The following is a 71,705-nucleotide window of genomic DNA, read 5'->3' on the forward strand; positions in this document are numbered from 1 at the left end:
GAACAAGATACTTTGGCTTTCTAGCCTTCAGTTTCCTCATCTGTGAGATAGGAATGACAATGATGCCTATTTCATCATGCTCTTGTGCAAATTAAATGAACGGACACTTCCAACACACTGATACTTAATACGTGCTTGTACACGTTAGCTGTGACCATCCCGTTCAGTCTTCGCATCAGCCCAACGTGGTAAGTGGTAGGGTCCCTACTTTGCAGGTGAAGAAACTAAGGATGGTTACGTCATTTGTCCAAGGTCGTGAACATCAGAGTCAGAATATTCATTCATGTCTCTACGAAGCCCAAACTCACTATTCTTTCTCTCTGTGCTTCTGAACACGGGATGTCACAGCTGGGAAAGAAGACAGCAGGCAGGGGAAGCATATAGGGCTGTGGTATCAGTGTGTCTAAATTCAACTCTTGGTTCTGCCCTTGCACAAATTACTTACTATCTCTGAGCACATTTTCACTTGCAAACTGGTAATAATGCTATCTACCTCATGGGGTTGTTTTAAGGATTAAATAACATAGTGTATGTGAAGTTCCCAGGACGGTGCCTGGCATGTGACAAGTACATAGTAAATGACAACAATCCTTTGAATAATTGGAATTGGAAGTGACGATTGTAAATCATTCTTTAGAGTCTGTCCCTCAAGGGGCCCACTTCCATGAAGTTTTGCCTTAGTCCCCATACTGGCCTGACACTCCACTGCTAGATTCCCCATTATTGGTGCTATGGTAGGACAAGCAGAGGTGAGACAGATGACTTGGAGGGGAAGATGGGTCCTGTAGGGGAGAGGAATAGACAGACAAAGAGGTAACAAGTCAGTGATTACATGGGAACGTGGAGTTCCAAAAAACCAAGGCTTCCCATGGCCAAGGCTTTCAGAAGAGCTAGAAATTCTTCCTAGGAAGCAAATAGATGAGTTTCACCCTCAGGTCTGTGGGTCAACCTGAGACATGTCCATCTGAAAGACACACTTGGCAGGGAAGACCTGCCTCCTCTTTGCCACCCAGTGTCTCTTGGACATATTGGTTCTAATCTTAACACCGAGTTCAGTGAAGTTGGCTTCTCAACTATTCCTTGAGAATCAAAGCTGAGTTGTTTGTCAGACTGGTCAGAGGAAACCAGGATATGTGCAATGGGAAGATCTGATAGAAGAAGAGTGATAATAATGTGGCACATGAAAGCAGAAAATGCCTTGTTTCAAGGAACATGGAAGACCATCTCTTCCATCACCCTGGACATAGATGTCATTATCTTGTTTTCTCAGAGGAAGAAATTAAATTCCAAGTACGTTAAGTTTTACAGCCCAGATCACTCAGATAATAAGAGTTGAATTGTGATTTGAATCAAAAAAAAATCTGGAAAGAATACACCTAAATATTTCAGAGTGGTTGTCTGTGGGTGATCAGATTATGAGTGATTCTGATTTTGTTCTTTATATTTCTTTGTATTTTTGAAATTTTCTCTATCAGGCAGTTGTTACTGAATAATGTGAAAAGAGAAATCTAAGTGATTTGAACTCCATCGGGGCCGGGGGTGAGGACTGGGAGCACAAACTGGAAGCAGCAAGGACAGCTCACTGTGGGAGCATCGGTCTGCTCTTCCTGAAACTGAGAAAACTAAACTCAAGCGAGATGGAGAGGAAGGAGGCAAGCAGCCCAGGCCAGAATTCTGGCTCCTTAGAGCCCAGGGAAGCTTGGCATGAAAAGAGCCTGGAAAGAGAACACTGATTTCACAGTTGGTCCTAAACACAAAGACTTGATCCAAGAACAACCTAGACATGGGAGTTGGCCAGAATCCAAAATGGGAGGGCCTCGAAAGAGGGCTCATGCCCCAACTCAGGCAAGGCTCAGGGCCTTTGCACCTGTGTGTTCTTAACCCTTAACATAGAACCTCCTCTTTGTGCAGCCCTTTGTCATTTGTGTTGCAATCAAGGCCTCTGACACAAAAGGATGAGAGTTTGAAATAAGAAAGAAAACAGCCTGCAGCGGGGACGGTGCTCATGCCAGTGAGGCTGGAGCAGGCAGGGCCGATGCCCCTCAGCTGGTCACAGGCCTTGTATGTGGAGAGCAGAGCCGTGGGACCAGAGCTGTGAGTGCATGAGGAGGTGGAGCTGGGAACGCATCTGGCAGAGGACAGGAGGCCCAGGTTCCCGCTTGCATCTTCCTTCCCCAAAGGAGCAAGAGGCCCCCAGGTAATACGAGGTTCAAGTTCATCCCCATCATTGCTTCTGCTCCTCAAGCATTTTCAAACTCCAAGCAGATATTGTGCAAAAAAAAAAAAAAAACCTTTATTTGTAAAATTACATTTTTGGCCACACAGGATTCCACAGCTGAAAAATAACACAAGTATAGGGTTGGGGAGTGGATTGGGGTTGGTCAGTAATTTTAAAACAAGCCTGTGATTTCACTTCAGAATTTCTTCCACAATCCACACTTCAGAGTCATTGGCTCAGTTTTAAATATCTCAGAGAGCCTAGGCAGTCAGGAAGCATGTCCTTAATTTAATAAAAATGTATAGCCTCGCCCCACCACTCCCCCAGATTTAGAGGGTTTGTTCACTATATGAAAACCTGTTTTCATACCTATTCTAGTCAGGGTTTAAATATAATCCATGAATTGCTTTCAAAAGTCTTCTCTTCAAATACAAAAATAAATAAGTTAAATAGTAAAAATAAATAAAAAATTAACTAATAAATATACCCAACAGTAGAAAAGATGTTACTAAAATCTTAGAAGGCTGTGGTCTAGATTAAGAGCAGGAACATATAAAGATAACCACAATAAGGGAACAAATAATGTATAAATAATATACACGGTGGCCAGCACTGAATTCTGTAACGAAGGGATGGAGGTTAGGGGCCCTGCCTCCTGAGGACTGGGGGTCTTGGCCCGGAGCCCTCTCAGCAGCAGCATCACTGTCCTCCTAGTCAATCGCCTCTATCCATCGCAGGAGAATGTCCAGCTCCCCCAGAGCCTTCACCACCGCTGCCTGAGGCTGAAGCTGGAAGACACAAGGTGCAGTGGTGAGCAGGTCATAGAGAGACAGCACATCCTCCAGCAGCAATCCTCTCCTTCCACTGGTAGGACTGCTAGGGATAGTAAGCAGGGCTTTTTTTTATTTTCTAAGATGAAGAGCTTGAAAGACATTATGGAACCTCAAGATCTCACAAAAGGAAGGAGAATCACTGAGTCCGTCACCCTAGTCCTACACGGGGAAACTAAAGAAGACCAGGGTGGGTAGCAGAATTGGGACCACAACCCAAGCCTCTTGAATCACAGAGATTAAAGTAATTAGGCTGTTTTTTTTAAATAAAGACGTGTGTCTGTGTGAGTGTGTGTGCATGGATGTGTGTGTCTAGGGGTTGCCTATTGTGCATACTTCAGTTGGAACAAATGTTTATCGTGCTGAGCATTGGGCTGCCTGGGGATTCAGGGATGAATGGCACAGTCACGACCCACGGGAAATTCACAGTCGAGTGAGGGAGACAGACAGAAGCAGGCAATGAAAATGTAGTGAGGTAGATAGATGGTGGAGTCCGCACAGGATGGCAGGGAGACACCTAACTCTGAGAGATACAGCCAGTACCTTCCAAGAGGTGATGCCTCAGCTGGCCCAGAGGATGAGAGGAATTAGTGAGTGAGGAGTGGACTCTGGCTTTCCTGGCAAATGTGCAAATGCATTGAGGTGAGAAACAGCATGGCATGGGCATGTGTGAAATTGTGAGTGACTGTTTTTGAGGGTGAGTATAAGTGTGTGAACGGCAGAAAACTATTGCCTCTCATTTGTGTAGCTGGAAGATCCAGATGTCTCTGGAGTGACTTGAGGGAATCATGGCTATTCCTCCTTGATTCCCAGAGCATCTTCTGGAGACAGCACCCTTCTAGAGCCTGACTGGGTATCCCCGGGTTAAAGCAGAAAGGTAGATAGTCCATATGACCATACAGAGCCATTAGCCTGAAGGCTATAGGATTTTTTTGAGTATGAGTACCCATCCCATCCACCTATGATCTCAGTTCTAAGAACACATTCATCCCAACCAAGGCCAAAATGACATATACCTCTTCGAAGTGACTCAGAATCTGGCTGTATTTTTCCATTGCTTCCTCTCCACAAGGGCATGACATATGCGCATGCTGAAAAGAATACCAAAGAATGACAGATTTTGTTAAAGAGTCTGATTTTCAGCCTTTGCCATTGAAAGAAGTCCGATTCTTCCACCCACAGAAAAGTCTTTTCAGACTCATCACTGGGAATTGCTAAACTCGTCATCAGCTGGAAGAGGAAGCCAGCTTTTTAGGCTCAAATAGGAGCACCTTGCTTCTTTTCAGAAACAGGTGGCAATGAAGGAGTCTGTGATCACTGGATCCCACCTGGCTTGTACTCCTCACCCCAGCTCTCTCTGACTCCCTCCCAGAGATCCTCCATGGGAAGAGAGAATTGGACAGATCCTATGTTGACCCTAGCTTGAGATTGAGTCTAGTGGTTTGCTGATTGGCTCTCTGGACACAGGATGCACCAGTATACCGTAGGATAACTCACCTACAGAAAAAGTACAATTTCGTGGATAATAGACAATTATCAGCAACATCAAATAGCTAGCGCTTTAGAGTTCTTTAGACATTTTGCATGGAGCATATATCCAAAAGTCAGTATAACCGAGTTCTTATTACCTAGTTACATGGCTCAACACAGGTTATTAGAACTGTTGACTCAGTTTTTCCATTTGTTAAATGGGGGTAAGAAAGAACGTGATTGCTAAGTCATCAAAGCTATGTGCTGAAACGGATCCTTCTACCCAAGACTCTTACTCACACAGAGCCGGAGGTCCTTCTTGATGGCAAGAAACGAGTTGGCGAGACTGCTGATCTTCCGGAGGACATGGTGGTCAGGGGTCTGGTAGTTTTTGAACACCCTGTCCAGGTAGAGTCTCAGTATGTGGCGGAGGAGGCAGCACTGATATGCAGGCTACAAAGCAGACGAGTATGTTGGTGGGGGAAGAGTGCCCAGGGACAAGGGTGATGGAGATGCCCCCAATTCTTATTTCCTCCAAGAACTCATACAGACCAAGCACATACCGTTGTGTCTTGCAAAGAGTGAGTCTTCTTCAAGATTCTGATGTCAAGGATTTCATCTTTGGTTTGCTAAACAGAAGGAGGCAAGGCAAGTCAAGAAAGTCCAGGTCAGTGACTGCTGCCAAGGTCTTAGACTTTAAGACCGCTCATCCCCTCCCTGACATGGTCCCATGGGCAATGTCCCTCTCCAAAACACCTTTAAGTTATGAACTACAGATACTTCCTGGGAATGCATCCTCCTAATAAGGGGTCCCCAGCTTGTCTTTTTTGTGATCATACTGCTGGCAGACCAAGAAAGACAAACAGAGAAGGGGAGAGGTGACATGGTCACCAAGAGAAGGGTGGGGTGCCTCCCTTACATACCACACTGCTCTGTATCTCCGCAAATCCACTTCGAATTCCCTGAAGGTTTGTGGTGATCACACAGCTTCCCAAATGGAGTGTCTTTAGACCAGCAGAAGGTGTCCAGGAGAGATAAAACACAGCAGAGAGAAGGCAGAGGGGAAGACCAGAGCCTCTCATCTTGTGCCAGAATCTGGAGACCACAAGAGCTAGGAATTCAAAGGAAAGAGCGTGACTTACTGATTTCTCCATCTCATGCCTTAAGAAGCCAATCCAGTCACTGGGGACATGCCTCCCCACCCTCAGCGTCCCTGGTGAAACTTAATTGCTTTTTCTGACTTTGAATGGTCTGGCCTATTCATCTAACTTACTAAGAAAAACTGCTGCACCTCCTGGAAAAGAAGCCTTCGAGTGCTCGTTCAGGGTTCTGAGTATGAGTTGGTGCTGCAGGTCCTGGCTGCTTTATCCTGTCCCCATCCTAGCCCCATCATCATTGCCCAACAAGTAAGGCCTGGAGCAGTAGGCACTTGCCATGAGTAGACAGAGGATGACATTTCAGGGGAAATGTCAAAACTTGTTTTGGCGAATTGACGTATATAGTCTTCCCCTCCAGAATGCCTGTGGAGCTCACCCTTCTGGTCCCCGCAGACCCACAGGGGAACTGAGGGAAAGCAACCTCATAGAAGTTGTTGCTGAGCCAGCAAAAACACTTGGAGGAAACTGTCTGGATTTTATGGCCACCCCCAGGGCAGAAGAGCTTAGCTCTATTTGGCATTTATCTGACATCAGATCAGTTATTTGAGGATAACAGATTTATTTCAGCCCCAAAGGCAAATAGAAAGTCAGTGATATCATAGCACCCTATTGCCAGGGAAAGGCAAGTTCTGATGGGCAATCAGCCTATTTCCACCTAGCACTTCTCCTCCCTCCTGAGGTGTGTGGACTCCTCAGCGCCCTCTGCAGGAGGACTGTAGTCAGGTACACCTGGCATGAATCCATGAGTAAGCTGTTTCCTACACCTGTCACTCAGGCCATCAAGTAAGTGATCCTAAAAGAAAGAGGAGAAAGGTGGGAGGGAACCCATTTCTTCTTGGGTGAGGCTTGCTCCGTAAGAGGGCACTTTATAGTGTCTGCTGAGTTTTAAGATAAAAGTAATGATGGGCTGGGATTAGGGTGAGGGGAGTGAAGCACTCTCTTTAGGCACAAAATTTAAGGAGGAAAAAACAAGTTTCTACTGTAGAGCACAGGGAACTATATTCAATACCTTGCAGTAACCTATAATGAAAAAGAATATGAAAATGAATATATGTATGTATGTGTATAAGTGAAATATTATGCTGTACATCAGAAATTGACACATTGTAAACTGACTATGTGTCAGTAAAAAAAATTTAAAAAATGAATAAATAAATATTTAAGGGGAAAAAGTCTCAGTAATCAAGTTAAATAATATTTTAATGTGATATCAAAATTAATGGGAAAATCCATGACGAACAAAGTGGCCATCATTTAAAGACAGAATCTGAAAATGCCATGCTGAGCCAAGATCAAAGGGAAAATGAGGGCTCCTATCTCTCTGTCTGTCTGTCTATCCACCTATATCTGTGCTTATCTGTCTGTGTATCTTTATCCATATCTATGTTTTTATGTATCTTTAGTGATTAATTTTTCCCAGAAATATATGATAAAAAATTAGGAGTTTTCTTCCCTTAAAAATAGGAAAGCAAAATGATGATAAATTCTGTCTGAGACATAAATAACATATCTAATATAAAACAGAAACAGACTCATAGCCATAGAATACAAACTTGTGGTCGCCAGGTGGGAGGGGGGTGGGAAGGGACAGACTGGGAGTTCGAAATTTGTGGATACTGACAGGTACATATAGAATAGATAAACAAGTTTATACTGTATAGCACAGGGAAATATGTACAAGATCCTGTGGTAGCTCACGGTGAAAAAGAATGTGAAAATGAATATACGTATATTCATGTATGACTGAAAAATTGTGCTCTATACTGGAAATTGATACAACATTGTAAACTGATTATACTTCAATAAAATAAATAAATAAATAAGATATTTAAGCTTAAAATAATATGAGTTGTAATACAGATACTTTTCAATTTTTCAATAATTTTCAACTACTTTAATGTTTTGGAAAAAATAACCCACATAATATAATCAACACATATAAATAGGGGTGTACGTCGCTCCCTTGCGCCTTAGGCTCCAATACGGCTTGGCACAACACCTACTAAATTTTTCCCACCAGGCAATATGTTAGGTGTACTTTACCTTCATGTCCACCTGCGATGCTGCCAAATGGAGGGAAAGAGAATAAACAAACCAAACCCCAAAGTATCAGCAAGACCTCTGGGTTTGAAGACGAGAGAACGAGGCTCTACAAGTCCCCATCAGTGTAGGTCATCCCAGTTCTCCCAGGACTAAGGGGGGTCCAGGAAATAGGACTTTCAGTTTTAAAACTGGAAAAGTGACAGGTAAATCTGGATGAGTTATATCACCCTATATCTTTGTGACCTTAGACAAATCAACTCACCTGAGTTTTGTTTTCTTAGCCATCAGTGGTGATAATTAAACTCACCGCAGAAATTTGTTTGGACGTTTAAATAAAATGATGTATGATTTATGCGCCTAGCATGGAGTGAGTCATCAGTTCATTTTAAATAGGGAATGATATTAGTTGCCTTGAACATAGTAGGTGTATGGTAAATGTATATTAAATTCAACAATTCGATCAACATTTATTAAGCACCCACTGTTTTGAATATCATGCTAGGTACTGGAGTACAAAGATGAACCTGACAATTCCTACCTTCTCGGGTATTTTGTCCTAATGGAAAGGGCTCCCTTAGACATGGCCCTGAAGACAGCTGGGTAAAGGACTGGGAGAACTGGGCTGCTCCCCAGAACTGTGTGAATAGCGTGGAGAGAGGGAGCTTCCTTACCTGAGTTCAGGAAGGGCTGCTGCTCCTGGTCTCCTAGGAGTGTCTCAAGCTAAGAGGCTGCCAATAATGTATGTATATATATATGCCACATGAAGGAAGTCAGCTCCCGCAGGTGAGGGCTGAAACTCCCTTGGAATTTCTCTGGTGACACTGCACTTCCTCCCAGCCTCAGGCAGTTTAATTGCAGGCTGGATTACCTCAACACCTTCCTCCTCTATGAAGCACTTCTCTGGAGACTACCGGTTATAGTTCTTGGTTAAAAGATACCTCGTTCTTCCTGGCTCCCTTCCAGAAGGGAAGTAACATGATCTGAAGGACAGAAAAGATCGCTAAATTACAGAAGAGGGAGAGAATTCCAGGAGATGCTTTTGCCCCTTCCTCTAAACCCAGTTCTCCTAACCAGGTGTCTCCCCAGCCCCGGACACTGTGTGCTCACTCTTGCTGTTTCTCCTTTGCTTTTGCTATTCCCAACATTTCTCTCCAACAACGCTACCCTACTTCCTCTCCATTCATCATTAAAGAGTGGACCCCAATTCTTTATTCCTACACTACTCTAGTCCAAAGCAATCCCTCCCTTCTCTGACTTCCAATAGCAGATTTTTCTTTGACACACAAGGGAGTCTAATGTTGTCCTCTGTTTCATGAGTCTTAGCCTTTTCTCCCTAATGGCACTGGAAGATATTCTTTTTTTTAACATTTTTTTATTGAGTTATTGTCATTTTACAATGCTGTGTCAAATTCCAGTGTAGAGCACAATTTTTCAGTTATACATAAACATACATACATTGATTGTCACATTTTTTTTCACTGTGAGCTACCACAAGATCTTATATGTATTTCCCCGTGCTATACAGTATAATCTTGTTTATCTATTCTACATTTGCCTGTCAGTATCTACAAATTTTGAACTCCCAGCCTATCCCTTCCCACTCCCCACCCCCTTGGCAACCACAAGTTTGTATTCTATGTCTATAAGTCTATTTCTGTTTTGTATTTATGTTCTTTTTTTTTTTTTTAGATTCCACATATGAGCGACCTCATATGGTGTTTTTCTTTCTCTCTCTGATTTACTTCACTTAGAATGACATTTTCCAGGGACATCCATGTGTCCCTGCAAATGGTGCAAATGGTGTTAAGTTGTCGTTTTTACAGCTGAATAGTACTCCACCATATAAATATACCACATCTTCTTTATCTAGTCATCTGTTGGTGGACATTTAGTCTGTTTCCTTGCCTTGGCTATTGTAAATAGTGCTGCTATGAACATTAGGGTGCAGGTGTCTTTGGAAGATATTCTTAGACAGGGACTAATCCATCAGGTAGGACCGCACCTAGAGGTAAGACTAAATTAAGGCAACTGAGATTAACCTTAGACAATGCTTTGAAAACTATCAAGATAGTAGGGATTATACTATATTCCTTTGAAACTTTTTTCCTACCCAATTACGAAGACTCTGCAGTCCTGTATTTGAGTCTAGGGCTTCCCTAGTTTACAGGATGACTTTGGCACATTATTTCATCTTTCTGGATTTTAATTTGCATGGCTGCAAAGTGGGAGCTATAGAACAGGTAATGAGTAAGACCTTTTCCAGTTCTGACATTCAGTGTTCCTGTGATGCTTCACTCTTCCTTTGATCAGAACATTCTTTTTAGTGTCTTTAAATGTCTTCCTAAAGTTCCTTGAAAACGAAGACCATAACTTTTCATTGTCATGTTTGATAAATATTGGAAAGCATGTGTGAATATCTAACCTGAATATCTCTTGGGCTCACGCCTCTTTTTCCATCCTCCGTGTTAAGAAAACAATTTTCCATGATCATCCTTAACTGTGATTAAAGTAAAATTGAGAAACATGGTCTGACAAGAATATTTGAAATCAAGACTTTCAGGAGATATAAGCTGTTACACTGCCAGTCAATTCCCTTCCATTCACCGAGATTGTTTGGTCCTAAGTTAACCGTAACAATTAAGCAAACTTAGTTGTTCATGGACAATCCCAATTTCACTTTAATAATGAAGTCTCTCCTTTTCCCATAGCAAAATACTTTGTTTTTTCAAATCCACTGAATAGATCCCATTCCACCCTGCAAAGACACGATTCAGTTTATCTGCTATTAAAAAACTTCTCACCCTAACTTCTGGCTCTCTCTACACCCCCATCTACCAAGGCAGAATTGATGCCTCCCTTTCACCATTGCCCCCTTTACTTTGTGTATGTCTTCTGTACTTATCACAGTGAACTGCAGTTTTGGGTTCCATATCTGAATCTCCCACTAGCCTGAGAGCGCTTTGTTCAGCTTTATGGTCCCAACACTCGATGGCTCTCGGCAGGTAAATACCTGATGACTGTTGAATGAGTATGTTGATTCAGAATTGTTCCTTCCTTGTGTTATATCATAAAACCACAGGATCTCAGGCTTAGCTGAACCTAAAAATGGAGACATACAAACCCATCAGTAATTACCAAATGTCCCCAAAGTAAAGTGAGATAAGAGGATGGGGACAGGAGAGCGAAAGACAAGCTGGCTGGAGGTCAGAAGTAATATGAGTCATGTTAAGGAGCTGAGACTTTATCCAAAAACAAGGAGTTACGAAGGCCTTCAGCACAGAGCAATGTGATTAGCGAGACACCCTAGAAAACTGACTTGAGGGAGGTGAGACTGGAGACGGGAAATCCAGCCATTGTAGTCGTCCCAGAGAGAGTTAACTGTGGCCTGAATTCGTAGCAGCAGAGACAGAGATGTAGGCGGACTTGAGAGGATTTAAATACATTGTTTAAATACTTGGAGATGAATTAAATGTGTGGGCTAGGGAGGGGAGGAACTAAGGGTAATAAAAATATTGCTAGGTTGAGACTGGTCTGATACTGGCTTGTCTTGCAGTTCACCCTAATAATTTAAAAAAAAATTTTTATTGAAGTACAGTTGATTTACAAAGTTGTGTTAATTTCTGGTGTACAGAATAGTGATTCAGTTACACATATATATCCATATTCATATTCTTTTCATTATAGGCCATTACAAGGTATTGAATACAGTTCCCTGTGCTGCACAGTAGGTCCTTGTTGTTTACCTGTTTTATATACAGTAGTGTGTATCTGCAAATCCTGAGCTCCCAATTTATTCAGCCTAATAATTATTATTATGATGATAATGTATACAGTATCCTAAACCTAATACCTGGGCTTGCATATTAAATTCTCTGTATGTTATTATAATCATCATATATATATAACATTGTATATATACATATATACTTATTCTCATGTAATTATCATAAAATCCCACTAAGAACATGAGCATTTTGAGGGCAAAATATTGTCTGTTTTATCCACCTCTCTAGTAGAAATGCATGGAATGGAGCCCAGGTCATAGCAAACTTTCTATAAATATGTGTTGAATAAATTATTATCTCTTTGAGGCAGGCCCTATAACCCAATTTTCTGATGAAGAAACTTAAGCTTAGAAGTTGAATGGTTCTCCCAAGTTTCCCCCACCAGTAAATGAAAGAACTCATTTTAAAAAAATAGCATTTCTTTCTACTGTCATCATTGATGTGAGGGTACCAAGGCCCAGGGAAGCACTATGAAGATAAAGGAGACAGTGGCAGAATGGGGACTTCAACCTAGATCTCTTAATTTGGAATATGTTACTCTTTGCATTAAATTGTGTGTCCTTGGGGACAAGAGGACCTTGGAAAAAAGTGGTGGGAATGTACCGAGGGCAGGATTCCCAGTTCTTCTTCTGGCCCTACGTACCAGGGAGAGCCCTGACAAGATCTTCATTCAGTTAAGAGAACAGACCACCTATCTCACCTGTCTGAGAACCTTCTGAAATTAACACACTGAATCTACAGAAACAGAAGGAATCTTTCTCACTTTAGCAATTTCCACCCTCCCTCCCAGGATTCCTGAATCACTGGACTAAGTCCATCCTGTCACAGACAATACCCAGATGCCTGAGCACCCGTCTCATAGCCAAGAAACAGGATGAGTGTAGTTACAGAGTTTGTGAAGCAAGCAAGGAGCTGTTGCAACTTATCCTCAAATCCTGAAATCAGAACGTTTTCAAATTTCCCAATATCATGAAATTCACTTTTTCTTGGAGTGTTCATTTTAATCATATCATTCTAAGAACATGTTGATTCAGTATTGCAAATAATTGCCAGAAATAATTGCAAATAATTGCCAAACATTCTGTAACATGAACTTCCTCAAGTTGTCACGTAAGGACAAATGTGAAGTAGGGTTTTATTTTGAGCCTCTGCCTTTTGCAAGCTGGCCCCTGCCTGCTGGTACAATCCCAGGTCCTCTGTCAAAGACAGGGGCCTGCAATAATTCATTTCTTAATTTAATTTGTGAGGGGGACCCACGGGCACCCCTGCCACTATAGCTTCTCCAGTAGGACCTGGAAGGTTCATGAATCTTCTAGGTTAAGGAATTCTATCCCACTAGCAAGAATTTTTTATCTAATGGTAGACTATCACTCCTAGAGTGTTAAAGCTAGAAGTGAATTCAAGTACATCTAGTCCAATTCCCTCATTCTATAAATGGGGAAACTATGGTTCAGAAGAGGTTAAGTAACTTGCCCAAGGTCGCTCAGCTGGTAAAAGAGTCGGAGGTTGAAATCAATCAAGTATTCTTTCTAATAAATGACACTTTTAACCCACTATGAACTATTCTTCTATAGTAAGTAGCATTCCTTAAAAATGAGAACAATAGAGAAGCTTTTCCCATGGTAATTCTGGCAGAAGAAATGTATCATCTATGGAAAGGACATAGAAGGTGTTGACAAAAGACCACATAAGACTGAGAGCCAGAAGACTCATTTCTAATACTTTTTCACCACCTTTGTGAGACCCTGGGTGACCCAAGACCAGCCCTTATATTTCAGGCATGCACTGATTTCATTAGTAAAATGGAGGATAAAGTCTACTTTGCCTGTCTGGCTCATTTATTTGCCAGAAGGATTTTAAACATACGCATAGTTACGCAAACCTTTAAGCACAAAAGTAGATTTTTATCACTCCTTGTGTATGATAGAATAGATTTTAAAAGCCATTCTTTCCATAACATTTATTAAATGCCCATTATCTACAAGACATTGTGCTGGATGCTTCGAGGATTAGCGATGCTTTGGGAGATTTCTGGCCCCTGGATGCTTATAGCCTCTTTGGGAGGATAAGGTTTGCAGAACCACAAAGAAAATCAGTACTGCTGAATGAGTAGAAGGTATATGCTAACTAAAAACAGACTTACCCTGTGATCCAGCAATACCACTCCTGGGCATATATTTGGAGGAAACTCTAATTTGAAAAGATACATGCACCCCAGTGTTCATACCAGCACTATTTACAAAAGCCAAAACATGGAAACAACCTGAATGTCCATCGACAGATGACTGGATAAAGAAGTTGTGATCTACAATGGAATACTACTCAGCCATAAAAAAGAATAAAATAATGCCATTTGCAGTAATACGGATGGACCTAGAGATCATCATACTAAGTGAAGTAAGCAAGAAAAGGAAGGAAAAATATGATATAATATCATTCATATGTGGAATCTAAAAAAAATGACACAAATGAACTTATTTATGAAACAGAAACAGACTCACAGACATAGAAAACAAACTTACGGTTACCAAAGGCGGGGGAGGAAGAAGAGGGAGAGAGAAACTGAGAGCTCAGGATTTGCAGATACTAAGTATCATATATAAAATAGATAAACAACAAGGCCCCACCGTATAGCATAGGGAACTATAACTATATTCAACATCTCGTAATAGCCTATAATGAAGAAGAATATGAAAAGGGATATACATATGTATATGTATGACTGAAACAGGATGCTGTACACCAGAAATTAACACAACTTTGTAAACTGACTATATATTTCAATAAGAAATTTTTTTTAAAAAAGAAGGTACGTGCTGGGGTGGGGGTGCGGCTCAAACAGGAGGGTTTGAGCTGAGCCTTGAGGGACGAGAAGAATTTAAATGGACAAGAACTCCAGAGCAGGGTAGAGAGGAGGAGTCGGGTCTGACAAAGGGCATTCAGGACAGAGATGACGGGCAGCAAAAGTCACAAGGTATTTGAAGACGGGCGAATGAACTGCCTTGGCAGGAGCTGGATTTCATGTAGAGACACAGCAGCAGATCAAGTTGGAAACAGGGCTGCATCATCAAGGAACAAGAATATTGTGCCAAGGAATGTGAATTTAGACTGGGCGTCTAGAAACCTATGTCCCAGCTCTAGCCTCAACTTCACCCCACTGTGTGGTCTTGGGGAAGTCCCTTCTCTGGGCTTCAGTTTCCTCCTCTGTGAATTGTGGGGAAATAAAATTAAATGATTTCATGAATCTCTTTCAGCAGCACCTTTTGATTCTGTAATTCTTTGTTTTCACCCTGAGGCAAGAGGGAGTCATGAAGGGTCTTATAGTGGGAGAGAGACATGGTAATAGCTGTGCACTAATCATGAGCTCTTCAAGGGCAGCACAGTGCTTAGCACATTGTCAGTGCTCAGAGGGAGTGGATGGGGGATGATGTGGCCGTGGTGGGGAAGTGGTGGTGCATCTCATGAGCACATCAAGCTAACTTCTGAAGCAGGGTTTTGAAACTCGGGGCCGGCATATAATCAGTACCTGAGTAATGGAAAAGGTAAGATAGGCAGAGGAGAGAGAAGAAATTTTTCTTGTGAAATAAACTCAGTTTCTTAACCAAGTCATTTTTGGGCAGAAACCAAGAAGAAAACCCAGCCACTCCTTTTCTCTCAAGGCAAGTCCTGAGTTGGCAGTTTAGGGTTTTCCCTGTCTTTGATGACGTCACTGTTGCTGGCATCTGGGCTTCCTGCCTCAGCTCACTGGTCTCCCATTCTCAGGCCCGCGGTGCTGGGAGCTTCACCCCACCTGCGGCCCCTGCTACCTCCCTGCAGGGTGGGGCTGGGCGGAGCAGCTGACGCCCTCAGAAACAGTGCATTTTCAGTTCCCGGTCCTCAAAGCTGACAGAATGAGTGACGTCATTTCCCTTTCCTGCCTTTTTCCATCATGTCTGTTTAACCAGCCTGACTTGCTGCCCCATCCTTTCTGCTGAGATTTCCTCTGACGTACCTGGGTCCCCAAAGTTGGCTAACTATCCCCTTCCCCTGCCTGCAAAGTGGGAGCCCCTGGGAAAATCCTCTCCTGGACATGGAGTCAGGGAACAAAAATTCAGACGCAGACTTGAATTAAGTTTCCTCCCCTAGGAGAGTAGGGATGTACTCAATTCTTTTTCTTTTAATTCCACAAACCAGTGTGGAGACTCCCGTGTGCAGGCACTGAGCTGGATGCCCCGAGAATACCAGAGTGGAAAAGGCTTGGTCTCTTAGGACCTCGCATGGGACCTCAGAGCATGATGAGGGGAACAGACGCTCCTAATATAGCAGAGAGCTGATGGGAAAAAGCCACATCTTATGATTTAATTAACCTTTAATCAAAACTTAATTTTTTCTTAATTATGAGGGAAGGAAACAATACAGTAATATCAGTAGTGCCTGTGACTTTGTCACTGATAGAAGTCACAGATACTTTGTATCCTATTATGGTTGTTTCAGATAGCTCAACGTATTTATAATAATCACTAATTAGAAACATCAGTAGTGGGGTGGGTATGGTTCAGTGGTAGTGGTACCTTCATTAAAAAATAAATAAATAAGTTTAGTTACCTTCCCCCTCAAAAAAATAAATTAAATAAATAGAAATTGCCACTTTAAAAAATAAGATAAAATATGATGTTAAAAAAATCAGTAGTTTGTAGTCCCACTGCTAGATCTTATTAATTAATGCATTAATAAAGAATCACATTTATTATATAATACCCATTGTCATTTCCATATTTTTTATCGAAGTATAGTCAAATGCAATGTGTCAATTTCTGGTGTACAGCACAATGTCCTAGTCATGCATATACACACATATATTCATTTTCATATTTTTTTCATTAAAAGTTATTACAAGATGTTGAACATAGTTCCCTGTGCCATACAAAAGAAACTTTTTTAAAAATCTATTTTTGTATATAGTGGCTGACATTTGTAAACCTCAAACTCCCAAATTATCCCTTCCCACCTCCTTTCCCCAATAACCATAAGATTGTTTACTATGTCTGCAAGTTTGTTTCTGTTTTGTAGATGAGCTCATAGAGTTTTTATTTTTTTAAGATTCTACAGATGAGTGGTGTTGTGTGGTATTTTTCTTTCTCTTTCTGGCTTACTTCACTTAGAATGATGATCTCTAGGTCCATCCATGTTGCTGCAAATGGCATTATTTTTTAATGGCTGAGGAGTATTCCATTGTATAAATATACCACAACTTCTTTATCCAGTTGTCTGTCGATGGACATTTAGGTTGCTTCTATGTCTTGGCTATTGTATATAGTACTGCTGTGAACATTAGGGTGCATGTATCTTCTGAAGTGGGATTGCTGGATCACATGGTAAGTCTATTTTTAGTTTTTTGAGGAATCGCCATACTGTTTTCCATAATGGCTGCACCAAACTACATTCCTTTCAGTGTAGGACAGTTCCCTTTTCTCCACACCCCGTTTAGCATTTATCGTTTGTGGACTTTTGAATAATGGCCATTCTGACTGGTGTGAGGTGATACCTCATTGTAGTTTTGACTTGCATGTCTCTGATAATTAGTAATATTGAGCATCTTTTCATATGCCTGTTGGCCATTTGTATGTCTTCACTGGAGAATTGCTTGTGTAGGTCTTCTGCCCATTTTGGGATTGGGTTATTTGGGGTTTTTTGTTATTAAGTTGTATGAGCTATTCATACATTCTGTAAATTAAGCATTTCACCTCCATATTTTGATAGCTGCATTTTAATATAATAGGTTTATTTTGTAATCCTATATATTTTATTGTATGCATTTAGACACATTACTCTGAGTAGGGTCTCTAGACTTTGCTGGTGTGTCAGATGGGTCCATGGCACACAAAAGATTAAGAGTCCTTGATCTAAGGGCAGATGCAAAGGCCCATGGGTATGGCAACTGCACCTCTCCAGCTGTGACATGCAGCCTGAGAAGAATGAGGCTGTTTATAGGAATGATGGGAGCGTTTGTTATGGGGACTCTCCTAGAACAATTCGGCTGTGTTCATCATAGGCATTGAGGGGTCTGGGGTGAAGGAGGCATTGAGATTACTTCTGAGGGACAAGGAATATATCCGGGAAGGCTTCTTGGAGAAAATCCAGTTTGGGCAAGGTTTTGAAGGACTAACAATTTTGTGCGCTTTGGGGATGGAGAGACTGCAGCAGAAGCAGAAGGACCCTTGCTCCTCATAGCAGGAAAAGCTGGAACAAAACTCCTGAGACCAGAGAGCACTTCACTCCCTGAGGGACAGTGCCCGTGTGCATGCTGGGTGGGGTAAGGAGGTAAGGGTTGAAGAAAGTTGGAAAGAGTCAAAATGCAATGAACTGTGAGCATCAGTCTGAGGAAGCTTCACTCTGAGACTTCATTTCTAAGGAATCAGTGACTGTTCTCCTTTGCTAAGCTGCTCAGGGCCTGGATCAACATCACACACATCCCAGGAACTCAGCAGAATAAATTGCTTATTGGTATGTTTCCCTAACTAAATTCAGAGCACTTTTTCACCTGCTGGCTCCCTGCAGAGAGACTGAGCTTTCTGATGCCAACAACTCTCACATTAAGACATCATTTCTAGCCACATGGGCATAATCCCATTGCCACAAGGCGCCCCAGGGATGACCACAGAGGGACGTTGTCTGCACTCTGCCTCGGGGGTATCTCATCTAGAATTAGCTATGCTCTTCTTAGGCTAGGTAGGGGGGATGTTTCGGAGACACTGAGGAGGTGAGGAAGAAGAGGTGACGTTGTACTTCTCAAGTTCTCTCTCCCCACTGACAGCGCTGCTGGACCACGTGGCTCCCACGGGAGCGGGAGCCCAGGTTAGCATGACATCCAAAGGGCTCTTAGCCCAGGACTAGGGTGGCAGGCACTGACTTTCAGGCTTTAGGATACAGACTCAAGGACCATAAAACAACAATGAGGGGCAAAACTGAAACCCAAGTTGGGGAGGCCAGACAGAGGGGAGACCTGACTCCTTGCTATGGGCTACAGAAGAGACATTGAGCAAAGAATAGAGGTTCCAGTGGTGGACCAGAGCAAGCCAGAGAGATTCCTAATGCCAAAAAGCAAAGCAGCAGACTTCCTCCAACAGTCAAAGGGGGACCCAGCTTTGAACCATTCATTCATGCATGCATTCATTCATTCATTCAAAGAATATTGATTTACAGAGTACAGCCATTCACAGAGCAGCTGTCTCCCCGGAGCTCAGTCTGAGAGAGGAGATGAACGCCAAGATATCTCAGACTGGTCAAAGCCTGGAAAACCACTCTGGGTTCCAGGGAACACAAATTGGGGGTAAGGGATAGGGACGGAGAAGAAGGAGCAGGAGGAAGACTGTTTCTGCCTGGGGGTGGGACTCTGTCTTGCGGAGTTGAGTCTAGGCTGGGGTAGGGCTAGGACAGCAGCAGAGCATGACCACAGGCTCTTCTGTTGTTTGTCTGTAGCACGTGCTGGCTGCCAGGCACTAAGTACTTCAGGAAATTTTAACTCACTTTATCCTCAGACATCCCTCCAGGTCGGTATGTTTATTCTCTTCATTTCCCAAATAAGGAAACTGAGGCACAGAGTCTCTAGGAAAGTGACCAGAAGCATCCAGACTGGGGCATGCTGAGGAAACTTCTCTCCTGGTGTGAAAGCTGAGTTTGAAACCCTCTCCCAGCCCCAGTGCCTGCATCAAGCCTTGTTTGTGCCTGTGCAGAAAAGGTCTCTCTTATAAACACTCCAGTCTTTACTGATGGTGGCTCCATGGGAGAGGCCTGAGACTCGGCTAACTGAGGATAGTTCCATAGCGGAGCTGGAAGTATAGACAATCTCTAGAATGTCCTAGAGCTCATAACTTTTGAAGAATGTCTCCTCCCCCAAACTCCTTGGCCAAACATGACATGCTGGCCCCTGAGTCCTCCTCCAGGAATGATGTCGTTTGCTTCTGCCACTGAGCAGGCGTTTGTTCACAGCTGCGCGGGGGACATCCAGTGATTTGTATGCACCAGGGATGGTGCTAGCTGTAGATGGAGCAAGGGGAGTAAAGGGAAGGATCTCTCACTGAGTCTGTGACAGAGCAAGGACTTGTGCGGGAGAGCGTGCAGGGTCTGGGTAGCAGGAGAATCAGACGGCCCAGAACCTACAGGCACCCACACGACAGGCTCAGCTGGGAACCTCCTGGAGATACAGACCCAGGAGACAGCACAGCTGGCCTGGGCCAGTGCCTTTTGCCTCGTCTTACTTGCTAGTTTAAAAAACATGTAAGAGGAAGGCTCTCCCAAAACAATAGTGTTCTATGGGAAAAAAGATTAGAAAAGTTGAGAACCACTAAATAGTAACAACCATCATTTTAATGAGCACCTACTGTTCACCTACTACACAGCTACAATAAATGGTAACTTGAATCCTTGTAACAATTCCAAGAGGCCACAATCTCCTGAATGTGTGCACATGAGGAAACGGAGGCTCGGGTTAAAAACACTGCCCATGATCACACAGTAAGTGGCAGAGCCAGGATATCAACAAAAGCTTATCCTCTTATCCATTTGGCCAAACTTCTGGGAAAGTCCGTGGTTCCAAAAGACAGCTGCCCTGAGCATGTGTGGCTGCCAGCAATCCACTCTGAAGATGCAAGGAGGATAGAATGTCTCCCAGGAGGAGCCCAGACTCTCAGCTGGGCCAGGAACAGCATGTGACACCTTCAGAAGTCAGCCTCTGCTTCTTTGCTCTGTGTTGCTCCATAAATTTGTGTGTAACTTCACAGGCTGGTTGCTGGTAAGTTCAGGCCACTTTTTGTGCATCTGGGTTTAAAGATTTGTGTTGCTGGCATCGAGTGTAGCAACCTGGGTTAGACAGTCTTGGCCGAAACAAAGTGAACTCCCCCAGCAACAAGGGAAGAATGCACTGGAACCAGGAAGATCAGCTCTGGGTCCACCTTCTGGACCTGCCATTCCTTAGCCATGTGACCTTGGGCAAGTCCCTCCACCTCCCTGAGCCTGATGCCTCTGCTGATCACAGTGGGGATGAGACTCCTTGGCTCCTCTGGGCTTAAAGTGAGGTCATATGCATAAAGGGCCTGCATCATCCCGCCATGAGCTATGGGTTCCCTCTCCTTGCACCTGTGCAGCAGAAGGTGAGCCCTAGGTTTCTCACGGGTGCCTCACAGGGGCTGACCAAGGACTCAGAAGATATGATTTGGGAGAGAATTTTACACTTGGTTCCTGAGAAGATAGTTATTAAGCACCAGATCTGTGAAAACAAACAAATGCAAAAATACAACATCACCAAAAAAGAAAGCACAACACTGCACCAGGCCCTCTGTGGACAACACAAGAATCAGAACACGTTCGTCAAGTCTGGAAGGAGAGAAAGGACAGGAGGACAAGTGAAATGGTCAAAGTGAAGCAAGTAGGCAAGAGATACAGGAGAGAGAGAGAAAGCTTCCCCCTCAGTCGTCCTTCCTCGCCTTCCCCTCCTGCTCCATCTCCTCCTCTTCTGCTTCTTCTACTACCGTTGATAAAACAATGTTTCTTTCCTGAAGGGACAGCTCATTATAGCCAGTAAAGCATCTCTTCCAGTATCCACCATGCGTGCAAGGTGCTCAGGTCACATTCCCTGGGCTTTCGGGTAAGACACCCTGTGTTTGGTATTGTTAAAAGATAAACTGATGCATATTCAATTTTTTAGCAGTTTATTTGAGCAAAACTCTGCTGAAATCAGCAGCACCAAACTGGAAGTGGCTAGAAGCTGTCCGAGGTTGGGAGCCTGGGAAAGACATCTATGGACAAGGTGCGGAAGCAGAGAAGGGTAGTTACCTGATTGGCTATGGCTTGAAGCCAGTTGGCTGTTTGCGATTGGTTGTCCTTAGCATTTAGATTTCATAACCTTGAGGCATTTGCAGGCTTAGATTTTAGTTTGCTTACACAGGGGGTCATGGCATTCCAGCCACTCAGTCTAAGGGTCTCCTTGTTTAATTAATTTAACGAATCCTGGTTCCACAATAACTGCATGACCCTCGATGCGTTGTTTTTTGTTTTCTGTTTTGTTAATTGAGGTGACATCAGTTACAATGTGTCAATTTCTGGTGTATAGCACAGTGTCCCAGTCATGCGTATACATGCGTATATTTGGTTTCACATTCTTTCCCTTTCATTTCTGATGGTCTCCATTCATGATTCCTTGACCGGCCCTCCCTCCTTGAATCAGAAGACACTTCCACTAATTGGTAATGAATAGAGTTTATTCACAAAGATCACTACAGGACATCGCTTAGCTCACATCACAGACATGGGATAAATAACTTCACAATAAATTAGTGGGGAGCCAACCCTTTCCCTCCAGGGAGGCCAGCAGGACCTTTCAATAGATGTATTTTATCATAAATATGGCTAGTTGGCTACTTTCAGCTGGGATCACACAGCCTGGGCCCAGCCGGTGGGACTTCCAACTACAGGGTGAGCTGTACTCAAACCCAGATTTCCCCCTACAAAACCACAGCCCCAGAGGAGAGAACTCCCAATCAAAAGACCCTCCTTTGCATGAAAACAGGGCCCCCCGCCTTCCCCTTCAGAGTTCACTGTCTCCCATGGGAAACCTCACAGGGCCTGTTCAATAATTAGGTTCCTTGTCTTTAGGCAGCAGAAGTTCCGTGATGATGCTTGTCAATCCAGGCCAGGAAGATGTCAAGCTCGCCCAGAGACTTAATGGCAGCCGATCGGACCTCGAGCTGAAACCAGGGAAATCGTCCTAAGAACCTGCCTTTCTAGACCATAGAATAGTTTCACATCACTTTTCCCATGTTCTGGGGAAAGTTTTCTTTTTATTCAACAATTATATTTGCAGGGCATAAGACCCCCCAGTTATTTTCCTAGCAGCTGACTTAAATTGCTTTCCACAAACCAGCAGTTGGATCATGTCAGAAATAAATAAAATGTAAAGTTCTTCATTCCTTGCCCTCTGTTTTACTATTTCCTGTTATTTCACAAGGAAAAAAAAAACTTGCTTTAATGGCAGTTCTTCTGCTTATTTTTCTGTTCACACCAGCTTGCTTTAGTACCTCTGCTCTCCCGGAAGGCTGCAGTCCCAGTGGTGCCCAGCAGTGGGGTAGGGAGATATGGTGTCTCCATTGGACGCATTAAAGCATCAGAGCCCCTAAGTCTGTGTCCTACCTAATGTCACACAGCCAGCTGGTAGCAGAGCTGGACTGGGACTCAAGTCTCCTGACTTACTCCAGCTCTTCCTCAGAAGACTACAAAGAGATAGTAAGGTCTTAAATTGTGTCCTGTGGAGCCAGACACCTGGGAGAGAGTCTTACCTCCACCACCTAATTGCAGTGTGAACTTACCCAGGTTATTTAACCTGTTTGTGCCTCAGTTTCCTAACTTATCAAATGCAGATAATGGCTCATAGCATTGTGAGGAGTAAGTGTGTCAATGCCTGCAGTCTGCTTAGAATAATATCTGGCTCGTAGTGACAATGACATAAGTTTTAGCTGTTGTTATATTGTCACGTGGAGCCTCCCCACAAAGAATCAGAGCTCTCAACAGACTCCCCGCCTCCTTGCCATTCAAAGCATGGGCATCCTTTGGGAGTGTGGTTGAAACACAGAATCTCAGACCTCACTCCAGAACTGCAAGCCAGAATCTGCATTTTAACAACATTTCTAAATGCTGCACGTAAGAAACCCTGCCTCTGCCTCTCCCTCTCCGCGAGACATGCATTCTCCATCTGCATCTATGTGAGAAGCACTGGTCTTCATCACCACAGAGGATGCTGACAGCTACTGGCCACAGTGACACCTAGCAGGTGGCATGTTGCACACGTAACGGCTTACAGTTCACTGGGGATCTTTGTTCCCTCACCTCAAGGGTATCACCCTTGCCCTCAAAATTTAAGATAGACGTGATAAGTGAGGGCATAAGAAAATGGTGGAGAAATGATAAGGAAGGGGAGGCCAGGAAATTAGCAAATGAACTAAGACCAACACACTCTCTGCAGACACAGAATTGGAAGACCTGCGATAAATACTGTTGAGTAAATGAATGAATTTGAGTGTGGAGTGGAGCCTTCAGGGTTGACACACTCTCCGTCTGGCTCCTTCTTGTCTCTGTCTTCCCTACCCTCGTCCCGGCCCTTACCTGATCGTAGTTGTCATGGATGATTCTGGTGGCATTGGTTGCTTCCTGCCCGCAGTGACAAAGCCTCTGCTTCTGCTGTGAGCAAGTGGAGACAGTACCCATCAGAGGGCCTTGCCACCCCGGCTCACCCTTACCACCACCTCCCGCAAGCAGAGTGATGGGTCTCCATCCTCCCCAGGTGAGAATCATGTCAGTAAACCTGAGATGGAGCAGGAGAAGGGTGTAGGGTCTGTTTTCAGAATCACCTTGCATTTACGGGGAGGGTATAGCTCAGTGGTAGAGTGTGTGCTTAGCGTGCATGAGGTCACAGGTTCAATCCCCAGTACCACCATTAGAAAAAAAAAAACTAATAATAGAGTCACCCTGCTCTTGACCAGGGCTGGAAAGGCCTGGAGGATACGTACCAAATGTATCTTGTAGCCACTCTGCAAGTGCAGCCCCCACAGCATAGGCACTCAATGAATATGTGTTGGGTTAGTTAATTAAATAATTGGTTAAATGAATCTTAATATAAGTGGGACAGAGGTTATGACCTCTTCTCACAATTTGGAATCCAAGGCACAGAGAGGTGAAGTAACTTGCCACAAAGTCACACAGGAAATTGTTGGCAGAGATGGAGCCGGACCCAGGTTTTTTCCTGGTCTAAGTTTTTGTGGGTTTGTTTGGGGGTTGGTTTTATTTCTGAGGTTTATTTTCAACAGGTGACAATGAATTTAGAAGTGACCCTTAGAATAGGCTATACCAGGGAAACACCCAGAGGTCAACTGGTATGGAAACCCCAAAGGGCCAGAAACCAAGAAACTACAGGTATGCTTGTGCTAAGCCTGGACTCCTTGGCATGCCTCTCTCACAGGCCAGCCCCAGGATCGCTTAACGGATACTTTGCTGTGAGTCGGTCACCCCAGGCAGATTACCCATGAGGAAACTGGGTCTGATAGGTGTCCGCAGGGAGGAAGCCCTGGGCAAGGAAGGACCACTGGAAGAGATTCTCAACAGTTGTCCTGATGGACAACAGGGCAGGGTATTTCCCTTGAGTCCAGGAACCACTTCAGAAGGCCGACCGGGGCCAGCACATCCCAGGCTCTCTCTGGGGCAGATGGGAAACACATGCTTGGAATCCCGTTGTGGTGACTCACACATTGCTGTAGAGTCTTCTGCATGGAGAGGAAGGAGTTCGCAATGCTGCTGATTTTTCTCAAGATTTGAGGGTTCGGCTCCAGGTGGTCCTTGAACACCCTGTCCATGTAAAACGCCAGGAGGTTCTTGGTCACGCAGCACACATCTGAGGGCTACAGACACAAATCAGAGGAAGCCCCAGAGGCCCTCTCCTCATTACTTTAGAGACCAAAGCAGCCTGTTTAGATAAGGGCAAGAAGGAGTGGGCTAACTAAAAGTCACTGTTTAAAATTCAGATTGGTCCCAGAGTATCCCTCCTCCCCTGCCAACACCAGAGCTACTGATGACAAAGGCACTAAGGGAAGAGTGCAGTTCTCACCCTCTTTTTATGTGGCCAGGAGATGAACTGACAAGGGATGGAGCCCAGTCATAGACCAGAATCCTCTCTACAGCATCTCCAACATGTCAGCACTAACTTCTGCTTAAACGCTTCCAGGAATCAGACACCTCCCTTTTGAAAGGACCAATGTCTGAGCGGCTTTCTTGAAAAGTCTTCCCTATGCTGTGCTGCAGTCGGCCTCTCTGTAACATCTCCGAACCATCAACATGTGTTTAGTCAGTGGCTGCTGTGCAGCAGGTGCCGGCTGGGCACGTATTTCTTCCAGTGTAATGACCACTGTGTTTATCCTGAACACCCTGCGGAGCTCTCCTCCAGTTGGTCCCTTTTAAACTTCAGGGGTCATTTGCATGGAGCTGAGATGTGTAAGAATGGAGACTGACAGCTGCAGAAATGTGTTCATCTGTGCAGGTCCTCTGAGGGCAGAATGCAGACTTCTCTAAGGGAAAACGCCTAGCTTGGCAGGGCACAGCTCAGAGCAGCTGGCCAGGATGAGTTTCCTTCCAGCAGTTTGCACCTTGCCTTGAGAGCCAGTGCGGGAGAATTATAGCTCAGTCTGAGAAGGGAGGGGTGGGTCTACAGCCAACAGTGTGTTCATCTGCATTAGCACTCAAGCAGCAAAGGCTCCCTGCCCCCACCCCGCCCGGGCGTCTGTTCCTAGATGGAAACTTTTCCTGCAACACAAAAAACCTTCCTCTTCCTCTGCTCCTGCCAAAATGTCCTTACCCAAAGGGGCAAAAATTTGCAACTTTTGTTTTATCAGGGAAAGCGGGGAGAGAAGAAATATGGTAAAGATTTGCATCCTTATTAACCCCTTTCCTCTTGCCACGTCAGCTATTTCTAGACCTTGAGAGGACGAAAAATCTGGAGACAGAGGCATGAGACTTGGGGCTGTCTTCCTGGCTCAACCATGAACCACTCTTTCTCCTAAGGTGTCAGTTTGGTCATTTGAAAATGATGGTTTGAGAACAGATGGTCTTGGGAGCCCCTTCCAGCTGTGAGATCCTGTGAGTCTCTTACATCATTGGCTGAAATAGTATTTAGGAAGTGGCCACATTCATTTACCATAAAGAAATAAGACCAAAGACATGGAAAACAAACTTATGGTTACCAGAGTGAAGTGCGGGTGGGATAAGTTGGGAGTTTGAGATTTGCAGGTACCAACAACTACATGTAAAATAGGTAAAGAACCAGTGTCTACTGTCTAGCACAGCAAACTATATTCAATATCTTGTAGTAACCTATAATGGAAAAGAATATGAAAATGAATATATGTATGTATATGTACGACTGAACTATTGGGCATGTACAGAAATTGACTCAACATTCTAAACTGACTATACTTCAATTTAAAAAAAAATTTTAATAAAATAAAGTAAAGGGCTTTGTGGTCATACAGTCTTTGGCTATAAAAAAATAAAGATAAAAATAAAAAAAACCCTGCAGAGACTCCCTACTGCCTCTCTTATAAGGCTGAGGCTCGGCCTGGCTTTCAAGGCTCTTGGTCAAATGACTCCAACGTGTTTGTCCTCCTCATCCTCTTCCACTCGCCTTCACGTCCCTCACACAGAGCCTGGTTGCCTCTCCGCCCCCGGACACGAATCCATCCATCTTACACACCCATTCTCCCCAAGCCCCTTCCTCTCTTTCAGGCACTAACCGACAGCCTCCTCAGCTTTTAAGTCACTGCTCATTTTCCCCATGAAACCTTCCAGAATCAGCCTAAGGCACAGACACCCTGTCCCATTAGAGCGTGTGGCGCCGCAGTCCCTCCCTGGGTAAGTGGTGCTCCTTTAAGCCCTCCCTCCCAGGGGTTCAAAGTTCCTGAGACACAAGTGTCCCCTCCCACATCCACTGACAAGTGAGAAGGCGGAGCACACAGAGGGCACTGGAGGTTAGGAAAGAGAAGAGCACGGGGTGAGGACTTCTCCCTCAGCTCAGGGCCACTTCACCATAAAAATGACAGTACAGGAAAGAGCAGACGCAGGCCAATACCTTAATGCTGTGCAGGGTCTCCGATGGGGACAGGATGGTGACATTCTGAAAGATGTCCTTAGCTTGCTATGGAGAAAACATAAGAACAGACACAAGCTATGAATTCTCCATCTTCTCCAGAGACCCAAAGGTAATGAGAAGGAACTGGCTCTTCAAGTTAAGATGTAAAGTGATGCATGCCCCCTTCACCCCAAACCCATACTCACGATGGCTTTTTTGATTCCTCGGAAACTCTCTTCTATAGTGTGCACATCCGTGGAAATCAGACATCTCCTGAGATCCCGGGTGTGCACTGAGCAGAGGAAGAGCATCGCACCCAGGAGACAGAGGGGAACGCACTGTGCCTTCATGTCCTACAGGAAGGGATGAAGTCAGCTTCGCAGCAGAGTGGACAGCAATGGAAGAGACCCCTGACTGAGTTCTCCTTTTGACCTCCCGAGGCACATCGGGTGACAACCAAGAAAGGACTCATTACCCTAGCCTTGCAGACCTCGGGGGCATGTGTCTCCTCATCTGGTTTCCTTGAATCAATTGAGTGAGCTTTCCCCTCTCCCCACTCCCCACCTCTGCCCCCAGAAAGCCTGATCCAGTGGCTCTCCCAACTCCCAGGGAGTACATTTGTATATAAATCACTCCCATGACTCAATACGGCTCACTTTTCAACAGGGGGGAGAGACATTGCTTCTAATAAATTAAATAGGAAAAACAGGGTTGGTAATACACGACTTAGGAGTTAGGCAACAGATCCGAAAAATCATAAAAGCACATTTGTTTTTTTTATGTTTGTCCCCAAAATAGGCGACACCCTTTTATTATTAACCTTCACTGTGCATCTGCTGAAAATCTTTCCTTTGAAGCCCACTGTGAAGATGTCACCTTCTAGAGAAGATAAGAAAAAGAGGAAGGAAGGTGCAAGGCATCTAATAGCTAATTAACCACAAAAAAGAGAGACCAGCAGAGGGCAAGGTGGCAGTTCCCCTCCATCATCCACTGAGTCAGGGGGTAGTGGGGAGATGTTGGCAGCTCGCTAGCCCCTAGCCGGGGCTGCCTCTTCTAGTTCCTGCATCCCTCTCTGCCTCTTTTCATTGAGCCACTTTCAGTGGTGTCGGATAATACACCTTGAGAAACGTGCCCAAAGCATAATTGTGCAGCCTGTTGAGTTCTTTCTCTGACTTTCCCCAGCACTCACACACGCTTCACAATCAGGGCTGAGCATTAAAGATAAGTCACAGGGCGACACACATAAATAGACCAGCTTCTGCCCAGCATCCTGCACGGTGCCCACCGAGCACTCACTTCCCGCCATGTGTGCGCGGGGTAAGTGTAGTGTGTGCGTCAGTGGAGGAGAGGGCGGCACCACGCACAGGAAGCCAACTGAAGAAGCTGCCTGTGTGACAGCGTGAGCCACACCTGTCCCCGCTCCTCCCAACCCCAGATCCTCCTCCGGAGTCCCAGGCTTTTCTCCAGAAAGCCGAGAAACAGCAAATCCTGTTTAGAAAGCCGTTTTTCCTTACCTGTCCTTAACACCACTCCCAGTGAGGGGCAGGTGTATACTGAGACCTCACTGGAGAGCAGGCATTATGCTAAAGAATTTGATTTCTCTTCTACCAACCTCTCTCTTTCTAGCAAAACAAGACCCCATTAGCAGGGAAAACTGTAGAATCCCCCAGAGCTGTCTCCTCGAAAGGCACCTGGGTGCTTCTAGAAAGCCAAGTGACAAGAAGGGAGTACAGATTTTCTTCTGACAAGCAACTCTCAGAAGAGTGGGGCGTTGCCCGCTCATCCCCCACCGGGAGCCTCAGACACGGTGTGGAGGAGAAAGACGCCTCCTTTCACTTGGCGAGGCGACGCCAGACCTCTTGGCTGATTCAGATCACAGTAGTAGCTAACATTTATCCTAGTGCCTTGGGCCCCATGCCAAGCATTTTCCACAATTATATTTAATGCTCACAGCCACCCTGTGATGTAGGTTCTGTTTCCATCCTTGCTTTACTGAAGAGGGAACTGACACTTAAGGAGATGGAGTAACCGGCCCAAGGTACTCAGCCACCAAGTGGCGGAGCCAGGATGTGAAGGCAGGCATTGCGCTCTGGAATCCACCCTCCTAACCACTGCATCACCCCAGCTACAGCGCTGTCCTTCTGGGATCTCAGCCGGAGAAGGCAGCAGACCCCCTTACCCCAGACAAACAGGAACGCATTTCTGATCGGGTCCCACTGAATCAGATACTGTTAAAGATATTGATTACCGCAAAGGATTAAAAATACATAAATTATAAAGTGTTCAGTGCAGTTCCTAGAACAAAAAGGTTATCATAAATGCTAGATTCCTTCCCCTTTCCTTTCTTTCTTCCTTTCCTCTCTCCCACTCGCTCTCTCTTCTTATTGAAAATAAGGTACTAAGAAGTTCATCCTCTGCATGGATTCTACAAAATACCCAGCTCCTGGGACTACACCGGCCATGTCCAGCGACAACAGGTCACCTCTCTGCAGCTCTGAAGGATGAGGGCTGGGAAGGTGAGGAACAAAAGCCTCTGCGGAAGGACGGCCCGAGCCTCACCTCTCACAGGTGCTGCCCGGCTGCTCTGGTGTCTTCTCGCTCCTTGCTCCTTGCTGCTTGCCACTTGTAGAGAGCTGGTCACTTTTATGCAGGTGAATACGAGGAAGTGCTGTCAAGGTTTACTGGGTGGGTCCGTTCTGGGGGAAGATTGTTTTTCCCCTCGTTCCCTTAGTATCTCATTTCCTGAGTTTTCCTTTTCTTCTGAGATGCAGCTGATTAATCATTATTAAGAAATGCCTCTTTTTTCTCCGTCTTGACATGCAGATTCTAGGAAAACTGAACTCCCCATCTTTATGCAAATAAGAATTTCTTGCAATCCTGTGTCCATACGGAAAAAAATCCAATCCTGAGAGCAGCAGCTCACCACCAACTGTACCCTGCAGGCAAACTCCAGTAAGCACCCTCCCAACAGCCGCGCCCTTCTGCAGCCAGTCCCCAGCCTCAGCAGGTGTCCTGGCTCCAGCTCGCTCCATTTGAGTTATTCACCACCTACCATGTGCCAGGCACTCGCTAAATGCTTTCCACACGTTATTGCGTTTAACTTCGTGGGGAATATTCTTTTCCTTTCGCAGAAACACAAGGTTTCTTTGGGCATCGTCCCTTTCCTCTTCATCTTGTCCCTTGGACAGCCCTTTTATTCTTAATGAAGGCAGAGAAAGACTAAGAGACTGCGAGGCAACCGGGTTAGCAGCCAGAGGCAGAGGCAGGAGCAGAGCCTGGAATCCTTGCTCTTGGGCTAGAAGACTCTCCATCTAAATCACTTTTTCACACAAACTCTATACCACCAAGTTCTTCAAGAATCAGGGTTTGGGGTGATCATAATGGAAAGATGGTATATAAAAAAGTTTCCTCCCCAAACACAACCTCTCAAAATAAATAGAGCTTGAAGCAACTCAGGGATTGGGGTGCAATTATGACAGAAACTGCCCCACAACCAGACTTGGGGGACAGAGGGCTGGGCAGGGAACTGGCAGAGAAGGAAGGAGAACAGGGAGGATGGAGGACTTTTATGGGCGTAGATGCAAGAGAAGGGAGCCTTGGGGGCTGCAAGCCTTGTTGTCCAGCATCTTGGACAGAATGAAATTGTACGTGTTGAGGAAAGCAGTAGAGTGTAGTGGTCACAGGGTGGCTCTGGATTTAAACCCTGGCTCTCTCTCTTCTGTGAGACCCTGGTCAAGCTACTCAACACCTTTCTGAAGCTCCACAAAATAGGTAAATTAAACTGTGAGCATTTGAATGACCTAATAAACTTAACCCACGGTCAGTACTCCATAAATATTATTTATTCTGGTGCTGTGTGCCAGGCACCTGGAAAAGGAGACCACGCCTTTTTAAGACTTAATAGGTGTCTCTTTGCTTCTTCTGGGGTTGGGGGAAAGAGCTGCTGTTGAGTCTGGAGAGCTCCCCCACCCCGACCCCTGCTTCCCTAGGGAGGGAGGTGGGCAGGGGAGGTGGGCACTGCCTGAGCCCCCTGGCTCCTAGCTCACAGATGGTGGCCTCACAGGTGAGCGTGTTGCAAAACTGTCCATCCTGACTCTCTGCCCGCATTCATCCCCTTGTGTTCAGACTGTATTCTGACCCCGTTTTCATTTCAGGACAGAGATGCCACAACAGGAAGCTCACAGAGAAAGAAAAAACAGGGGGCGGGTATGTAGCTCAGTGGTAGCGTGTGTGCTTAGCACGCACGAGGTCCTGGGTTCAATCCCCTGTACCTCCATCAAATAAATAAATTAATATCTAATTACGCAGCCCCCCACCGAAAAAAAGAAAGGGAAAATGCGTGATGTGTGCCCAGCTCCCCTCCAGCGCTCAGTGCATCGTGGCGGCTGGGAAGCTGGGGGTCAGCCCGCTTCAGGCGGACTACCTCGGCCCCTCGGGCTGTCAGACTGAAGGCCGGTAGGTTAAGCTCTGCGCGTCTGCTTATTCATCTGCAACGTGACGCTCATCACACTTCATGAATATTCAACATGTAGGCATGGCATGTAGATTAAATGATCAAATGTAGCCCTCGGCCCAGTGCCTGGCACATCATAAGATTAGAGGATGCTAAACTTTGTTGTTAATTTTAGAGCCCAGTGCCTTTCTAAGCCTGCACTGCCTTCCCATCTCAGCACCGGGAGGAGTGGAATGGAATGTAAAGCTGTGGGGAACCTCAAGCCTGTTTAGCAGGGGAGGTGACGTAACTCTCCCAAGCCAAGCCGTTCTGACTTGCCTTCACCCAGGAAGTTGATGACCTGAGGGAATTCAAACTGGCCACTCCTGGGCTGCTGGGGAGGGAAGGGCAAACCCACGTTGGGCACCTATGCTCCATCTTCCTGGTGTTTCCTTCTCCTTTTTCATCCTCCAGGGCTCTCAGTCACACCCGGAGACCTAGCGCCCCAGTTCTTGTTTGGCACCTTGTGTCAATGGATTCAGTGGCTCAAAAGCCGTGAAATGGCCCCAGTGGGGACTGGAGATGGGGAGCCGGGGAGCCAGGGAGCCAGGGATGGGTCATGGGAAGAGTCCAGGCGTTGCCTGCCTGGTTCGCTGACCTGGTCTCACTCTCAACAACCTACCCTCTCCGAGGCACCAGGCTGTCTAAAATGCAAACCTACATGCGGTGTGCTTCCCCAGCCTAAACCTGCCAGCGGGGCCCCAGGGCACCTCCAAGACAAAGGGTAGGCTGCTCCCAGTGGCACTTCAGACCCATCGCAATCTGGACCTTGTCCACATCTCCAGCCTCACCTCTCTTGACAAACCCCCACATCTCACTGCCTCCTCACTCCCTGTGCTCTTCTGCCTTGCAAAACCTACCCATTTTCAAGACTTAGCCCAGTGGGACTTCCTTGCGAATTCTCTCCCCATTTCCTTGCCCTCTCCCGCTCCCCTCCCTCTCCCTACCCCTACCCTGGTTGAATTGACTCCTGTTTCTTTCATATTCCCACTGGAGGGATGCAACAAGCCCAGTTAACTCTGAGGTGTTTTGGGGGGAAGGGCAGGTAATTCGGTTAATTTTTATTTATTTATTTGTAACGGAGGTATTGGGTACTGAATCTAGGATGCCCTGCGTGCTAGGCATGCGCTCTACCACCAAGCTACACCGTCCCCCTTGAGTTTCAGATGAACACATTTCAGTGCTTATTCATCTGAAATTCAAAGTTAACGAGGCATCCTGTATTTTTATTTGTTAGATCTGTCAACTCTCCACTGGACCCTGTACAGACTTCAACCCCAACCAGGGCCAAACTCAGCTTGTTTGGGGCTGTAACTCATGGGTTGCTTTTTATGAAAAGGAATTTTAAAATAGAAGTTCAAAATTAAGGACAAAAGTGAATATTTTTATTTAGAATGGGAAATAAACACAACAAATTACAAACCTTTAAAAGCTAACAAGGCAGTGGGAGGGTATATAGCTCAGTGGTAGAGGGCGTGCTTAGCAGGTACGAGGTCTTGGGTTCAATTCCCAGCATTTCCATTAAAAAATAATAATAACAATAATAATAATAAAATAAATAAACCTAATTACCTCCTCCCCCCAAAAAAGAAAAAAAAATTTTATTAAAAAAAATTTTTTAAGTTGACAAATACCAAAACCCCACAAAATCCTGAAAGATAGCTCAACACTTTAATAAATTAACTACCTAATGCCTCTTTGTTTGCTTTTTCTATGACAATGACGTTTTAACTGTTATTTTCTCTAAAGAGGATTTAAAAAAATAAGTCAGTCTTTCCTTTGGTATGGTTGTTCAAAATTGAGTTTTTGTCACCAATAGTTGACATGCATAATGTACGCTACAGGTTTATGTCCTACAAACACAGAAATTCTGATAAATTCTACTTCATGACATTTCCATTAGAAAAGAAGAAAGTATATGGTTCATTTCTAATCATATATACCGCATTACTGAGTAAATGTTTCCACTTCCACTTTTAATGAAAACCAAATCTCTGCCTTACAATTTCACATGTCCGATGCCTGGAAGAATTGCTGACACGTTTTCTTCTGGCTCCATACATCTCAAACTTTGCTTCTCTTCTAATATCCACACACTTCCGGTCATAAGAGTCAGCACAGTGGGTGGAAGGAATATTCCTGGATGCCATTCTTCCACCAGGATGGGTAGCAATATCTTAACCACACACAGATGTGATTCCAAGCAATGTAAATGCATCTCTCTAAAGACCAAATGCATCCTCAAGTCAGCTGCTCCTTGTTCAGATCCCCTAGGTACTGTGGCCTCTCTAATGTCACCTGACATCAGGGGAAGTGTGACAGAGGGGAGGCCAGAATGGAAAAGGACCCTGAACCTAACTGATGAAGGTAAACATATGTTACTTCTGTGAATTTTATAAGAACATATGAGATGGGAACTTCCTTCACTAAACAGCAAATCCCTGACCACAGACCCTAGGATAATATATTGCATTTATCTGTTTTTTCTAATTTGATTTTATTTTTAATCAAAGATTTCCAGATATGTAATTTTAGATGGCACGTATATGATGAAACCTGCAGGCGGTTGCCCCAGACCTCCCTACCCACCTATTCCTACGCTCTGTAGGGAACAGTTTTCAACGTTCAGCTTCCTCTTTGGCTATTTAGCTTCGTAATTCTAAGGAACACGCCTTTGTTGCATTTCTGAACTCTCTGTTTTAGAAATGAGCTATCAACTTGCTCCAATGGAAGAGATAGACTGAGTTCCTCTATAACAGCCCATGCAGACACACTCACTTCCTTCCCGAGCCTGCCAACACAAACATGTCACCATAGCACCTCTTCTGAGGCAACACGTCCCTCAAGTCCACCCAGGGTGTCCTGAGCTGTGGGGAGAAGCCAAATTCCTGCTCTCCTGCTCTAGTGCCTCAGCTTGCTCCAGGGAGAATCAGAAGAATGGGATCAGGGCCAGACGTTTCCTGTGCCTTTCATTCCATCATCTGACATTTCTCAGGGTCCCAAACTTTAAATTCAGAGGCTGGAGGAGCGAGGCTCACAGTACTAGCTAACAAGGAGTGTGCTCACTGATCGACACCGCACTGTGTTAAACACTTACATCCCTTATCACTTTTAATCTTCACACATGCTCCGAGGGGCAGATGGTGTTTTTGTGTCTATTGTTTTAAAGGAGGAAGCTGAGACAACGCTGTCAAGAACCTGCCCGGGGGCACCCAGGGAGTAAGCTTATGTTCAGGATGCAATCTAAACAGCCTGATTCCAGCATCTCTATCCTTAACCACTTCAGTCTACCAGACAGGAAGGAGCGTCTGGTCCAGCCTTCTCACTTCCAGAGGAAGATGCAGCTGGGACTCACACAGAAGACGTGTCTTGCCCAAAGCTGAATAGCTCTGGGGTAGGGGCCAGAACCCACATCCCCACACTCTCAATCCAGTGCTCTTTTCATTCATATGCCCTTTTGTCACCTCTTCTGATTTCAAACCTTCCTACTATGCAAATAAAGACACCTCTTCCCTTGAAGCTAAGGAAAAACAGAGCAGCGAATGGTACAGGGTCTGGCTTCAGAAGGCCCTTCCCAGCCAACATATCCAAGCTCGTCAGCAGAAACTGTGATTCTGCAGAAATCAGACGTGGTTTTTCCCTGATTGGTAAAATGAACCTTGTCAGTTGAAATGAGCTGCTCCCCTGGGCACCGGGAGCCAGGCAGTTCCTGGGAAGGGCTTCAGGGTAGCAGACCTGGGAGGAGGAGGGGGTTGGCCTGGAGGCCATCAGCTAACTGTGTATGTAGAGTAAGTGGGCAGCAGAGAGAGGCCTGATGGTCTGAAATACTTGCGGTGTGAGAGCAGGCCAGGCGTGAGGACTACATCTTGCTTCCACATTCTTTCCTGGAGGAAACCCCAACCAGCAGACCGCCGTGGTATCACCTCAGCTCTTAGGATGCAGTCCATTCGGAAAGCCCAAGGCTTTGCTTACACCTCCTTTCCAGGAGGACTTTCTTCCCTGGGTAGCTCAACCTCCATCAAATCCAGGTACAGATTTATTCAGTCTGGCACGCTGAGCGGGAGCCAGCTGGGGCATCTCTTAGAAGTGAGCTAGGATTTTCGGCGTAGGGCTCAAACTTAAAGCGAGATGCAGTTCCTCCAGGAATTTCTCTCACCACCCTCACTGCGCTCTCTCCCCTCGCGACTTGTGGACTTAGTTTGTGCTCTGGTCAATTTCACTTCCGGGTTAGTTGAGCCGTTCTGGAATCTCTCTCCCAACAGACTTGAAGCCTGAGAAGGACTGAGTCTGTGTCTCCACATCAGAGAGCGCGTTCCACTGGCACCCTGATGGCTTTTTTTAGTTTGAGAAACTAAGGTCAAGTTCGTGCTTGGATATACACTCCATGATGGCAGGGGTATGGCTTGTTTGTTAGTTTACCTCCTCTAGCCTAGTAGGCACTCCAATAATGCTTATTACATGAATGTATGGATGACAGGAAATGGGGCCTCCCAAAGTCAGAGACAATTGCATGGTTCTTTGGTGTTTCCCACACCCACCTGCACGGGGTTTTGGTGAGTTCAACACGAACAGTTTGCCTGCTAGGCAGGAACCTGGTGGAGAGGGAATCCCTGGATTCGTACCACAGGAACACTAATCTGCTGTACCTCTTAAGTGAAACCCTTCCTTTAAAAACACATCATAGAGGTCAGGCCCAAAAAGTTTGCATGCTTCTCTCACGGTGTCCAAAGCAATAAGCGCCCAGGAAGGACTGAAGGCAGAATAACTCTGGCTGTCAAAGGTTTGAATTATATAGGTCTTTTCCCTTTCGGAGTATGCATCTTTGTTGAGAAGTAAACAAAATGTGGTAACAGAGGAAACAATTCTGAATATGACATTTTATAGACATTGAAGAATTATCAAAAAGCAAGGGAGAAAAAATTCTATTTGGCCAGCTGTATCAGAGAAGAAGTTAATCACGTACAGACTACAGATCCAAGATGTCTGATTCATTCTTCTGAGCAATCGGTGAAATATATGGAATGCCACCCCTCAAAACACACATACGCACAAACTTTTCCTACGATGCCCACCTGCAGACCTTCAGGAGTCCATGAACTCTACATTTAAAACCTTAAAGGACTTGGGTTTTGGTCTAGTTTATGCTGGCTATATAATTTTGGATAGGTCAGCCTTTTAGTGCCTCAGTTTCCTTATCTGGAGAAGTGGGGGTGGAAACTTCTGCCCTGCCCTCTTCTTACAAATTGTATGCTGTATTCCCATGTGAGGCATGATGAGCACACAGGGAGGGGCGCTCGTCCGGAAAGGAAGAGGTGCCTTTTCTCTCTGCCTATTTGCCTAAGAGCAGATTACGACATGCTCAGTGATGAAGTCACAGAAAGGGAAACTGATCTGATGTTGGAAAGAGCTGCCCATCTGGTCTTTCCTTTGGGTTTGTTCAGGCTAGTCCTGCCTGTAGAAGGGTCTTCCCAGGGCTGGGGGCTTGGAGCACTTTTCCCTTAGGAAGAAGCAGAGGTGAATAATTTCTGGCTTCTCTAGATCTACAGTCCTCGTGTTCCTTGGAAAGCCAGATGATGCCAGTTTATGGAATGAGCCTAGGACTTAAGAGTGACCAACCGTCCCAGTTTGCCTGGGACTAAGGAGTTTCCTAGGACACAGGACTTCCAGTCTTAAAGACAGAAAAGTCCTGGGCAAACCAAGACAAGTTGGTCACCCTGAGAAAGAAGAGCTGGATCTGACCTCTGGTTTTGCCACTAACTAATCGCTTGTGTGACCTTGGGCCAGTCCCATAAGGCTATCTTCTAATAGCCTCAGTTTTCTCATCTGTAAGATGGTGCGAATGAAGATTGACACTGTGATATGTAGGACAGCTCTTAGCTGAAGGGAGAAACTCAATGAATGTTTTTTAATCTGAAACGCCAGCAGCGGGAACGTAACTCACTGAGGAGCGTCCGTACCTTTCTTCTTCCCCATCGGTAACCCTCTCATTCACAAGCAGCCTCTGCGCATCATCCTGTGCCCTCCGTCCCCACACACAGTACTGCTTTATACTCAGAATGCCACCTAAGTGGGGCAGTGCCTTTATCTCCCTTTTCCAGATGGAGAAGTGGAGGCTCAGTGATCGGAGGATTATGCAGCCAGGCAGAGCTAGGACTCCAACCGAAGCACCTTGCTTCTTTCTTCCCTCCCCCATGGGGCAGCTGCTAGTGCCTCCCCCAGCCTGGGAGCCCCAGGTTGTGAGACCCCCCCAAGGTGCCCTGGAGGGCTGAGAAAGCTGATGGGAAGGAGAGCAGAAACACAAGCCATTCTCTGCGTCACTCTCCCGTGGTTACCCTGCTGCCACAGCTCTGTTCCCAACAGTGTAGAGTGTTATGTTTGCTTCATAACATTTTATCTTTTTTAATCATTAAAAAGTCACTCTTGTTTGGGTCCAGAAAAATCATAGAGACCACAGAAAAATAGAAGGAAAGAAAAATGACAGCTCATAGTCATTCTATGCAAGAATAAACTTGGAGCCATTTTTAACTCAAGATCACTAGAGAACAATGTTTAGCAGGTGCACAGAGTGACCTATAACTCCAGGCCTAACCCCCACAAGGGCCCTAACTTGAATCTACTTTAGTCACTTGTATATTCACTCACCAAATACTCGCTGGGCCCTTACAACTTGCCAGGCTCTGGGCGAGGTTCTGGGAGCACGATGGCGGACAGAACCAGCAGTCCTGCCCCCGGGCCTGGGAGCGGTAGGGGAGACAGGCCATTAAAGCCAGTCGTGGTCACTACATCACCCTTGCCATTCAAGAGCTGGCCTCCGTGCTCCTCCCTTTCAATGTATTACTTTATTTCACCCTTACAAACTGGTAAGGAGGTACTATATTCAGCCACATTACAGATAGAAGGAATTTAGGTAAAAAGAGTTTGAATGCTTGGCTAAGGCCATAGAGCTAGTAACGGAGGACCTGGGTCTGGACCATAGAGTTTGACGGTGGGTGAGGTGAGGGTTATAACAGCGCTGCCCTAGGGGAGGTGTGCAAGGGGGTGGGGGTCCCTAACCTGGTCCACAAGTCAGGGAAGACCTCCCGACAGAAGTGAGGTTTAACCAGAAACATGGGAGAGGAACCCCAGAAAAGAACAGAATTCCATTCTTTCCTCCAGATCACCCACTAGACTCCAGTGTCCTCCCCAGAAGTCCTGTCCTATCTTCGTCCCAAGCTGTGGCTCTTCAAGGGACTTATATCTGCCATCCTCATGTATCCTACTTTCCAGCCCTTCTATCCTGGGTGTCCCCCGTGAACCCTCCTCGATGGCTCCCTGCACTCAACCTCCTACCCAAGATCTTGCCTTGTCCCCTTTTCTCGGAGGCATCTTGGAAATTTCCCTTTTCCTTTTCCGGAAAACTTTTCAAGCTCAGCCCGGAAACCCATTTTTTTTCCCAGCACCAATTATTAATCACAATTATTAATCAGGCTAAAATGGCCGTGCTCAAGTTCCCCCAAATTCCAGACAGGGTGGGGCAGGGACGTGATGAGGAGAAATATGGGGCTTTTCAGCTCCACACCCCACGCCCCAGAAAGGCAGGGCAAGAGCGAGTCCTGAGGGAACTTGAAGAGCCTGGGCACCTCCCCCTAAATGCGGTGCAGACTCAGCCCTCTCCCCACGTGCACTCAGCTTTCACACCAGCGGGTGCACTCTCCTCCTGCTTTCCCCCCAATGACCCCAGGTTCAAAGGGCAGAGGGAAGGTGGATGCTGATCACAGGGTGGCAGATACCAGAGGAGCCTGTCCCTTCTGCCTCTCGGCAGCTCTGCCAAGCCTGGGGAGGCTCAGAGATGCCTGGCAAATGGCAAGCCCTGCATCCACCTGCTGCAACGAAGCTCATAAGGGAGAAATGCTGGCTCTGGAGCAGAGACTGAGCTTTTGCCGAAGAAAGGCACACCCAGATTCTGTTAGCCTTGCATACACTTCCTCTTCCTGGGAATTCCTGTTCCTGGAATTCTAACCTCAGTGAACTCCCAGAGCCTGAGGGGGAGGAGGAGCACCTGGGAGGGGGCCAATGGTGACATCCGAGGTCCTGTTCAAGGGAAAAGGCCTGATGTCAGCAAAAAGAGACTCTGACAAGGACAGCTCTATCTCCGAAAGCTGCAGAAGCCGTCAGTGTTGTAGTAGAAGTAACAGTTGCAGTAAACACTTAAGACGTGCTGGCTACGTGTGAAGCCCTGCTCTGAAACGCCCTATAGACTCCAGCATATATATATATATATATACACACACACACACACACACACGGATATACACATGCATCACTGAGGCCCTTTACAGGTTCTGGGTCCTGTTGCTAACCTGGTATTTTGACGGCATCATTTTAACTTACAAAATCTGTTTTATCGTCACATCATTCATTGATTTAACCCACTGAGCTCTGACTATATCTCACTGTTGATGAAAATATCAATAAAAAATCTATAATAGAAATGAAAAGGAGTTTTCTTGGAGCCAAACTGAGACTATACCCAGAAGACACTCTCAGATAGCTCTGAGGAACTGCTCCCGAGAAGCATTGTTCTCAGTAGTTTTATGTCTCATCAGAACAAAGAGCATCGAACAAGTCAGGGATACATTTCTTCAAGGTTTCAAAAAAAAAAACACCAGATCAGCATGTATACAGCGAGGCAGTGTGGCCTTAGAGGCTGGGAAGGGAGGTTTGTCATCAAAGGGGTACAAGTATTGGTGTCCCAGAAAGGGAAGCATTTAATCTTTATTTTTAACATGGACATTCTTTACTCTTGGTCAATGTGCCCTTTTTTTTCATAATTAAAGCAGATGCACAATATATGTTTGATAGACCACAAACAGGCTGTTCTAGTTGGCATAAAATTCAAGTTAACTCATGTCTAAGCCAGAATGACTTCCCATTACCTTAATATGCGAAAATGTCTTTTATCACCACACACTGGAAATAAAAAAAAAAAAAACCATTCCTTCTCTTAAAGAGCTAAGACTCTAGTGGGAGAGACATAAATACAAGGACAACCTGTCACAGAAGGGTAAGAGCTTTGAAAAAGGGAAAGATACCAGTTGTGGGAACTCACTGAGAGGTACTTAATGTACATCGAAGTGTATGGGGTAGAGGCTATCAGAGAAGACTTTCAGGTGGAGGTGTGCCCCTGGCTGAGTCTTCAAGAATGCATAGGCGTTAATCAAGGGAATGGAAAAGAAAGCATGCTAGATGGAGGCCTGGAGATAGCTGAGGACGGCAATTCGTGGGAAGCACATCGGTCAACACGGGCAGACTTTGAAAGCGAAGTGGGAAGGAGGGTGGCAGGAAGGCATGAGATGAGATCACTAGACCCTCAGAGTTCCCACTAAATGAGCTTGTGTCAGAGAAGACTCACTGCATTGGTCCCCGGCTGTCCTTCAAGCCACCCTAGTTATCGCCATGTCAAATAAAGGCAAACTATTCTCACCAAGCTATGCTCAAATTTCATTTTCATGAGCAAGTAAATGATAGTTATTGATTGAAGTCATTGTTTTGAGATGGTTTGTTTTTGGCAACAGATGATCAAAACAGTAGCGTTAAAGATGAGGGGGCCGAGTAAGAGGAGGGTTAAGTGGAAAACAAAAGCATCATGACTGGATGCCAGTATCTTGATCCTCCAGGCCCCATAGCTGGTTGGAAGCATGCATTGTTTGGCCCACATGGAAGCTAATTATACCAGCTAATGAATATCAGTATATAATTCTAGATGGTGCTAAAGGGCTTTGAGTCGCCAAATACCGAGCACATCCCTGGAATCTGAGTATAAGGACAGGAATGGGGAAGGATGCCAGTAGCTCAAAGGGTACAGACTGCTAAAGTGATGTCAGCCTTTTTAATAGCCAGCCATGGGCCTCCACCCTTTCCCTCGTCCTATCAATGATTTTGTCACTTGGTTGGAAAAAGTTTAGGAGGCCATGCTTATCAAAGTTGCTGAAGATATAAAGCTTGGAAGGCTAGTGGGCATAGGAAACGACAGAATGAGCCATGCTGAAGTCTAAGCCCAAGTCGGATCTGGAGAAAAGGGAAAATCTTCACTTGTTTTCTTTGTAAACTTCTGAATTGGTTGACTTTTTTTTTACTATAACTAAAGCATACAATTTGACAAGCTTTGAGGTACGTATATACTCATAAAACCATCACCTCGGCCAGGACTATGAACACACCCAGCACCCTCAGCGTCTTCTCCTGCCCCACTGTACTCCTCCTCTTCTGCCTCTCTCATCCGTGTCCCCACCCCGACTCCTGCCAAGACAACCGCTGATCTTTCTGACACATAGATCTGTGTGGATGTTCTAGTATATTACATAAACAGCATGCTGCAGTATTTTGTCTTTATTGTCTGGCTTCTTTAACTCGCTGTAATTCATCCCCGAGTTTCATCCATGGTGTTACACACATGAGTAGTTCATTTCTCTTTATTACTGAGCAGTGTCCAGATATGTCACAATTCCTTTATCCATTCACCTTCTAGTGGACATTTGGGCAGTCGCCAGTTTCAAGCTATCCAAATAAAGCTGCTGTGAACATTTGTGTAGAAGTTTTTGTATGGACACATGCTTTCTTTTCTTTTGGGTAAATGCCCTGTGGGGAAATGATTGGCTCATGTGGCAGATGTCTGTTTAGTTATTTAAAAAACTGCCACCCCTGCCCCCAGGAGTGAAGCCTGCTGCCATGTCCTGCCCATCCTCCACCGCACACAGTGGGGTGTCGCTCCAGGACCTTGCTTCAGACATGTAAGCTCCCCCTATCCGTTAAACCATCGATGTCTATAAAAAAAGAAAGAAAGGAAAAAAGAAACTACCAAAGTGGTTGTACCATTTTACATTCCCATCAGTGCAAATCCTCACCAACACTCAGTAGGCTAGTCTTTTTAAATTTTAGCCGTTCTCATAAATTCCGATGTAGTAGCACATCATTGCAGTTTTCATTTGCATTTCCCTGATGACTCATGATGTTGAGCATTTTCCATTGCTTATTTGTCACCCGTATAACATTCTTGGTGAAGTTCAAATATTTTGCCCATTTTTTACATTGAATTGCTTGGTTCTTATCATAAGGTTTACAGAGCACTTTATGTTTTCTGAACACAAATCTTATCACACACACACTTTGCCAATATTTTCTCCCATTCTGTGGCTTGTCTTTACATTCTCTTAATGGTGCCTTCTGAAGAGCAGAACATTTTCATTTTGGTGATATCTGCAAAAAGTTAATAAACAGAAACGTCAATTAAAAGAGAGTCCAGAAGGGGGAGCTCCTATGCTCTGTGATGGTAACGGAGCCCAAGAGGAAGAAGAAAGACTCCTCTACTTTTCAGGCAAGGCTCAGCCAATGGAAAGTCATGGACTCCGTTTACTAGAGCCCTCCCAACCTCCTTATCTTCCCTGTGACAGTGATCTTCCCTTGCCATGTGGGGACTCGCGTGTTGCTCACAACGGTTGCGGACAGCAAATTGCAATTCTCTGCTGATCCCAAATATCTTTGCTGGAGAACTAACTGGCAGTCTGTTTGTTTCAGGTCAACAAATCCAATTTATCAACTTGTTCTTTTATGGATTGTGCATTTAGTGTGATGTCTATGGAATCTTTGCCTAAGCCAAGGTCACACAGATTTTCTCCCTTGTTTTCTTCTAGAAGTTTTATAATTTTAAGTTGTACATTTAAATCTATGATCCATTTTCATATATGGTGTGAGGAAAGGGTCAAATTTCATTTTTTTAAAATATAGATAACCAAGTTTTACAGCATCATTCGCAGGAAGACTATCCTTTCTTCACCGAATGCCTTTTCATCTTTGTCAAAAATCTGTTACCGGATCTGTGCAGGTCTATTTCTGGAGTCACTATTCTGTTTCACTGATCTATTTATCTTGATACATTGTCTTGATTATCATAGCTTTATAATATGCCTTGAAATCAGGAAGTGTTAGCTCTGCAAATTTATTCATCTTTTTCAAAGTTGTTTTAACTATTCTCAGTCCTTTGAATTTCTACATGAATTTTAGAATAAGCTTGTCAATTTCTACAAAAAGCATCTGTTGGAATTTTGATTGGTGTTTGTTGAATCTACAGATCAATTTGAGAAGAACTGCTATATTAACAATACTGAGTCTTCTGACCCATGGACAAGATATAATTCTCCATTTACTTAGGTCTTCTTTACTTTCTCTCAGAAATGTTTTGTAGTTTTCACTGCCTAATTTTTTCTAATTTTTTATTTAAACTTAGGTATTTCACATTCACATTTTGATGCCATTATAAATAGTATTTTTCAATTTTAATCTCTGTTCATTGCTATATATAGAATCAACTGAATTTTGAACTTAGAAACAATCAATTTTTTGTTTATTAATCTGGTATCCTACAACCTTGCTTGACTCACTAGTTCCAATAACATTTTTGTAGACTTTATAAAATTTTCTATTTACGCTAGGAATAAAGACAGTTTTATTTCTTCCTTTTCAATCTGGATGCCTTTTACTTGTTTGTTTCTTTGTTTATGTACACATGCATTTATTTTGCCTTATTACAGTGGAACTAGTAACTCAAATGTAATGTTAGATACAGGCGGTGAGAGTGAATACCCTTATATTGTTCCTGATATTAGAGAGAGTGTATTGAGTCTTTCTCCATTAAGTATGATGTTAGCTATGGAGGAAATTCTTTTCTAATACAAGCATTTGATACTATAAATTTCTTCCTAAGTATTGCTTTAGTAACATTCCACAAATTTAGAAGTGTTTCACTTAGTTTCCAAATATTTGGGAATTTTCCAAATATTTTTCTCCTATTGATTTCTAATTTAATTCCATTCTGATTAGAAAATGTGTATATGTGTGTGTGTATTATAATCTCCAGTTTACCTTTGACTAGTGTTTTTTACTTTTTGTTTGTTTTATGAGGGAGAGGTAATTAGGTTTATTTATATCTGGAAGAGGTACTGGGGATTGAACCCAGGACCTTGTGCATGCTAAGCATGGGCTCTACCACTTGAGCTACACCCTCCCCCTTGACTAGTGTTAATATGGTATATCTTTTGGTTTTTTTCACATTCTTTTACTTTTAACATATTTTTGTCTTTAAAGTGTTTTTCTTGTAGACAGCAGCATGTAATTGTCTTAATTTTTTAAATCCAATCTGATGAGCTCTGCTTTTTAATTAAGGTGTTTAAGCCATTTATATTTAATGTGATTGTTGATATGGTTAGGTTTAAGTCTGCCTTGTGGCTATTTGTTTCCTATTTGTACCATCTGTTTTTTACTGCTTTTCCCCTCTTCTTTTTTTCTGATTTCTTTTGAATTCATTGAGGTGATCATAAGGGTGACTCCATTTTATCTCCTTTGTTAGCTTATTGAGTATAACTCCTAGTTTTGTTATTTCAGTGGTTGCCTTAGGGTTTAGTAGACATTGTTAACTCACCTCCAAATCATATTACACTACTTCATGTTACTTATAAAACCTTACAATAGTGTACTCTCATTTCTCCCCACCCAGCCTTTATGTGATTTTTGTCATATTTTACCTATATTTATTTTATTAACTCCGAAATACTTTACTGCTATTTTTTAGACAGTCAATTATTGTTTAAAGAGATTTTTAAAAGAAAAAAAATCTGATACATTTATTCATGTGATACCATTTCCACTGCACTTTAACCCTTTGGGTGCATTCAGATTCCCATCTAGTATTACTTTTCTTCTGCCTTAAGGACTTTCTGTAACATTTCCTGTAGTGCAGGTGTGCTGGCAATGAATTCTTTCAACTGTTGTATTTCTAAAAAAGCCTTTATCTGATCTTCATTTTTTAAAAGAAATTTTCACTAGGCGTAGTATTCTAGATTGACAGATTTTGTTCCCCATACTTTAAAGGTAACGCTCCACTTCCTTTCACTCGCATTGTTTCCAGTGAGAAATCTGCTATCAACTTTGTCTCTGTTTCTCTGTACATAATGTGTCCTTTTTATCTGGCTGCTTCTAAGACATGTTTATTACTTGCCTTGGTGTCATTTTCTTGCTAAGACTATGTTTTACATAGGATCATGCTGCTTCCATTTTGCTGATTCTAACCCTAAAAATCATGTTCCTAATCATGTAGGATTGACCTAACCCAGAAAGGCACATATATAATAACAAAGGGTACTTTAACTCAGGATCTCAAAAGGACTTACATGACTGAACGCACTCAATGGAAAGAGAACTATACACACTTGACCAGTTAACTTGGCCAGCTAGGGACTATTGAGAGTAAACTTTTGATTGCTGCTTCTAATATTTCCTCTGCAGTAGCTTTAAAACATGACTCCCACAATTCTTTGACCCTCTTCCCACTAAGAAGTGGGATCTGTATCTCCTGTCCTTGCATCTGGGTTTTGTGACTAGACTAGTGGAATTCAGTGGAAGCAACGTTGTGCCAATTCCTGAGCCCAGACTTTAATATACCATCAGTTTCTACTTTCTCTCTCTTCGGATGCTTGTTCTTTGGTCCTAGCCGTTGTACCATAGGTAACCCCAAACTGCCTGGAGACAGGCCCAGCTGGAGAGGGGGCTCATAGCCCAGCACCTTGGCTAGGCTCCTGGAGAGCCAGCGCCAGCCATACAAGTGACACATCTTGGAAATGGATCTGCCAGCCCCAGTCTGGCTGTTCCAGCTAACATTGTGTGGAACAGAAACAACCCGTCTGCAGTGAGCCCTGCCGGAACGGCAGATTTGTGAACAAAAATGAATGATTGTTGCTGTTTTAAGCCTCTATATTTTTAGATGATTTGATACACAGAAATGTGTAAACAGAACATCATCTCTGAAGAACTGGACCCTAAACCAGTATCTCAGATGAGTAGCTTCTGCTCTGATCCACTGTGGTTTTCTCTCTTCCAACTTCCAATCTTTGACATGACCCAAGGTGTTCTGTTCTGCTTTCCTTCTGCACTGGGGTAATCCTGTCCTTCTAGAGGACTCGTAGTTATTTGTAGAAAGCACCTGTTCTTCAAATCTGTATGTGTTCAAAGCGTATTCTAATTGTAGCTTTTTAACTGGTTTCCTCTGGGAGTCTGATTCCCTCCATCATGCTCCGCAGAATGCTGCATCCCTGCTCTGTGAGGTTACTGTCTCTTACTAGTCTTATAACCTGCACACTCTGCTTTGGCACTTGTTCTCTCTGCCTAAGCATTCTTTGCCAGCTCTAGCTGTTTAAACTCACGTTTAGAGTGGGAGTCTTTATTTAAAGTTTCCACCAAATCTGCAGCACCGAATCAGTTAGGGTTCAGTCAGGAGATAAAAACCATACCAGCTATTTGAATAGAGAGGGTTTAATATATGTGAATAGATACAAAGATCCTAAGTAGATAACTGTACCTGTCAGAGATCTCCAAAGAAACAGAACCAAAGTCTCTTTATATATATATATAAATAGATTTATTTCAGGAATCAGTTTACACAGTGACCGAAGCTAGCAAGTCTGACATCTGTGGGACAGGTTGGCAAGCTGAAAATTCTCAGGCAAGAGCTAATGTTGCAGTCTTGAAGTGGAATTTCTTCTTCCTCCAAGAAACCTGTTTTTGCTCATAAAATCTTTCAACTGATTAATTGAGGACCACCTCCATTATTGGCAGTAATCTCCTTTACTTAAAGTCAACTGATCATTGATGTTCACCAACTCTGCAACACCTAGATTAGTGTTTCATTAAATAACTGGACTAAATAAATAGACTACCTAAATAGACACATAAAACTAACCATGACAGTAACTAACGGGGTTAAAAGGGAGCTGTAAAATAGCACAGAAGTTGCAACTGTTAAGACTGTTCTGAGGACACAAAGCAAAAAGGTTGAAATTATTAGCATTTAGAAACTTAGTAGAGACGTCCTGAGGAACTGAAACTCAGCCCTGTTAGTAGGAAGCACCGCTCAGCCGGCGTTAGACGTTCAGATGTTCTGCATTCAGAAGAGGGGACCCAGGGGACCGGGACCCAGCTCTCTGCTGAAGGCGCACTGGCTAGCTAGTATTGGTATCCCCAAGGGAGGCCAGATGAGGCTGATTCTGCAAATGTTAGAAAAACTGCAAACTGAATTCAGCTGCTGCTACAAGAAGAAAATGCTTATGTTGTGATAAAGAAGTTCACTGGGGTAATACTCACAGGAACCACAATCAGACAGGAAACCCTCAAGAAATACAGGGCAAGGAGCAAAGCTCTTGTTCTTCCTTCAGCTTTTCAGTCTCTGTCCAGTGTCCCTAACAGGAGAGCCAACTGGAAAAGCAATATAGTGGTTTTCAGCATCCTGGTGCTGGGCTCCTTGGTGCTCACGGTCACCAAAGCTGCTGGCACCAAGAAGCAATTCCAGAAGCTCTGAGATGGGACACCTGCCCACTCCCCCAAAACGAAATAAAATTATTTTCCCATTCAAAAAAAAAGGGGTTGGAGTTGAGATACAATAATTTAACAAATGATACAGGCCACCTCTTTGGCTATTCAGCGTTTATAACACTACCCTACAAAAATTTGAATTTTGATCTAGCCATCAAAAAAAAAAAAACCCTCTTTGTTTTCTCCTTAAAATGCAGCTTTTCTGCATATAAACCAAGACAAGTGTTGCCTCCTCCCCAAATTCAGGCTTTGTGAAGTCCCAGCTCATCTCTGAGGAACATTCATTATTTCTCAAAGTCAGCCACAATCCCATCTGAATATATGCTTCCTACAAAGCAAACTGTAAACTTAACTTCCAGCAAAACATGTCAGAATAATAAGGACACAAAGGAGAGAGAATACAGGACACAATGTGCACAATTACATAGACACACATATTCACTAGTAAGCGTAACGGGTCATGAGGCCGTAACTGATATGTGTCATTTTTCTTCCACTTCCCCCTGCATATTTCCTTTATCTTCATCCAGTACCTAAGATGGTTGGCGTTTTCTTATTATGATGGGGTAAGCTAACTTGCCTGAAGGATCTGAAGCATCGCTGGTTATGACTTTGGCAGGGGAGTGGGGAAATGGCCATCTTTGACCATTGAATTTTACTATTGGACATGATAATACTGAAAGGTACTCCAGAGAACACCCTGCATTCCAAACATAGTCCTCCCTGCCCCCACTGAGTAGCAGTAACCCAATTTTCCTTTGGAAATCAGTATCAACCACCCCAGCCGGCAGGGTGAGTCTTTTCCTTGCCTTTTGGTTCAGCAGCACGAGGAACCCAAAATAGCCAGGGGGCAGTCTCCTCTTCCAAATCAGTGCAATATTGGTGCATGCCGTGGTAAAGCATTTGCTTCTTGGGAATCAAGACTTTAGACCAGCAGAGCTCAAAATCACAGGGATGGGAAGCAAAAAAAACCTGTGGGCCGCCTATAAGATTTAGTAGTGAGAGGAGCCAGCCTGCTTCTGCCTCTAATTCCCAGACCCATGTGGTCTGGCTATGGTAAATGCAGGACTATATATATTTGTCTGCGATTCAAAATATAATCTACATCCTTCGAGGAAGAGCCCCTGTCTTTCCAGGGTGTGATTTCTCAACTGGTACCATAGGTCAGTAGGTCAATGCATCTTTCTCTTAGGCCAGCTGCTTCTGGGTGGTGGGGTATGTGGTGCAATTTCTCAGGCATGAACCCATTGCTGTATTTCTCCTGAAATGCTTTTCTTGATCACAAGCAATGTTGCGTACAGTACCCTATATTTTGTAATCACAGATGGTGCTGGCAGAAGATTCTTGGGCAGGAAAGGAAATATGTGGTCAGAATCCATGTATCCTCCAGGGAGGAAAATGTTTGACTTCCTCCATGAAGGAAGGGGTGCCGTGTAACCAGTCCTCCGCTGTGGGCTGTCCTTTAGGGAATGGTGCCATATCAGGGGCTTAGTTTAGTTGGCAGGTGAGGCATTCAGTGGCATTGAAAGTCAGAAAAGCGTTGATTAGGACAAGTCTATGCCACTGAGCCCACACATCGTCCCCATCCTTGCCACCATGGCCACTTTACACACAAGCCCGTAAACCAAGCACTGGACTAGCTGGGGAAATATCCTCACTGAAAGCCACAGCATGGGTCATTTTGTCCCCCTTCGATCAAGGGACTCTGAGCCTGGAACTGGCTTAGGTCTGAAAATTGGATTAGAGGCCACTCAAGTCAAATACTTGGCCACTAGGCTTTTTATATAGATCGAGCAACATGCTAGTAGGATGCCACTGTTTTCATTCCTAGGTGCACCTTTATCAGTTAGTCCCACTAAAAATCTCTAGGTTTTAAAACAGTGATTGCCGCTATGCCCTCGCTGCTTTTTATGATGAGCGTGGTCTTGTCTCTGCTGGTTAAGTTCTGTCATTTGGCCTCTACAGTAAGGGAATCCCGTTCCTCCCAGCAAAAACAGGGAGCTCAAGTCAGCTGAGGCAACTTTCACCACTACGTCCTGCTTGCAGCCCCCAGTTTTTCAGAGATGTAAGTGTCACCATCAGCAATGTATTTTTCTTTGTCTTAATCAGTTGTCCTCCGGGCTTTCTGGTTGATGTTTTGGGGGGTGGGTGTGAAGTGGGAGGAAAGGGGACAGGGCACAACCAGTGAAGGCATGACACAGCCACTGAGGACAGGGCAAACTGGTTAGAGCCAAGATGGTAGAAGATTCAATTTCCAGTAGACCTTGAGCCTCACCGCGCACCCGCAGGTGCCATGACAGTTCCTAGGCTGATCATAAAAGGTCAGAAAGTGGGCGGGGGCTTTTCCTGGAAATCCTCGGGCCTTCCGCAAGGTGGCTGGAGTAGTCCTCCAACTTGTTAGCGTATGAAATCACCGAGACCCCATAAAACCTAACAACCCTGCACCTCATGGTCGCTCTCTCTATCGCCTTCTGAGACGCCTGCACTCTGTCTATGGGTGTGCATCTACTCTTACTTTAAACTAAACACCCCATACCTTTCAGTCGCTCTCCCTCTCCCCTTTCTGAGATGGCCCACATTCTGTCTAAGGAGTGTGTATCTCTCTAAATAAACTTGCTTTCCCTTTATCATGTCTTGCTCTTGAATTCCTTCCTGCGCGAGGCAAGAACCTATTCTCCCACAACAGGTGTGCGGATCTCATGTGATAAAGTCACTTCATCATTCCTTTCCCCTAAGTCTTGAATGCCTTTCTCTACATCCCACCAGGGAAGTTCTAGCATTCCAACCTTATTAAACATATGCCACCATTGAGTCCAAGGATTCAGTCAGCCAACCAAGATATTTTTAGAGCTAGGGCTACTTCTAGTTGTCAGAACTAATACATTAAACCCAGAATATCTAATAAATGTACCCAATAAATTTGATCTGATAAAGTGCTATATTCTATCATCCTCAGTCCAGGACCCTTAAAATATCCTCCCATATGTATTTCCCAGGTTTCTCCCAATATATATTATTGCAGAATCTTGTACTGCTTTTTAGTGCACAAACTGTTGCCTCCTGAGTCAGATTTTGTAGTTGTCCCCTCTAGAGAAACACTGCAATCCGACCCTAATTCTGAGCCCAATGGCACTAAAAAGTGCTCAGGCTGGGTCTCGAGAATAATGGGCATCCCCTCAAAGGCAACTGCCCCCCTGATAAAATTGCTGTAAGGTTTTCAAAAGCAAAGATGGGATGGTTGATTCCACGCCCAGCAACTGATGAGCAGCAACGTACCATCCACTGATTAATCGAAGGAAATTCCCGTCAATCTCATTAGAAATGACGAAAAGTATCTTGCAAGTCACTTAGTGGAAATATATCCTTCTCAGCCCTCCCAGCCCACTCCCATAGCTACCGTTTCTTGTCTGAAGTAGTTCTCGTCAGATGCGCCCAGCCTGCTATGGTGCCCTCTAGTGGCAATTGCTTTCCGAACCTTTTTATTCACATGTGGTTGTCACATAGAGTGCACCGAATTTTCCTTTTCTGGTGATTCTTTTAAAAGTAGCTAGTTGCCCAGAGGTTGGGAGGGGTGCATTGCAGACTTTCTCAGAGACTGGGTGAAAGATAAAATCATCTTTTTAAGTCCCTACCAGAGCTGAAGACGAGGCAGAGGAATGTTCTATTCAGGTGCCAACAGAGACTTTCTCTGAGTCTGAGCTCAAGTGAAGACCTGGCAGGAAAAGCCAGTGGAGGCCAGGCCCACAGACAGCATTTCCAGAGTCTCACGCCCACCTACCCCCTACACTGTCCAGGACCAAACATAACTGACATAACAGATCACAAAGTCTGTCACATACGGGGATCACACAGAAGGATGTGAGCATCGTTCATTATCGTGGCTTCCTTACAATGGGAGCATCTTAAGATACTGAACTAGCTTGAGGTTACAGACATACAAACTAGCAGAGACAGGTAAGCCAGTCCGGATCTGCTTCCTAAGGATGCTACCTCTGTCTCTCTGAGCGGAGGTGCCTTAAGGTGCCCCCATCTGTGGGCAGCACACCCATGGGGGCCACCTGGAGGGACACATCACCAACATAGAGAAAGACTGTCTTCCAGGAATAGAGCGCAGCTTTGCTTGCTCCCCCTATGACAACATACTCCTGGGTTCGTGAGGAGTCGTGCAAATTTGTTTCCAGAGCCTTCTGCCTTCCTTTTCTGTCATCCAGGCTCCTTGCGCACCCCTCCATTTACTAGGCCCCCCAGGCCTTCCTTTCTGGGGCTCCTCCAGCCCTGGTAGCATCTTTGCTCCATCTGCCTGGCCCCTTCCTTCTTGTGCCACCAGGTGTCCTTGTTGTCCACAGACCAACGTCCTAGGGCTGCTCTGACACTCGGACGGACCACCCGGTCCCCTCCAGGAAGGAAGCTCTGTCCTCGTGGCAGCAGCTCCTGATTTCCTCTGAATGTTCACCCGCTGTGAGCGCTCTGGGACATGGAAGCCGCACCCTGCTCCTCACCCTCTCACCTCTCCACACTCACTCAGCCCAATTTGAGAAAGTCTGTTGTTACCTTACCGCTACATACACACACACTCACATACACACCAACACATCACACAGTCACACACACACACACACACTCACACACGAAAGACCCTTCTCATCTCTCCCTGATGCACTGAAGTCCATCCTTCCTTCGAGACCACAGTCACTCTATGTGCACAGCTAATTCTCCTCCCAGAGCCTCTGTATCACATCAGTCTGTATCCTTTTTTATGGCACTAAATCAGGAACAGAAAGCACTATATACTGAATTTGTTCATTTAATATAGAACTTTAAAACCTGCCCCCTACCCCATTGTGTAATATCATTTCTTGAATAGAAAAAAATATTTGCCATCCCCTTGGAAACTATAATTAAATCAACTACTTCAGCATCTTCCTATATATTCATTTTTATATCATTGCCTCATTTCAGTGTTTTTTATTTTCTCTCTTTTCTGCTGAAGATATATATTTAGCACTATGCCATGTCCCACAAAGTGCTAAGACCTGGGAATTCAGTGGTGAACAGGGTTCCTGAATTCATGGAGTTCATACTCTAGGACAAAACAGATATAACACAAGTAAACACAATAAATGTATGATTACAGATGGCGATTAGTGGCTTGAGATAAGGATGCCAAGAAAAATAGAAGGAAGCTTATTTTTAGATTGTGAGACCTGGGCACATCAGAGGAAGCAGAGCAATTAGTTAAGATGAGATGAAAGAGGACCCAGCCAAAGAGAACTGAAGGCCCCGACAGAGGAAGGAGCTTGGCACCTTCACAGAAAGAACTGATAAGTAGCTAGGTGACCACAGTGAGTGACCAAAGGGCAGCGTGTTTGGGGTTAATGCACAGAGACGGAGTCTGCACCGGCAAGGTCTTGAAAGCCATGGTAAGAAGCTGAATTGATGCTACATGCCATACAAAGCCATAGATGGATTATTTTAAGCAAGGATGCGTGATCTGGCTTACTAGGAGACCATTGGATAAGATGCAACACATGGCTTAGAGGGCCTGAGAGCGGAAGAGAAAGACAAGAGATTATGGCAAAGGTCCGGAAGAGAGATGATGGTGCCTTGGACTAGAGGCAATGGTGGAAAGGGAGTCAATTTCAGAGGTAGAACCACAGGATTTGGTGATGATTTGTACCTATCTTTAATTTATCCTCATTGTTCTGGAACTCATTGTTTACTAGTTTGATCAAGGAGTGTCCTGAGAATTACATTTTCAGAGTACACACACGATGAGTGACAGTTTGCCCAGGTATACAATTCTTGGGTCACACAACCTCTTTCCTTCCCAATTCAAGACCTTGTTTCACTGCCTTCTAGCATTTGGAGTTAGGAGGAGAAATCTGAAGCAAAGGTGTCTTTGTTATTCTTCCTGCATGTTTTTTTTTTTACAGGGTTTTGATAATCTTCCAAATTTACAAATTCTACATGAACAGGTCTGCGAGTAGTTCTTTTATTCATCTGCCCAACGTGATGTTATCTAGCCAACCCAGCATCCATTCCCCTTCCTTCGGGAGTCAGCAACCCCATCATCCTCTGGGAAGCCGCCTCTCCCGGACTTGTAGTCCATGTGGACACTGGGTAGAGCCAAACACTCCTCGTCCCAGGAGGGAGAGCAGGCTGCCAATGAGACTAATGCAACAACCCTTCTCAGCCACCTGGATTGAGTCAATGGTGAGTATGTGACACAAGCCAGGCCAGAGTCCGCAAGAATTAACCCAAGGTTAATGTCACAAGTAACAGAGATAGACCACTCTTTCCTCCCATGGGACTTGGAAAGCCAGAAGAATACAGGCCTGGAGCAATTGGGTGTCACTCCTTGGAAACAACCTACGCAAGAATGAAGTCAACCCAGGGGACTGGAGAGAGGTTCCTGGCAAGCCTGTGGACTTCATTATGTGAGCCAATAAAATCCCTCTTTTTCTTTAAGGCCATTTGAACTGGGACCCTGACACAACCCAAAGATTCCTAATTAATACAATAAGCGCATTCAATTTCAAAAACAAAATTTTACTTAAGGCTAATAAATCTACATATGGCTTCTGCTATAGACGATTCTGCCAATTGTTTTAGGAACGCCTGCCTTTTGTGGGTTGGCTCTTTGATATCTGTGTTTCACAACTGTTCTATTCTTTCATTTTCATTTCTTTATCTTTTGCCTTTGTGTTCTAGGAAATTTATCTTCAGTAGATCTTCTACTCATTAATTGAGTTTCGTGCAGCATTCATTTGTAAGTCATGGCTTCCATTTTAGAGTATAATTCAATAACCATGTTTTCCAGCCTAATAATATTTTTTTTCTACTTGGATTGTTTCCTTTTTGTAATGGCTTATTCTGGTCAACAGATGCAATTTCTTAAGCATCTAGCATATGGTTTTTTTGATAAATAAATCAAAAGAATGAATGAAATTATCATTCATTTTCCTGATCAATGATTTCCCTTATCATATTATTTAACTTCACTTGTCTTTGTAGTGCCTACCATCTGAAATATAGATAGATAGATAGATCTCCCAGGACCTAGAACAATGGCTGGCATAAGTTGGTACTCAACAGTCATGTGTTGGACATGTAAATGAATTATGTAAATGCATTAATTTGCTCACAGCATCCTGGAAAATGTAAACTAGCATAAAAGGATAAATGACAATCTAAGACAGCTAATTAAGGGCTATCAGAAATAGATACATGATTAAAAGCTGAATGAATTGTACAGATACAGATGTATTCTAGAATCAGAGCCAGGTGTGGGTAGGGGACATTAGATAGGGCTTGAATGATCAGAACAGTGTCCACAGATGAGTCCAGGATGGAGTGGAACTTTGAAGTTGTATGATTTGGAAAGGACGGGGGCTGATGAAATCTTCTTCCAAAGAGCATTCCTTTGGTTTTCAGATCATTCCACCCACAGCAGTCAGCACCCGTTCATTCCTTCAAGGGCACAGCTAATTCCCCTATGATGTAATGGAATTTCTGGGTCAAAAAAAAAAGAGAGAGAATTTTAGGTTGAAAAACCCCCAGCACATCTTCTCCTCCTCCACCCTCAAATGAAGGTGTAGAAAGCAGTCAAGGAGCTTGGGTGAGGAGGTTTCTTTGGTGGTTTGCGCTCTTGTTTGATTCCTGGGTCTTACGTCAGGTGTCTCTAGTCAGGAACACTTTTAAATAATAAATCTCCTATTTGAGCTTGCATTGTGCCTGGAAAGATGCTGACATCAATAAAAGCTTGTTATTGAGAATAAAGATGCAACCTATGACTCAAATGATGCACACTTGGGAAGACTTCATGCACCCTAACTCCTTCCCTCTCTAGTCACTTTCAGCTTCTCACTACCCACATGATTCCAACCAATCTATGGAGGTTTAGAAAACAGATGAAAATCTAGAAAAGAACCAGTTGAAATGGTTAACACCGAAGCCATGGAATGTTGTGTTGGAAAGGACTTCAGAGTTCATTGGCCCCAACTCTCCCAGTGCCAGGGCCTCTAATCCATGACTTGGACAGATTGCTCCAACTTGGTTCCATGACTTCCAGGGTCTGGGAGCCCACATCCTGCAATTGTCATCTGCAAACTCAGCAGGTGGGCGTAAATGGCAAGCAACCTGTACTTAAATACAATGCAAATTAATAAACGTACTAGATTCCAATATATAAATCCCTTCTGGATTGTACACAGCTAGATAGGTCCCTGTGCTGCCCTAGAAGAGAAATGAGAGGTGAAGCTTTTCCGAGCCTCCTGCCCCATGTTATGGTGGGAATGGAAGGTAAAAGACAAAGATTGAGCAAGGAGAGAAAAGATGAGTTGACATTGTAATGTTGGAGCTGGAATGATTCTCCCTCTCGCCTTGCTGGGGTGGCTTCCAAATGATAGTCCCTGGATCTCTGCCAGACCAGCTGCCCCAGAATCCCCAGGGCACATCCTACAGCTGTATGACTCCTACCTCACAGCTCTGAAAGCCTGAATTTAGCAGATTTGGAGTGAGACCTGAACCTCTCTAGTTTTTAAAGCTTCAGATTGTTTGCAAGTGCATCCAGGTTGAAATGTACTTCCTTAGAGAGCTCTGGCTTCTACTATTCCTGATAACAAAAAACAAAACCAAAAATGCTATAGTCCCTAAAATTCATACAAGCAGATAGCTCTTACGTCCTCTGGCTATGTTTTCTGAAATCATTTTGTGTGTGTCCGTGTGTCCATGTGTCCGTGAAGCATTTCAATGAGGTTTCCAAACCATTCTTTTTATTTTGAAATAAAGAGAGCAAAGTATACAGAAAAATATAACAACAATGTACCCACAATTCAGGTATTAATATTTTGCCATATTTCCTTTCTTTCTTTCTTATTTTGATTTTTTCTTTTCCTTTCTTTCCTTCCTTCCTTTTTCTTTTTCTTTCTTTCTTTCTTTCTTTCTTTCTTTCTTTCTTTCTTTCTTTCTTTCTTTCTTTCTTTCTTTCTTTTTTTTTTTTTTTTTAAGAAATAAAAGGTTACAGATACAGTCTAAGTCCCCTTCACATCCTGTGCTTTTAAGATGCGGACTGGATCCTCGCATACAGATTGGTGGGGTCCTTCCCTGGCCTCCCGCCTTCTCACACATTCATACAACATTGTACTGATTTTTGTTTTTATAAGTTACAGAAATGACTTCCTGCGTGCATCTCTCCCAGCAGCCTGAACTTCTTTCACTCGACTTTATTTCTGAGATTTATCCGTGACCAATACACAGAAGTCCAGTCCCTTTGTTCTAACTTCTGTAGCGTCCCTGGTCAGGTGGATACACACCCTTTCTCCGTGAGTCCCCGCTGAGGGACACTTCGCTTGTCTCCAGTTTCCTGATGCCGGCGGCGCTGAGCCTTCAGCGCACTTGCGGGAGGGTCTAGGGCGCGTGCCCGGCGGGATCACCGGCGGGTTTAGGAAACCTGGACCCCTCGCCAGATGCTGCCGGTTTAGCGCACAGGTTGTACCCATTTGCCCTCCAGACTGCAGTCCCGAGAATTTCCGTTTCTCCACGTTGTCGCCCATGCTTGGCGTAGTCAGGGGCTCAATTCCCGATTCCCAGTGGGGTGGAGAGCAGCTAGCATGTTTATTTGCTCCACACTCATATCATTTGCCTACTCCTATTTCTTTCCTTGTTTCTTTCTGTTGGGTTCAAGTTTCGTTTTGGGTTTTTTTGTTTGTTTTTTCTTATTGATCCCCAGGCTTTATTTTTTTAGGTCTTTTAAATAATTATGCAAAGTTAGTTTCAGGCACTGTAAACATCACAGGCAGGGTCTGTAACTAGCCTTTCACTTCATGTAGGGCGAGGGCGTCCTATTTTGTACACTGGCTATTTAACCCTTCCTCTCCTATTTGTACTGTTGGTAATGTGTACGAAACCCTTCCTTGTGAAATCATATTTTTGAACCACCTAAAGCTGGTCGATTAACACCCTCCTGCTCTCCCCAACCCCGGACATGCCTTAAAGCATCACCTGAAGTCTGTATCTGGGCCTCTCCATCTCAGCTTGCCCTCTGTTGCGGGCCAACCAAGATGCTGACAGGAACAAAAATGACTTGTTTTTGAGAGTAAAGATATAAGCTGTGACTAAGATGACGCACATGAGCTCACGGAGGGAGACTCTCACATCCGACTACCTTCCTCCATCCACAGAGAGTCACGTTGCATCTCTAACCACATCACTAATTCCGAAAGACGGGGACTCCTACACACCGCCTCCAGGTCAAAACTTCTGATTGGGGAAGGGACCTGAAAGGTATCCAGCCCCAAGTTCCTGGCACCTCAAGTTCCCTCAGCACTAAAAGCCAAAGCCCCTAGGTGTAACCTGTTGCAGAAAGCCAGGTTCTCAATTTGTAGAATCTCTGGTGTGCTTGTTTCAAAAGGCAGACTCTTGTGCTTCACAAAAAAGCCTTCTGAATATCTGCGGTAGGGCCAGGAAATCTGCCTTTTGAACAAGCAGATAATTCTGAGCAAGGCTGAATTTGAACTTCACCCATTCAGGACTAAATCCCTAAAAAGGAAAAGTATATGAAAACAGGAACAATCTACCCCGCCCTCCCAGGGCCATTACTCCAACTCTTCTTGAGATCTGGGCCAGAGCCCCTATTTTTTGACATTACCCCCACCTTCCTTCCCATTCTTTTCCTCAAGAAAAGTTCTAAACTGTCTAAAGATTGGTCTTTTTTTAAGGCTAGCAATTAACCTTGCATAGGGTCCAACTCTAGCCATAGGGGCAGAGAGGACCAAAAAATAAGTCAGGACAAGTGGGCAGAACTGGACAGAGGAAAAAAAGGACAGTGTTGGAAGAGAAGCCCAGGCTTGGAACTTGCCTATGTCCAAAATAAAAAAAAATCCATACTCCTATTATGTCATTTAGAATTGAAGTATTAAATGATGACTCACTCTTTAAGTTCTTTCCCATTGGATTGTGGAATCAAAATATCTGAATTTAGTCACAGGTCCATCACTTATTGGCTGTGTGACCTTGGGCAAATTATTGAGCCTCTCTGAGATTTAGTTCCCTTCTCTGAAAAATGGAGGCGATCATCTCATAGGACTGCTGTAGTTTTAATGAGGTAACATATTTAAAGTGCCTGGCACAGGTTTTGGCACATGATAGGGAGTCAAAAAACTCTAAATATCATAAATCATGTATCTCTGGAATGTGCACCTTTCCACACTTCCCTCCTCTTGTTCCTCATCACTTAGTCTAGGCTCCAGCCAACCTGGATTACTTCCTGTTCCCTAAGGCTCCGGTAAGTTGTGAGCTTCAGAGTCTAACAGAATTCGTCTAGTCCCACGTCTATCACCAGTTCATGAGCTAGTTGACTTTTGCGTGCCTCAGTTTCCCTCACAAAGGTTCTGTAAAGGTCTAGTACATCAATGTGCACAGAGCCCGGCACCACGCTCAGCACTTTGTACCATCCTGCCCTCCTCCCCTCCCCTCCAGGCTCCCAGTTTGTCTATGGCTCCTTCTAGGTGACTTTGCTCCTTCTGCTTTTTCCATCTATAGTGCCCTTTCCTCGTTTTCTGCTTGTTGGAATTCTCCCCAAAGTTGTCTTCATACTACCCAACCCCAGCAGGCAAGCTAAACCACCCTTCACTAACAAATAGAGCCTTTATTGAGGGTCTGTCATATGTCGGGTACCGCTGCCAAGGGATACAGGGATGGTTGAGGTCTAGCCCCTGAGTGCAACAAATTCAGTTGACTTAACATAAGAACAAATAACTGTAATACTATTGAGTGAGAATGGTAACAGAAGTACGTCTAAAGTACTGGGAGAGTGCAGAAGAAGGAGCTCTCGGGTCAGATGGGTTGGGGAAGCCATCACAAAGACAAGGACCTTTGGGTTTGACCTGGAGGATGTGTCTTGTGTGATGGGCAGCAAAGAGGGAAAAGATGGTCTAAGACAGTCCTGGGGACCTGAACGTCTGAGTTAGGCTGGGTGGGGGGAGCATGGCTGGAGGCTAACCTGGAGTTGGGAGGGAACAGAGGCAGAGCTGGAAAGGTCGAAGGAGACCAGAGTGTAAAGATGTTGACTTCATCAAGGGAAAGGTCCCAAGAACTTGGCCCTATTCCACCTTTCCCAAGCATATTGAGACAGTGGAGAGCAGACCTGAGGTCCTATAAGAAGCATCATCTCAGGACAGGAGCAGTCTCTAGAAGTCTAGCCTTCATTATGTCATTGGCTAAGGGGCCATGGGAGACAGAACTGCGACTATGGAGGCCCCTTTCTGCTGGCCTTTTTTAAAAAAAATACAGATGAACAACTTTTCTTTTGATTTCTTGAAATTCAATTGCAAAATTTAAAAAGTCCCTCTCAAATCATGAGGGAATAGTAGTAGGAAGATTTGGTGCTTTTTTTGGGAGACTGCAATTCGGGGATGAAATTTTCATCTCATCATCCAGCCATCTCTCTCTGCAAGCCAGAGGTCAACAACCCCAGCACCAAGACAATGCTTCATTATAGGGCCTGCTAGAATATGTTCCTAGCACAGTGTTGTTTCTGGTCTCCAGGTTCCACTGGTTCCCATGCCTGAAGCAGTCAGCATCATTGTCCTCCAGATGCCAAGGAAGCTGGCTGGTGATACTTACCTGTCACCTCCATGGCTTGGCACACAAGGTCAGGCAAGGTCTCTGGCCCCCTACACCATCCTTTCCCTCCATCTTCCTTGTGTTCTGTACACCCTGAATAACTCACCATACTCCAGAACAAGCAGCCTTTTCATAATGCTTAAAATCTCCTTTGCATATGCCTGTCTGGAAGGAGCTGATCACCATCCCTGCCCCCCAAGCCGCCAAACACACACACACACACACACACACACACATCACACACACTCACATACTCACTGCACGCTCTCCCTAGCAAACTCCTACTCATTCTTCAAGTTCAATCATGTGACACAGTTCTCAGTGGAACCTCCCTCTTCTCCACATGGTAAATCACTCTCTCTTTGAAGTCCTACCACACTTCTCCATCCTTTAATAGCACTGTCCTGTCGTGCAGTAACGTAGCTGATGATTCATTTGTGACTCCCAAGGACAGTGGACTGCTCTGGGGCAGTGCCGGAGACTCACATATCTCTGGCCTTAGCACCCAGCGTAAAGTCTAGTTCAGAGTAAACACTGTTTGTTGATGGTCTCCACCACTCAGATCGAAGCTCAGTGGGGTAAGAATTGTCTTTGTCTTCTTATTTGGTGTGGAAGCCTCTGTGCAGCCAGGATGGTGACTGGTATATAGAAGGCACTCAATAAAAATGCATTGAATTAATTACTTGATTGAATTATTTGAATTTAAGCAACTCAAGAAGACGATGTGGTGAAATAAAAGATTTGGCCAAGGGGGAAAGGTATAGCTCAGTGGTAGAACGCTTGCATAGCATGCATGAGGCCCTGGGCTCAATCCCCAGTACCTCCATTAAAATAAATAAATTAATAAACCTAATTACCTCCTACCCCCTCCCCACAAAAAAAAAAAAGACTTAGCCAAGTTGTTTGAGTTTCTTAAAAATTCATTTCCTTGGGGATTATCATGACTTTAAATATGTATTGAGCACATGCCCAGTTTTTTTTACACAAGCTGTGAGACACATGAAGATAAACAAGAAGCTTTTAGATATGTGGGGTGAGGGTAAGACGTTTGTAAAAGCAATACTCACACAAGGTAGAAAGCAGTAAGAGCCATGGAGGCGGGCAGCTACAGTGCTACGGGCGGTCAGGAGAGGAGAGACCTCTCTCATAGGGTTGCTCAGGGGTCTTCATGGAGGACAAGCCGTTTGACTTGGGAAACCATTTATTGTGTTTTCCCAGTGTGACCCTGGCAGCCACAGGACCCTGGTCCCATGGATGTAGCTGATTGGAGGGTGGCCACCTGCCCCTTGCTGAGCTGTTCTTGTCACCCAGGAATCGGAAATAGAAACCATTTCTGCTGGTCCCTTGAATTAAAGACAAGTAGCCTTCAGAGCTGTGCAGTTGTGGCCTTTTGAAGACTGCTCGAAAGTGCAGAGAAAGCTGGTCTGGGAAGAGAACAGAATGCAGGGGCACCAGGAAAAGCAGGACAGAGTGGCCGTGTGGCCTCAGAGAGCAAGGGGTGGACACCTGGTTTTCTGATGACTTCAGCTCCTAGTTCCAGCCCTCAGCATCTTCTGCTCATGAATGTGCTGAGACACTTCAGGCTCCTTACTATAAACACCCCCCATTTTTGCTTCAGCTGGACTATATCACTGCAGCCAGCAAACTTTGGGAAGGTCTTGTAGGTGTGAAGAAATTGGCTGTGGTCAGGTTGGGGCTACCGGAGAAGGGGTACAAGGGTCTGGCTTATTGACCTTCATTTCCATTCCACATCCCCGCACTCCCCTTCAGCATCTCCAAGCCGGGGCCCACCCTCCTCCTCTAAACCTGGCCAGCAGCCTAGCAGCAAGGGACTGGCATGGCTCAGGCAAAGGCAGTCCTGGTGATTTGTGGGAATCTGGAAGCCCCGTCTTACAGATCCCCAGAATAAACTGGGTACCTCTGTTTCCTTCCAGAGAATGACTCTACATCCAAGTTTCCTGTAACAGAAGTGACTCACCCCCATGGAGCCGAGTTCAGAAGTGCTTACACACATGCATGCTAATACTCAACCACGTGTGTCAATGGTGAGGGACCCATAGACTCATAGGTCAATGCCCCCTCTCTGTGTCTTCTTGGAATCCTACGAGAGCATGCATCTATCGATGGATAAAAATCATAGAGAGTCATCATTACGAAGATAGTACACTCAGCTCCCACCCTCTGGTGGCTCTGAGTTCTGCAAAAATGTATATAAAACAACCTCTTTACAAAAATTAAGCCCTGCCACCCAGAGGTGAATCACACCTTCAGTCAGAGCTTGTACTGTGTGGGAGGGGAGGGCTCCACGAAGAAAAGAGGGAGTCTGTGGTGTTTCTCAGGAGGGTTGTGGGACCGTGACATCTGGTTGATCGGGTGGGGGAGGGACACAACCTGGTTTGATGGGGGCCTGAGGAATATACTATTGGAGGGAGCTAAGGAAATATATATATATATGTAATATGTATATAATATATGGATATATATGGATATATACATGTAAGTACTAACATAAAATTGGAGGGAGCTAAGGAAAAAATGTGTTTGTGTGTGTGTGTGTGCGCGCCTGCATGTGTATGTAATTACTAATATAAAACTGGATCCAGGGCTTTGGAAAGAGCTGGTACAAGTGAGAGACCCTAAAGCTTTTGTTTTGGGGGTGACGGGAGCTCGAACTTAAACTTCACTTTCCTCTCCTCTGTCCCCGTCATTTCCATCCCAACTGAAGTCCCCAGAGGATTGCTGTTCTACAAATGGGAGCGCCCCCATCAGGCAGATGATGGCTGGGTTGAGGTGGCCCTTGGACAGGGCCCTGCAGGCTGCAGGGGGTGTGCCTGGAGGAAGCACGTGACCGGGTGAAGAACTCCAGCGAGGCAGCTGGAGAGGGAGGGAAATGAATCATTTTTCTCCCATTTTAACAGCTCCTCTAACCCAGCAGTTGCCAGACTTTTTCATCTTGATCCCTTTACTTCTATCACTCACAAACCATCCCCCTTTCTCAGCTCCCAGGACTCACAGCCCCTTACTTTGGGTGGCGGAGGTAGGGGCGGTCCAGGGGGCAAAGGGAACTCACCATCCCTCTTGCAATGCTGCCTCGAGCCGCGGTCTAGGGACGCGGTGGAGCTGAGAATGTGAGCTTGGAGTCCGGCTGCCTGGGCTTGAATCGCAGCCACTTCTCGGCTGAGTAATCTTGGGCCAAGTTTATTTCAGCTTTCTCTCTGACTTCCAGTTTCTTCTCTGTAAAGCTGAGATAAAAATAGCACCCCCCCACCAACCCCCACCTTAGAGTTATTGTGCAAATAATTCAAGAAAAATATCTAACGCAATAAATGCTTATTAGGTTGCCTCCCGCTCGTCGGAACTCGTCAGCACGGCAGGCCAACAGCTGTTGGACTTTAACGCTCTGGGCCCTCCCACCTTCATAAGGATCATGACCCCTTGTTGGAGAAGACTTCCTTCTCCCTTCTTTCTGAGGAACTCAAAGTATTTCTCGGATTTACCGCTTTGGAGCAATGGACAGGGAACTTACGACGATTCTCCCCATTTCACAGCTGACCAAGATAAGGCCTGGCGCCCTTAAGAGCAGGGCCAAAGCTTTAGAAAAAGAAAAAGCAAAAGCATGTCTACAAGTAGAACCAAAGCCCTGTGGCCCTCTAGTACCATTCTCTGGATGGGGACACAGGCTAGGGCTGTCCCCATGGAGGCTTTGACTCTGCCTAGGACTCTGTTAGGGAGGCAGGGGTAAGTAGCAAGGGGTCCAGGGAAAGCTACCTGTCCCTACAACCTACAGCAGGTGTATTCTGCTTCTTCCTTCAACTCCACCTCAACACAACCGAACACAGCATGTGCTGGGGGCCCCGAGCCATCAGGTCTGTGGCCCTAGCCCTGCCGCCAGCCAGCTCTGAGTTGCAGTCCTTTTGTCTCTAAAATCAGAGACTGGGCTTGATGTCATCCAAGTTTCTCATCTGAAACCTCTGCAGAAATGGCATCACCTCAATGTCACTTGGAGAAAGAGTGAGAGCCAATATCCCAGAATGTTGTACTTCCTGCAAACAACTGCACACTCTCTGGGCTCCCATCATGTCCCAGAGAGTCCAGATCCCTGAAGGGAGACGACCAGGAATGGCCAGCTGCCGTCACCCTTTGGCAGTGTTTGTGGGTCTGGAAGTGGCAGTGAGAAGCTTGGTTGGGCCCTGAGCAAGGAAAAAAAAAAATCAGGGAACTAAGATGCTGATCAATTTGGAGGGTAATTTTTCAAGTAGTATTTTTTTAGGCAGGTGAGTACAGATACCTGTCCATTTCCATACTGGCAGGAAAAACAGAGTGAGATATTCAGGATCAAATTACAGTAGCAGAAATTTAGATGTTTGCAAGAACAGCAGAACTTTCTAAGGTGTGGAATGCTGAAACGGGTAACCGCAGCTAAAAGTGGAAGCTTCGGTGCCCCTGGCTTCCATGTGTTCTGCTTAGGAGGATGTAGAACATGATCGCCACCCCACACAGCCCCTACCATGGAATCCCTTCCTGCCTGAGAAGTCTAGAATGCTACATGGGTTGAGCAAGAAAGTACAAAGGAGGACTGACTTGACAAAAGGAACAGGTTTGGCAATGAATGTGTCACAGTGTGACCACAGACAAGTTACTTAACTTGATCATGGAGTAGAAATCAAGGACGTTCACATCCTGTCCAGCAATCAAGCATCTACACTGCAGGGGGTAGCCCATGACCCTGGAAGGCTGACCCCAGTGCAGGAGTCAGGGAAGGTTCTTCTTCCTAGAAGTCTTACCCCAGCCTCACCTTCAGCACAGAGTCCTTGTGACCTGGGTCGTCAGGCAGTGCTTCCCACCTCCTGGATGGGAGCATCCCTGGGTTTGTAGCCCTGAGCTGGATGAAGGCTAATGATCCACAGGAAGAAAATGATGTCCTTCAAGGACCCCTAGAATGTTGGGTAAGCAATCCACTGGTCTCTGCCCACCAGGAGCTATCAGACTAATGGGGATGATAAAGAACATATTGAAATTATCCCGCAGGAGCTCATGGAGGAAAACAATACTAAATGAAAATTCATATAGCTTAATAAAGGATGGAGAACGGGCCAAATTAATCAGAGAAGGTAAGTTTTAAGACTGATAGTGGAAGGAATACAGAGAAAGGAGGCACTGATTCAGATACAACTGACAGAGCGAGAGTGGGCTATGGGGAATAACCCGAGGGTGGGCTCTGATCCCGGGGTAGGCAAGTGCGCAGTTATCCATGTGTGGAGGCCAGATGGACTCACAGCAAATTACTCCCAAGCGCTGTGTCTGTCTCCCCACCCACAGAGTAAGGAAGAAGGTAAACTGGCTTGTATATATAGTTCCAGCATTTTACATTTTATGATCCTCAAGTACAGAGAAGAGTCCATGGGTGAGTTGGCTTGGGTAGAGTAGAAAACAGGTGGTAGGGATTAGCAGATACAAACTACCATGTATAAAACAGAGAAGCAAGGGGAAGGGTGGAGCTCAGTGGTAGGGCGTGTGCTTAGCATGCATGAGGTCCTGGGTTCAATCCCCCGTACTTCCATGCAAAAAATAAATAAATAAACCTAATCCCTCCTCCCCAAAAAGAAAAGTTAGCAGAAAAAGAAGTTGAGTAGGGAAAAAAAGTAATGAAAAAAATAGAGAAACAACAAGGTCCTAATGTATAGCACAGAGAACTATATTTAATCTCTTGTAATAACCTATAATAAAAAAGAATATGGAAAATAATATATATATATATGTGTGTGTGTGTGTGTTTGTGTGTAACTGAATCACTGTGCTGTACAACACTGCAAACCAACTCATGTCAGTTTTAAAAAGAAAGAAAACAGGGCAAATAGGAGGGGTCAGCCAAGCTCTTGAGGTTGCCGATCTGAGTGTAATCCAGGTGTGTCAGCTAGGGCTGAGCAAACTCCAAGCCCTCCCCTGACCAACCATCATCCAGGACTGGTCCCTGTAAAGGAGCCTCAGGGCAGAGGGCAGCCTGCATATGTGACGTAATAAACCCAGCTGGATGCAAAGAAACCGAGATGTGACAAGGAGGTGGGCTGGGTATAGAAAAGCGCTCACGCATCCCCTCTAACAATAGACCTCTGCTCAGTGAATAGCACCAGCCCTGGCAGCAGGTGTGACTCTCTCAGATTCTTCAGTGGATCCCTGGGTCTGGACCTAGACCAGCCCCTACGTCTGAGCTGTTTGCACAGGGAGAAGAGAGCCCCCAGAGAAAGAGGCCTGGTCCAGAGCGGATGGCTTCAGTAGGCACAGAGAGATGGGCCTGGGATTTGGGAGGCCTTGAGTGATCAGCAGAGCACAAGGTTTGGGGCCCCTCATCCTACCCTGAAAGATGCACCCACTGGCCTTTGCCCGGAGATTCCCAGCATTGTCCATCCCACAGCACCTTTGCCAATTCAGACAGGTATGGGCAGAATAGGTATAGAAAAGGCAGAAATAGGTATAGAAAGTAGAGAGTGTGGTGGGATTACAGCTTGATAAAGCCCAAGGGGCTTGGGACAGGTCATGATACATGGTCCAGGGAAATCCCCAAACAGAAGTGCCCCAGCTGGTTTCCCCATCACTTTGGGTAACTTTCCATTGCCACACACCCACCCCTACCCCCTAGGTCTCTTCTAAAGAACCCACTGTTCCCTTAGTGACCTGCTGAATATAGAAATCAAAAGGGGCAAAGAGCTCCGTTCCTAAACTTGAGAAACTCCAGCCTATACGGGAAGATGGATTTACATTCATGCCACAAGTAGAGAGGACCCAAGAAGGTCCACAGGGGTCAAGGGCCACACTGACGTATACGAGGCTCAGAGAAGGGCATGTCAGTGAGGGCTGAAGCGGTGGGAAGGGGCTTCGTGGAGAAAGAGCGCCTGGGGCACAGTAACATGGAATCACTGACTATCTGGGAGGCAGGAAGGCAGGACGAGGCAGTGGTTTAGGGAGCAGGGGACAGAACAGTGGAGTATATGATGGGACAGACAGAGACAGAAACTGAAATGAAATAAACCCCCATTCGTTAAGTGTCTACTCTATGCCACTCATTGTGCCAGGCACTTTCCACCTATTATTTCATTTTATCCTCCAAACAAGAGTGGTGATATCTTTATTTCCACTTTGCAGAGGGGGAAAATGAAGTGTTCATGTGAATTTAGACTTGAGCTGGTGGTCAATGAGATGTCTCTGCCAGCGGCCAAACTGGGGAGGAGCTGGAAGATCACAGTCAGTGATGTACTAAGACTGGCCTGGCCGTGGTACCCAAGTGCTGGAGAGCGCTGTCCACCTACCACCTAAAGTCAAGAGGAGACATGAGCCAGAAGCCACCTAGATGTCTTTGGGGCACTGAGTGATGATCTCTGACAAGAGGATTCAGCCTCATGACTCAGGTGCACTAAAATTAGCCTTCGCCCCTAGGGCTTTACCCGCACCTGGTGTCAGCTCGTCCCACTCTCCTCTGCCTGGAGCTCAGCACCTCCAACTTGTCACCAGGCACCCTCCGCCCTTGCCCAGAGATTGGATGAGGTAATTAATCATCACCAACGAACTGTTAAGGAGGTCAGCGAGGTGTTATCATCACAGCCACCCAAACTGCGGCTATGACTAATCAAGGAGTGTCAGAAATTTGAAAGCATTGATAATTATTATACTATTTTTCCGGCCTTTGTGTTTTTCCGATTTTTGAGGTTTCAGGTGTGAGATGGAGAGCGAAAGGATGGCCCAGACTTTCTTTCCCAGAACTGAGAGGAGACGCCATTTTGTTGAGCCTTCCGCCCAGCCTGGTGGTGGGTGAGGGGGTGCCAGCTGGGGCCCTGTCTGACTCTCCAAGTGGCACCCTGATGGATGTCTGAGCGTCACTGAGCCATCTGGGGGCTGGGGTGAGTCAGGCCAGATGGGGGAATTGGAGGCATTCTGCTGGAGTGTGGCCGCTGGGTCGTGTCGTCGGGGAATCCCTCGAGGGAACCATGGACCCGTGCTGACCAAAGCCGGCCTGGAGGAAAACCCTGTCTTGCTACACGACTCCTGATTCATGGCTTTCCCTTCCTGGGACTTGGCTCACGTGCTGCCTCGTGTTATTTTAAAAATAGTCACACCCCTCCCCAAATGTCTCAGAAGACAAACTCCACCTGAGATGGAGAGACCGAAATGTCGGAAACTAGAAAAGTCACATGCAGAAGGCCTAGTCGAGAGTCAACTCCAGGCCCTCCAAGGTGCTGATCAGTGGCCTGCCTGGGTATCCCACAAACACGTTGACAACACACATTCTTCTGATCTGCTCTGTAATTGATCCTGAAAGTCCTTCCTCCCACTGTTTTCAGAGTGCAAACCACTCCCAACAGAGGGGCAGTCTGAGGGACCAGGGAATTAACACGAATGCGCTAAACAGCGAAGAGGCAGCCAGGACAATCATGTTTTCATTACCTGGGTTTTCCTAGACTGGCCTTGGCTGAGAGCATCCACTACTGTTAATTAAATCCAGCCTTTAACATGACGGGGAGTGGGCAGAGGCCATGCCCGGGTTGGGACTGGGGAAGAAGACCGTCTAAGGAATTCAGACCTGCCCCCGGGCTCAGGAGTACCCAGTCATGTTTATTCAGGAAGTGGGTGGGTGGGTGGGTGGTTTGGGTGTAAATTATTTGCAGGGTGGACTTTCTGCATTCTCCCAGGTTCCCTCAGAAGCTTAGAACAAACTCAGTCCTTAAAAGCCACAGATATTACCAGCATGGGGCAATTCCAGGGAAGTGGGCATCTGGCCATGACTGGTACTATTCATCTTTTGTGTATCGGGAAGGGCGAATGAGATGATAAATCCAACCAGTCTGGGAAGGCCCAGGGCTTGCCCCTATCCTGCCCTCAAATGCACACACACACACAGTGAGAGAAAGAGAGAGACAGACAGAAACCCTCCAGTTTACTTAAATACCCTGTATGCAATATAACTATATGAGTTCTCGTGGGAGGGTGAGAAATTGCAGTTATAACCTATTTTTCAGTGTTCCGTTGGCTAATTACCTTCAAGAAAATGGGGGTTTTGTAGGAGGAGAAGAAAAGGAGCACCTGGTAAGAGTAAAATTGGTGGTAATGCAAACCACCCTGAGGTTTGAAAGCCAGAGAGCTGAGGAGAGGGCACCGGAGGGCTGGGTGCGGGAACAGGGAGAGCTGGGGGTCAGCACAGCATGCAGAGAACTAACTCAAAACCTGAGAGCCACTGAACACAGCCGACAGCTGGGCCACCGGGAAATTGCTCAGCCTTGCCCTGATAACGGACGCATGTTCACTGATCGGTTCTCCCATCCAGGGAGGGTGAGGTGACATCCGGCTGGTGAAAGCTTCCACATACACCTGCTTGCCCATTTCCCTCCTTCTGTTATGGCAGAGTTTCCTGAATGGAATGCTGCCTCCTCCTTCCTTCCTGTCACCTGGGGGCTGAGGGGCTCCCCGGGTGCCTTCCCGGGGGCCCAGAAGCAGGGCACACATTGCGTCAGTGTCAGAGCTTAGCTGCCTGGAATGTATAATCTCATTGTTAAAACTAACACTGGCGCCTTTTTCCTTCTTTCTTTCTTTCTTTCTTTTTTTCCTTCCTTCTTTCTTCCTTTCTTTCTTTCTTTCTTTCTTTCTTTCTTTCATTCTTTCTTTCTTTCTTTTTTAAGAAAATGGTTTCACTTTAATATAATGCTACTATCTTAAAAACAAAAACAAACAAACAAACAAAAAAACCAGTCCCTGGAAACAGCCTTCTTCCTGAGGAGGAACTGGACAAGGTCACTGGCCCTACAGGTGGAATCTCACTGTTGGTGGATGCGACAGGCACTGTCCATCTTTCAGATGGTCATCAGGTGACATGGTAAATCTGACCAGCCCTGGAAAAGCCCTCCTGTCCACACGTGTCTCGCACACACAAGCATCACCCAAGACAGAACAGCTTAGCAAGAAGGAACAAGGGATGATATAAAATGTCAACTATCAAGTCCCCCCAAACTTTCGGGAATAAGAGACGCGTTCCAAGAATCCAGGCTCCTGCCTTCTGCCCTGCCTGCCCTGCCTGCCCTGCCTTTAGGCGGTGGGCACATGCTAAGGGGATTCTGAGATGGCAAAACCCTAACTCCTTTCCAGCACCTCTAACTGCCTCTGCCCCAGCTGGTCTGGTCCTATCAGGGAGGGAGGAGAGGTGGGGCCAGGGGATGAGGTGTCAGAGGCCAGAGATGGGCGTGTAAACCCCCAGACACCTGTCAGAGCTCTAAACCTGCGTCAGAGTCTGTCTCCATCGAAAGGAAAGAAAGCAAGTGTGCCACAACCAAATCACGGTAGCCAGAGTGGAAAATACAGCTCTGCCACGGGCCGTTGGCTCTGGGGAAAATTCTGCCGATGAACCAAGTTGAGACTCAGCATTGTTTATCTTCTATGGTTGCCGAGCTTGGGGTTTTTTTCTTACTCTTTTTCTATTTGGAAATTTTCCTATCATTGCAGTGGGACGGGCTGCTGTTGCGTGCCCATGGGCAGGTCACAGGCAGACAAATGCTGAATAGCAGCAGTGATGGAATTTCATGGAACTCGGGTTTTCTTCCAGGACACGGAGAGGATGGGGGTCCGGAAGGACCACCCCCTGTAACAGTTTTTTAAACTGAGCAATTACTGACATAGAACATCATATTCATTTCAGGTGTAATGGCATTTTTTAACTTTTTGAAAATTATTGAAGCTACACTGTTTATTTCAGCATGGTGATACTGGTAAAGAAACGACCTGATTAGATCAAACTTCTCATGCCTACTCTGCCACGCAGGCAGATTCTTTAAAGGCTCTGAACTTCAGTTTCCTCATCTGGAAAAAAGAGAGTTAATATGGAAATAAACTGGGGGGAGAAAAAAACTCAAAAATCCCTCTCAACTCTGACAGTTTTAAGCACTTGGAGTCAAGTCTTAACTCCATACATCTCCAAGCTGCAGTTTCTTCATCTGGAAAGCTGCAGTGAGAGCCCTGGCTTCGCCTACTTCCTGGGGCGGCTGGGAGGACCAAATGATACACTACTTGGAAGG

General features: G+C 45.1%; 2 protein-coding genes across 2 annotated transcripts; both read right to left on the reverse strand.

Moving 5' to 3' along the window:
* Positions 1-2,928: 2,928 nt before the first annotated feature.
* On the reverse strand, positions 2,929-5,637 carry IL20 (interleukin 20). Its single transcript, XM_006215517.3, has 5 exons — positions 5,442-5,637; positions 5,082-5,147; positions 4,819-4,971; positions 4,065-4,139; positions 2,929-3,006 (listed from the first exon to the last, which is right to left on the reverse strand). The coding sequence occupies exons 1-5, from the start codon at positions 5,598-5,600 to the stop codon at positions 2,929-2,931; spliced, it is 531 nt and encodes a 176-aa protein (XP_006215579.3). The 5' UTR covers positions 5,601-5,637.
* A 16,491-nt stretch (positions 5,638-22,128) lies between these two features.
* Positions 22,129-27,493, reverse strand: IL19 (interleukin 19). Its single transcript, XM_006215518.3, has 5 exons — positions 27,350-27,493; positions 27,144-27,209; positions 24,772-24,924; positions 23,636-23,710; positions 22,129-22,224 (listed from the first exon to the last, which is right to left on the reverse strand). The coding sequence occupies exons 1-5, from the start codon at positions 27,491-27,493 to the stop codon at positions 22,129-22,131; spliced, it is 534 nt and encodes a 177-aa protein (XP_006215580.1).
* Positions 27,494-71,705: the final 44,212 nt, after the last annotated feature.

This window comes from Vicugna pacos, chromosome 23, assembly GCF_048564905.1.
Source record: "Vicugna pacos chromosome 23, VicPac4, whole genome shotgun sequence".
Classification (NCBI taxonomy): domain Eukaryota; kingdom Metazoa; phylum Chordata; class Mammalia; order Artiodactyla; family Camelidae; genus Vicugna; species Vicugna pacos.

Coding starts and splice junctions, on each gene's coding strand:
- IL20 (XM_006215517.3), bottom strand. CDS start 5,600: ATGAGAGGCTCTGGTCTTCCCCTCTGCCTTCTCTCTGCTGTGTTTTAT. Junction 4,140..4,818: donor AGAAGGACCTCCGGCTCTGT/GTGAGTAAGAGT, acceptor TATTCTTTTCAG/CATGCGCATATGTCATGCCC. Junction 3,007..4,064: donor TTCTGAGTCACTTCGAAGAG/GTATATGTCATT, acceptor TGTGTCTTCCAG/CTTCAGCCTCAGGCAGCGGT.
- IL19 (XM_006215518.3), bottom strand. CDS start 27,493: ATGAAGGCACAGTGCGTTCCCCTCTGTCTCCTGGGTGCGATGCTCTTC. Junction 27,210..27,349: donor GAGGAATCAAAAAAGCCATC/GTGAGTATGGGT, acceptor TTTTCTCCATAG/CAAGCTAAGGACATCTTTCA. Junction 24,925..27,143: donor AGACCCTGCACAGCATTAAG/GTATTGGCCTGC, acceptor TTGTGTCTGTAG/CCCTCAGATGTGTGCTGCGT.